Genomic DNA, 72,089 nt, shown 5'->3' with positions numbered 1-72,089 from the left:
ACTGTCCACCATTTCTTCGTAGCATCTTTGGGCGTCTTCAGATAAAACATAAGTTGAACCTGCTTTATGTGGAAGACTAGTTTTGCAGAAATGAATAGAAATCTGTCTAACAGGCCATTGTTTCCTTAAAAAATGGAAATTGATATTTAGAATATAATTCTGAATTTGAATTCTTTCTTGATTAAAATTTTATATATATTAATTGTGATGGAATTAGATCTATTGTTGAAATGATTTGTAAGCAACGAATGGAAAAAAAATTAACCTCTTAATTTTTTTAATTCATGAAGGAGTGGTTCTGGCTGAATAAAAATACAGGCCGACATTGAGGTTTTGTCAAACCCCCTTGTTCCATTAGCAAGTATGTTGCTGTCGCCACGCCCTCCCCAAAGTTTACACAAAAATGCCTTTTCTGCCTCGCCTTTGCTCTGTTTCATTGAAATGGAGGAAAGGAAGCGATGTCCCTCGTCACCCGTAATCAGCCCATATCCTTTGTTCTCCACTTGGTGCTTTTGAATTCCAGCAGTAGTGTAGTTTTCCAAATGTATATGGACGTGATGGCGGCGTTGAATGTTGTCTATTACTGGCTGAATGACACGATTGAAAGTGTTTGATTTTCCACCTAAATAATGAAAATGCAAATCATCTTAAGAATATAAATTTTTCCTGTTAGTATAATAAGTTTGTATCATTTTTCTTTTTAATTTGTTATATGGTATTCTTAGGTTTTATTTCAACTCCGTTATTTTTATTTATTTGACGTTGTATTCTGAAATACATCGCTTTATTGTGACGTCACATTACAATGCGTGATAAACGAGATATAACGGTTGGAATCATATTTTAAAAAGAATCACTCGATTCAAAATGTATTCATAAGTACTGAAATAAGCATTCCCATTTATACATACTTACAATAAATAAGGGACAATCATAAAAAAAATATTTTACAGCAGTTATACCCCCTCCCTCAACCTGGGGTTAAAAAGTATAGTAAATGAAAGTATTTTTAAGGAAAGATTTAGGGAAATTTGATGTACATGTAATTGAATTCACATTAAATAATTAGATTGTTAGAGTGGTTGAAAATAGATTTCAAAACACAATATGTATATATGATATAACAGATTGACTTTGTACATTCATTGAAATTCATTTTTCTATTTTTATGTTACGTTGATTTTGTAATGATAAAATAGCTAGATTTTCATTAAATAAATTACCATTACTGTATAATTTATGAGAGTGAAAATTATGAAGAATTGTGGTAGCTAAGTTTTTCTTTTTTTCCGTTAGAAAGTTAACTTTGAATTATATTATTAAAATCATTAAGTAAGAAATGTGAAAATAATATGTACTGCTACACTGAAAATAGTAGGGTTTTTTTTTGGGGGGGGGGGGGCGAAATGTAATTTTAAAATGATAGTCACGCAGTACATTTATGTTTATATTATTGAAATTCAGTAAATGAACATACCTCCAGGGTCACATATTGCTATCAAGTATTCATTGAGGGAGTTGTGAAATTCTCCGGCTCCTGTCGAAATTTCTGTTTTAGGTCCGCACAACACAGCAGTTAGTGAAATAATGCTCGATAAAACAAGCGATTTGGAACAATTTGTTGATTTCTCAAAAAGTTCAAGCCACTCGCAAAATCCATTGTCCAGAACAGAATGGAAAGGTATTTTGATATTAAAAGACTTCTTGTATAAATTTAAAACATCATTCTCATCAAACACGTTGTTTGCGTAGCCATGATGAAGAGGGGTCTATAACAGTTTAACGTTGCAACTTTTAGTTGTTGTTGGTTACTATTTTAGGAATGACTCTAATTGTTGGCCAAATTATTTTAGGAATGACTCTAATTCTTGGCCAAATTATTCGAGTATAACCTGGTTTGGGTCAGTTTACGCTTTATAATCCGCTCAATAATACAACCATAGTAACGGAAGTAACGGAAGTGATGGGAATCGAGGGGAGGTAAAAACTGATACATAGGCCTAGCAGCCATGTTGTTTGGTTACATGTGGTAAGATCGAATTATTGTTTGAAATTAAAGGTACATTTATTAAATCTGAAATTTTCCATGAATCCCGAGGACTGGAAATGAGAGGATTGTATGGATACAGATGATTCAGCTGGTTGTCAAGGGTGTGTGTCCCCATACCAAACAAGGTTATACAGAAATAATTTGTGTTCCTTTTTTGGATATTAACCAATCAGAGGCTAGAATACAAACAAAATTAAATTATTCAAGCTTCGCGGATTATAAAGCGTAAACTGACCCAAACCAGGTTATACTCGAATAATTTGGCCAAGAATTAGAGTCATTCCTTATAATTTAATTTTACAATCATTAAATAACTAAGGTTGTAAAATTTCGTTGCTTTTTATTACTTCAAATTTGCCGCTCAATAATACAACAGTAGTAACGGAAGTAACGGAAGTGATGGGAAGCGAGGGGAGGTAAAAACTGATGCATAGGCCTAGCGGCAGCCTTGTTGTTTGTTTACATCGAATTATTGTTAAGGTAAAGGTACATTTATTAAATCTGGAATTTTCCATGAATCCTGAGGACTGGAAATGAGAGGACTGTATGGATATAGATGATTCAGCTGGTTGTCGGGGGGGGGGGGGGGGTGTCCCCATACCAAACCAGGTTATACAGAAATAACTTGTGTTCCTTTTTGGATATTAACCAATCAGAGGCTAGAATATAAACAAAATTAAATTATAACAGTTTAACATTGCAACTTTTAGTTGTTGTTGGTAACGTTTAGAAACATGACGTTGGTTAGTAATGCATGTAATATGTTGGCGCTATAGAGCTATCTTTTAACGGAACAACTTTCAATGTCATTATTCGGAAATGTCTTCGAGCAATGCGGCACCAAAATTATTTGAATTCTATTCGATTGTATCTGATCATGAAAAATTGATGAATTATTTGCGAGGTATGAAACTAATAGAAAACAGTAGGAAATGTAAAGAGTGTTTAAAGGAAATGAAATTATCAAAACGCGCCAGCAAAAATGATAAAGAAGAATGGAGATGCGATTCATGCTTGAGGGTGGAATCCATTAGAGTGAATTCTATATTTGAGGTAAATTTGGAGATGATTCTCCAATCTATAATTAATCATTATTATGAATATACATTGTTATTGAAATTATCATATTGTATATTTTATTCCATTGGAGGTTTTTTTCCTATTACAGAGATAAAAAATGCCTTTAAGGAAGCAGCTGGAAATGTTGTATTTCTTTGGAATTGATATGCAAATATATGAAGTGGAAAAATTCACAGATATCAGCCACGGAACTGTAATTGAATGGTATAAATATTTGAGAGGATTGTGTAAGGAATTTCTTAAAAGGGATCCTATTATGCTTGGAAATGCTGAAGGAAGTATTGTTGAAATAGATGAGAGTTTGTTTGGGAAGGAAAGAAAGTATAATCGTGGAACAGGAAAACAGGTAAATCGCAACACACACTGTGTTTATAAATATTAGATATTTGAAATACTAGTAGTGGTGGAATTCCTTTTCAACATGAATGAATTTTTCCCCATGTTGATTTTTTAAAAAAGGTGCATTTTTTTATATCACTGGAATAATTTTAAAAGTGTTTTTTAATACAGTCTCTTGTATATATCCTCTATTTTTTATTATCATAATATCTCGTGTAGCATTCCTCAATCCAATCTATAATACTATAAAACCAAACATCTCAGATCCGCGCTTTATGTATACTCTGCTATATACTAGGGCGGATCTTTTAATGTGATTTATTGTCCGAATTTCTATTAATTTTTCATTAATTAATACTTTATTTCTATTAATTTTTCATTCTGTTTCGATATAGTGGAATGTACTTCCTAAATAGGACCTGTATATGTGTATGTAATTATGAAAGGAAATATACTATTTGATTATAGTGTATTATAAAGGTATATCTTTAACGCTGTATAATTATAGAAGTGATTCTAATTTCATAATAGGACACATGGGTATTTGGGATGAAAGAAAAAGGAACTAGAAGAGTTGCATTCCAAGTAGTGGAAAAAAAGAAATAAGGAAACATTAATCCCTGTCATTAAAACATCTGTTGAGAGCGGATGCACAATCTATTCAGATTGTTGGAAAGCATAGTTTGAACGATGAGAGGTTTGATCACTGCACTGTGAATCACAGTAAGAAAGACAAAGCTCCGGGAGGAACATGCACCAATGAAATAGAAGGAGTGTGTGGAGTTTGGTGAAGTTGAGAATAAAATCTATGAAGGGAATTTTGCATGACAAAATTGAGGCTATCCTACATGAATTTACTTATCGTCATAGGTTTGGATTGTCAAATGGAGATGTGTACAACAAACTGTTATCAGACATTGCGCATATGAAATGGGAATAGAAATATCATTAAACATAGGAATTCAATGTACATGTATTAATTGAATATTTTAAATATGATTGAAAAAAAAAAGCAATCTGATTAAAACCATATCGTATGATCTGCTCACGAAGATCGCTATACTGAGATAAAAAATTGGTAAAAAATGATACTTGTAGGTAATATTACTTATTACTAATACATTGTATTAGTAATATTAGTATTAGTATTAGATTCAGTATTGTAACTAAAAGAACCGATTATTAAGAAAATCTGTCGACCTGTCGACCTGTCAACCTGTTGACATGTTTACCTGTCGACCTGTCGACCTCTTGACCTGTCTACCTGTCAACCTGTCGACCTAATACGTAAAAAATAACGTTTGTGTTGAGCCGTTATTTTAGATGTATACATAGGTTTTATTTAATGTTTTATCCCATCAATACTAAATTTAATCAAAATTTTTGTGAATGTATTTATAATATTATTAGTAAAATTAGTATTAGTATTGGATTCAGTATTGTAACTAAAAGAACCGATTATTAAGAAAATCTGTCGACCTGTCGACCTGTCAACCTGTTGACATGTTTACCTGTCGACCTGTCAACTTGTCGACCTGTCGACATCTTGACCTGTCTACCTGTAAACCTGTCGACCTGTCGACCTAATACGTAAAAAATAACGTTTGTGTTGAGCCGTTATTTTAGATGTATACATAGGTTTTATTTAATGTTTTATCCCATCAATACTAAATTTAATCAAAATGTTTGTGAATGTTCATTATAAAGTAATTTGCATTTATTGTTGTACAAATATTTATATTAGAATATAACCGATATAATTATTATGAATATTTATGATCTTTCACACAAAAATATTTTAATAATTAAACCGATTTACCGCAGATAATCTGGATGGGACTATTTTTGTCTTATTTCGTACTTGACCCCTAGCGGCTATTTGTCTCAGAAAATTGAATTGAAAGCAGTTTGGTTCGAGGGTCGAGGTAAGAAATTTGCTAGTTATTCGTGCATTACAATTTCTATAAATATTTTTAACCATATTATTAAATAGATGCAAATAACAACGTAAATATTTATTCCATGACATTATCCAATTCTCAGAATTAGTTCTTACATGTATTTCAATAGCAACCGAAAAGCGTGTTAGAATTGGATATTCTCGTAGTTATTCTGTATATGGTTATTCAATATTATCTCTCTATCCACGATTTGTCATCTATGACATAACAACAAAACGTTGTTATGCTTGAAATATCTGCGTATTTCGATTCAATCTGTCAGCATCGCTCTAATTAAAAATAATTACATCAACGTTTATTTTATAGATTAAGTTAATGAATAACATATGATATAGTTAAGTAATAATAAAAAAAAAAAAAAAAAAAAAAAAAAAAAAAAAAAACATTTTTCATAAAATCTTGATTTTTTAAAAAACACAATTTAAGTCAATAAATAAATTTCAAAACCTGTAGACCCTTAACACGTTCTTTTGATCAATCGTTTCACTTGGGAGTTCCAAATGACAATGAAGAAACAAAGACTGACGAATAGTTAGCGCTGAACGCAAGGTGAACGCCATCGGGTGGTGAACGCAAAACTGTGAACGGTGAGCGCACACTGAGAGCGCGATGTACGAACGGTGAACGCACTCTAAACGACCGATGAACGAACGATGAAGGAAATGAAAAATGGGAAAGTAGAACGTTTAAGTGACGGAAATCTTTTAGTATTGAGGTTGAAATTGTTGATAGCGAAAAAATGTAAACATGTTTAATTACGCAAGCAGTTCGGCCAATGGAACAATTTTTTTTATTTCTAGTTTTCTCCTTTCTTAGAAGATTCAATTATTCTGTATATGTAAAAGAAAAGCTAAGGCCCTAAAGCACTCAGACAAAGAGTGTATCTATGTGTCTGTATATTATGTACAATATACCCACATTTCACCCCTTCCTTAACCTTAAGAGGGGAAACAGTCATAATCAAACTAGCACTGACAGCAATGTTAAAGAGTTTATTTTGTTCCATTTAAAATTTATTTTAAAAAGCTTTAAAGTTAGGTCTGTCTTATTTAGCATTACTAGGTTGAGAGACAATTAATCTGTTTTTTAATATTTTACCTGTAGCTGCAATATTGGATGCTCGAATGGCCATCATTATAGTATTGACAGTAACTTTCTACGTTCTCTGAAAAAAGATGGATAAAACATTTAACATTTTCCTATAATTTACTGATCGTGTGATATAAGATATAATAACAAGCAGTACCCTGTTATGACAGTCTTTTGAGTATTTCATTTAAATTCAAAATTATTTCTTCATATCCCCATAATAATCATCAGATTTGTAGTTTCTATCAATAAAACACTGCATTACAGGACATTTTTCTGCTTGCATACATTTACAAAAGAGATTTATTCTTTAAGGTAGTTTTATATTCCGTCTATTTTCTTTATACTTTTGCACGTTGAAAGCAAAATTATTTTAGGCTGGCAGATTCGATACATTTAAATCATTTTCAGTGAAATTGTAAAACCAAATACATACATTTGATCAATTTAAATTTGTTGAGTTTTAAGTTGAACTCAATAAAATAATTTTTTGCTTTGAATAATATAGTATACATGTATAAATGTATCTCTTTCTCATACTGTTCTATTTTTTTAAAAATAAATCTACATCAACAATTATATTTCCGTCCTCTCTGGGAATATGGAAATCTGCAATCTGTTCTCTTTTTTAGCTTAAACATTAAAACACCTTTGAGTAAAACTTATTACATGAAAATGTCAATAGAACAAATATACTCACTACATATTATAAACAAAAGCAAAATACTCAGTTTCAATGCAGTAAGGTGGTTTTATATTTCTTCTACATTCTTTATATTTTGTGCTTACTGAAAGATAAACCCTTAAGATAATGCTGGCATAAATCAATATTTTAGTACTATTTGAATTTCTAAAATCACATTTATGCATTTGATAAATTCATATTTTTTTAATTTTTAACTGTAATCCATTCAAATAACACTTTTTTTATATTAAAAATATTCAAACTTTTTAAAGTGGGTTTCCGCTAAAGCTTGATAAAATAACCAATGTTAGTGAATCTGAAAAGATACCTAATATACTAAACTGTCAACAACACACAAACATATACTCACTATATATTGTAAACAAAAGAAAAACACTCAGTTTCAATTTGTATTCCCTCATGTTTTTTCACTTTGTAATGCTTTTACAAATGTGTTGCATAAGGCAAATTAAATGCCTATAAATAATGAAAAAAGGCGTCGCGCAAAATTTTGCTTCAAGAATCCTTCACTGCTTGCATAATCTACACGGAACAAAAAGCATGCCAATATTAAATCAGTCAGACTTTAAAATAAATATTTGAAGATATCTGGGTTTGAAATAATTGATTACAAAAAGCTTTTTTAATTCTTTTGATTTACTTCTAGATAAGTAGGGTGGTTTGTTGATTACATTGTGTGAAATATACATTTAATCATTTATATCGAAAAAGAAAGAAAACTTGCGTCGGATTCAGAGTACAAGAAAGGAAACTTGTGAAACACATGCACGACATACACTTAAAATTCATTCATAAATAGATAAAAGACAATGTTTATTGTAGTTTTTAGCATTTATTATTAATTCATTCCTTTTCGCATTGTAAGTACAAATGCTTCTGTTTTAACCCAAAGTAATAGTTTCTATCTAAGATAAAAAAGTTAGAAAAAAAAAAATGATTGTTTTTTATGTTTTTCACAAGCTAAAGAACATTTCAAGTAAAATGTGTCAATCGCACGAGTAATCAAAACTTTCCTTTGAATTATATTTAGAATACAATGAAATCTGGAGATAAAGAAAATATTCAAGTTCCAAAGTCAGATTAAAGAATACGAATTTTGAGCAGAGGAGACAAGGACCATTTAAAATATAAGAGATGGGATCAGGTGTCATACAGGAGAAAGCATCTCAATTTTACTGGACACATCGAGAGCCCCTTGTCTTGATCGGGTAAACGTAGAAAATTCAGTATGAGAAAATGGCAAAACAATAAGCATGAAAAAAGTACTTAATAAGTTAACATTCGACCAAATGACAGATTGTATTTGCCGACAAGGTAATTGTAACCATAGTAGAATCTGCAAAATGTTACTTTTGAAACGAAATTTTGTTGATGCCCTAGAATAATCAACTTATCGGACAGTAGCCTGTCTCGTTTTAAAAAAAAAAAATTATATGTAGATTATACACTTGTGTCACAAATTAACTGCGAGACATAAACACCATGTGTGGATGATAATTGTATATTGCATTAAAAATAATGGATGTTGAGGATAGAGAATTGAAGACTTCACGTTTATCAGCAAGTTTAATTGTTAGACTGTTAGATTGCTAATTTCCAAATTAGGTACTTACTTCTTTCACATATCTTAATATCATGCAAATGAAAAATGAAAAAAAAGAAACGAATGAATATAAACTCAAATATAGGCCTGACGTAATAAAGGATAAAACAATACAAATCGGGAGCAGAGCAAGCACAGCCCCCGGAACATCAGAGGTGGGGTCAAGTCAATGCTGGAGTGAGCATCTCCTGTTGACCGGTCACAACAGCCCTGTTCTCATTGTCATGATTGGGAAAAACGAAAAAGATCTGTAGATAATTCAGTGTGTATATAATGGTCTAACAATTAGTATGAAGAAAGTCCGTCAGCATTTGACTTAATGATGGGTGGTATTTGCTGACAAGGTTGTATCGACCATAAAACTTATGAAATGATGACTTCAAACGAGACTGTTGTTATCCTTGTTTCATCAGCTTGTTTGTCAAAAGCTAGCCTCGTTTTAGTAATTGTTCATACGTAGATCAAGCTATGGCGTATCGAATCAACTGGGAGACAAAAACCCCATATGCAAGTGTTAAGTGTCTATTGCTACATAAGTTAGATAAGTTGACGATTGAAAAATTGAAGTCATCATGTTTTTCATAAAGTTTTTTTTTTGCTAGGTTACCATTAAAGTCTTCTTCTAGTAAAATATCCAAATATGAAACAGATTTGTCAAACTCTGTGGTATCTTTTATTTCAAGCTCACTGGGATATATCTAATCGACATATGAATGGAAGCAACTATTTTTAGTTGATAATACGTCGTCGATATATTTAAATTTCGTTTTTCGTTTCTCATGTAGAAGTTTTTAAATAAATTCTGTTTCATTTGAATACAAAAATAGGTCATGCTAAGAAGGGAGCGCAAGTGGTATCCACGGGAATTTCAACAGATTGTTGGAAGACTTGATCTCCAAAAACTACATATATATTGTCATTCAAAAACTCCAGCATCTTCTTGATAAATATATGGAGATAACGAACAGTATTCAAGCTCAAAAGTCCATTAAACTTACAAAATAGGAGCAGAGCAACCACGGACCTCCAAAACATCAGAGGTGGGATCAGGTGCCATGGAGGAGTGAGCATCCCCTGACGACCGATCACACCCGCCGTGTGCTCCTTGTCATGATCGGGAAATAACGGAAAAATCCGTCGACAATTCAGTGTGTAAATAATAGCCTAACAATTAGTATGAAAAACGTCAGTCAGCATTTGACTCAATGATAAATTTTATACAAAATAATTTTGAAAATGACCCATGATAAGGTAAGGATATTTACGAGTTCCATTTTTATTGAAAAAAGCAGCTGTCTATGATGGCAAAAAACCTGGACTTTAATTTATCGTGTATAAGTGTAGAAAAGTCGTACGTTTTGATGTTATTTATTTTGTTACAATTCTGTGATTTCAAATTTTCTAAATGTTTCTTCAAGAACTTTTGTATAATGAAAATATTGTATTATTCCCTTAATCGAACTTATACACACAACATTAAATTACTTTAGTTTTGATATTAATGCTTAATGTTACCTTGTATCTTATCTATTCTTATGAACCAAAAAAGTAAATTAATTGTTATTACCCGAGAGGTTAAAAAAGGACAATACTAATTAAATTCTCGTCACATCATATACAAATCATGACTATCATGAAAAAAAAAAATTAACTGGTGACGATAAAGTAAAAGTATTTTAAAATAAAATGTTATGCAAACGTTGTGAAATCACCTAAATTACCAAAACTTGAAATATCTGCGGCATAGTTTGAAACTTTAACAATTTTTTTATTCTTTTGATGAGATAAATTAAGTGTCAGTTAATTTTTCATACCTGTTGAATTCCTCTCCTATCAGATATTTTGTTTTATTTTAACCAAGATGACATCTATTTAACATGCGTATGGTACAACGAGGGTATATTGAAGTCGTGTTATCATACTTTGTTATTCTGTCATATTAATTAAATTTAGAATGTATTAAATTGTATATATATATACATATAAAAGAGATCTATATCATTTTCATAAAACGTATTTCATACACATTGCATCAACTATCTGAATTCCACATTGTGTAACCTGTATGAAACGGCGCAGCAGGATGGAAAACAAAGGGTCATGAGCTCATGTGCAACATTCGGCCTTTTTTTTTGTTTTTCTTTTCTTACCAATATGATTTGCCTCATTTGCTAATGTTAAATCTTTCTTATGGGCGGTACAAAATACATGAATAATATATTACCTAGCGAAAAGGTTATTTTGTAAAGGTCGTTAAAAGGTTGTTCAAGGGTGGCTTAAAAATTGTATATAGGCGTCTTAAAGAAATTTGGACATTAAGCATTTAAATGTATGGCTTATTAGTAGCTTAAAGGTGAATTGAAGACTGTCTAGAAGCCACCTATAAGCACATATGTATTATCTTAAAGCCACCTTTAAGTTACTTTTGATCATACTTTAAGAAGTTCAAAACGACTTGCCACCTTAATGATGGAATAAATGGTATTTAGAGACAGTTTAAAGAGTGGTTAAAGATGGCTTAAGGTATTCAATGTAAATTGAAGGGATATTTTGAATCATTTTAAACTAGTTAAATATTTTTGAAAATGAAAATGAAATGAACCAAATTCGCATGACTGATAACATATTAAGAAGTCGGCCATTTTGCATCTTGAAGAGTTTTTGCACTTGATGAAAAGAAAGAAAATTAAACTTTGTCAAAATATCTGTCTTAAATGATTCATTTTATTTTATATTTTGCTAAAGAGAGAGCTTATGCATTTTTTTTTTCACCAGGAGTCGAGAATGATGTTCTAACTACTTTTTACAGTACCTGTATAACACAAATACTGCCCATAGACTTCAACGTAAAATTCAAGGTGCAATTAATTAGACATAATCAAAATTTTGTAAATTACTTCGAAGATTTTTTTTGTTTGTTAACACCTTTAAAATGTTACCATGATTACAAATGTCGGACCATTCATTTATTACATGTAGGTACAAAATATGCATTTTTACACATTGAATACCTCAAAGACGATCACAAATAATCCTTGAAACTCATAAAGCTGTCTTTAAGCCAAGCTTTAACTGTAATTTTACACAATGTTAAAGACACACGCTGTAATCTAATTACTCTGGTATTAACAAAAAAGAAAAAAGTCTATTAAAATTGAAAAAAGAGGAATTCCGGTAACTTTTTTTTTTCAATAATTTGCTAGGATCTAAGTTAAATCATGTTTCGTGTTCTCTGGCCGGACAGATTTTGGTGTATTTCCCCAAGCACCTGAACTTGTTGACGGAAGATCTATAGGTGTATAAATATGTCCATGTGGATTTCCATATTGTGTAAGTTCTATCATCATATAAGAGTTCTCAGTATCATGTACCTCAGCCATTTGAGGAGACTGGTTCTGTAGATTTCCAGATTGATGCGACATAGGAATGTTATCTGTTTAAAAAAGATAAATGTGTAAATATGTGAAAAAGTGTGAAAATGATTATATTTACGAGGGTTGATCCAAAAGTTCGTGGAATTTCTTTATATCTTATATTTTAATGGATGAGATTGAAAATTACGGGTGAAAATATATACCCTTGTTGAATTTTCTTAATAGGAAATATTTCAAGAATTCATGATAGTAACACTTTGGCAGTTGCCATAGAAACGGACGATTGAAGATTCGGGGGAGACATTTATTTGTTCATTTTCATTTCAATTCTTGATACTCACTGTGGAAAACAAAATGATCTGTGTCACATAAAACGAAATTGATATCATAATTACGATTGCTTGGACTTGTATAAATCTTTGTGTGAAAGTTTTAGCGAATTGACTGGATATTTATTTTTTATTGATAATTTTTGATCACCATGACATTGTTAAACAGCATCAAAATTCGGTCAGATAATAACTTTTTGAGAAAATCTCGGATACACTCGGACTCAGACGCATATATTAATAAAACAGGCAGAGCAGTAGTACAGTAGGCAACTGGTTTTCAAGTGGCGAAACATATTTAAGGAAAAATAAAATTTCTGATGATGATGAAAGGTCAGGAAGCCTATTGGAAAGTTGTTCTTTGCTCATTCACTGATTCAGATAATTTATGGACGTGGACCGCCCATGCTCTCTGCTTTACATTGAAATCAGAACATCATATAGAACATCATATGGAACGACAGAGCGTATTTTGAAAAAATGATCGTGATATGAAGAAAGTGGGTGCGAAACGGGTATCCAGACTTTCCTCGGAGGCAAAAATGGAGAAAAGAATGCAGTGTTCCGTATATTTCTAAGTCCGTTTGAACGTGAGGGTGAGATGTTCCTAGAACGTGAGGATGAGATGCTCCTAGAGCGTGAGGGTGAGATGCTCCTAGAATGTGAGAGTGAGATGCTACTTAATGACGTAACGTCGAAGTTCTCCCCCGGATTTTACAACTGTCCGTGTTAAGAAAGATCGTGTGATCTTAATGGTAATTGGAATGTGATGAAATTTTCCAGTACTGTTGCATAATGGCTGTATTTTATAGATATCTATTTTATTTGCTTTAATAACGTCACAATGAAAATTTAGAAAGAAATTCCACGAACTTTTGGATCAACCCTCGTATTTTCTCGATTTTTTCCATATCAAGATATTCTTCTTTTTTTTTCGAGCGAATTTATATTAAACAATACCAGGACTTTTATGGGCAATTCTTACACATAGCAAAATTGAGATATTATCAAGTCTCCGTTAATTGAAAATTTTTGTTTGTAAAACAATTTCAACGGTGGCCAAATTGATGTTCCTAATTCTTGTGGCCTGAGTGTTATAACATAGAGATGTGTTTTCTAATTGTATAGGTATGTATTGTGCATATGTAAGAGATATGACGTTTTTGGTAAAAATAAAGCTTTGAAGTTTCGGTCATTAAAAGTTACATAGTGAGTGAATATCATGTGTTTTTTTTTAAGATAATTGTATCATAAAGCTAAAGATTTATGAGAAATATCAATAGGGCGAATTTGTGAGATTTCTTCTGCACGGTAAAATCAAGAAAAGACTGCAAAATGTAAGTTCCGGAAAAAGAAAAATTGTATCTATGTCGTGGTTGCTATCGTCAATGTCAACAATGTCAAGGTCATGGGTCTTTCATTTTTAGCGTGAAACTTGTAAACAAAAATTGAATTGGAGCAATCAAAAGTTAGGAATAAGTTCTGACCTTTTTTTTTTTGAAAATTGTATTAAAATCCTCCGTCATCCGACATTTATATCTATGGAATTGACACCATGGTAACTTCTTCAACTTTTCTGCAAATGCTTACCTAAAAGAGGAAGAAGTGAAGCAATATTTTCGTGTTGGGGCAAACTAATATTATTTTTACTTATAATTTTCTCCATAAAAATAGACTTTTTATTTTCTTAAACCTGTAATTTTCTAAAACCTAATACTTCCAAGAATTGAATAAAATTTGCATGTGTCTTGCAAAAAGTCTGCTTTTGTCAATTTTCCCGTTTTTCCGTCACGGTGTCTCTTTAAGATTTTTCAATAAAAGAACGTAATAATTGCATGTAGCAAAAGCACATGTATGTAAATTCATATTTAAATATGAAAAGATGGTTTAAAATAAATTGTCAACATAATCATATCACATTTACTTTATGTAACTTTATATACTTGTTAAAGACACGCGGTGTGATCTAATTACGCTAGTACCAATAACAAACAAAAGGGGCTATTAAAATTAAAAAGGAATTCTAGTAACTTAGTTTTTCAATGATATGCTAAGATCTAGGTTGAATCAGGCTGGACAGATTTGGTGAATTTCCCCAAGTACCTGAACTTGTGGATGCAAAGTCTGTAGGTGTATCAATATGTCCCTGTGTATTGCCATATTGTGTCGGTCCTATCATAGTATAAGTGTTCTCAGTATCATGTAGGTCAGCCATTGGAGGAGACTGATTCTGTAGATTTCCAGACTGATGCGACATAGGGATGTTATCTGTTCAAAAAAGATAAATGGGTAAATGTGTAGGAAGGAGTGAAAATGATTATATTTATTTTCTCTTTTTTCTCCATATCAAGATATTCTTTTCTTAATGTGACAAAATCAAATCCCCGCTTTTCAAACTTAAATTATACCCAAAATTTGTGCCACTGACCAGATCCACCCACATTTTTTTTTAGCGATTTTACCTTGTATGAAGGTCATGACACACCTTTTTAAAATGAACAACAAACAATTCGAGCGAATTCATCTTAAACAATAGCAGGACTTTTCATGGGCTACATTTTGCAGCCTCAGTTTAGAAAGGATAAGAGAATGTTTAATATTACTGAAAATTTTCTTTTAAAAACAGTAGATTTATCTTTCATAATCTATAAATAAAGATCGGTTTTCTTTCCATACAATGTAAAAAGTGAAGATAACGAATAATGAGGAATTTCATATCCCAGTAAACAAAACGAATGTGAAAATGTTATAAACATTTCAAGTAAAATTTTACTAATGTATTTAGTCATGTGTACAATAAAAATCTAAAACTTTACTTGTTCTTTGGGCAGGTGGATAAATAACTGTATGATAGTATCCTTGTTGATTTTTCTTTTTGAAACACCACCACCATACAATAAGGCTTACAAGAATACCGATCCCGATCAATGATCCGTAGGAGGCTCCAAGTATCGCTGTGTATGGGCTAAACATGAAACAATAAAATCAATTATTTCATAATATTTGATCATTGTGCATTAACTCAGTTTTCTTTTTACTTAGAGCGGAGTTTTTCCTCACGTCTGCTATGTTTCTTGTATTGCTGTGTATGTACTTCAAATATCTTATCTTATTCACACAATATGAAGTATGTTACTTTGGTAAAATATAAATTGAAAGAAGATGTGTTGGTGAAACACTATGCCCCCCGATGGTAACACAATTCTGGAGTGGGACGTAGACTACAGTGCAATAGTTATGGCCAATGTTAAAGTTTTTCAAATGTAGGTCTAAGGTCACAGTTGAGGTCACATGATGAAAAATTTCTGTACCAGTGGAAAGGTCCTGTTATAATGAACACTCATGTCGAATATTAAAGCCTTACCCTTGACAGCGCAATAGTTATGGGCTAGGTTAAAGATGACAACAGACAGACAGACACACAGACAAACAGACAGACAGGACAAAAACAATATATCCCCGGAATCTTTCGATCCAGAGGCATAAAAAAAAAGAAAGAAAGAAGGCTAATATTCGTATTTACTGAATTTCTGTTAAGGTTTTTCTTGTTATCATATTTTACTGATTATTTTTTTAAGGTATTTCTTTATCGATTAATATTTATTAAATTGATGACAAATAGGCGTTTCTGATTGGTTGAAAAATTTCCTGCATCAAAAAAGTTTTTACAAAGTAGCCAGAAATACATTTTTGATGTGCAAAATGGCTGACTTTAGATATATCCTCTTCCATATTCAATTAAAAAAAAAAAACAAAACAAAAAAAACAAAACAAAAAAACTTGTCCGATACGTTCCTGAGTTACTTTCTACTTTCGTTTCTTTTCGAATTATCCCCATTTGCTAAATTAGATCGTCTACATGACAACAGCGCAGCTACAGGAGAGAAAGGATTAATTGATTGATTGTTGTTTGACGTCCCGTTCGAGAATTTCTCACTCATATAGAGACGTCACCATATACCGATGAAGGGCTACAAATCTATACCTTTACTCGGCACTCAGGACCATTGAGCAGTGAGGGTTCTTTATCGTGACAACGCCTACCGTGACACGGCCTCGGTTTTCAAAGTCTCATCCGAAGGACCCGCAACTTTCGAATCAAGGTGTCGAGCGTTTGGCGAAGAAACAGTTGCTACCTATTTTTTATCGATTTAGGTCAGTCGCCGCCATCCCAGCTAACACAAAAACATTTTAAAAATGTTTTAAAACATTTCCAAAATGTTACGAAAACATTTTCAAAAATGTTTTAATCACATGATTTTGTATGTTTTTTAAACATTTTAAAAACGTTTTGGCAAAACATTTCAGCAAATGGTATCAGAACATTTTATTAAAATGTTACAAAAACATTTTCAAAAATGTTTTAATCACGTGATTTTTAAACGTTTTTAAAACATTTTGGAAAAATATTTCCGCAAATGTTATCAGAATATCAGAATTTTAGATATGAATGTGAACCTTCGTAAAGGGGAAGTTTCGATAAGGCCGTTTTTTGGCCCCTCACGAAATTTTATGAAATTTTGGTTATTTTGTAGAAAAACTCCTTATCTTCCTAAAAATATGAAAATAATTTATGTTACGCATTTTCTGGTCACGTGATAATTGAAAATTTAAGTATACCCCCCTTTCGTATATTTTTGGAATAGACATTTTGATAGGAGAAAGTGGATTTTTTTAACCGTCATAATCGTAAATGAAATAGGATAGATATGAATAAAGACATAAATTAACTAATTTCAACATTTTTTTTTTTTTTTTACGGAAAATGGTATTTATCTTATGCGAATGTTTTTTTAAGGTGCGATATTTTTCTGGTGTGTTAAATGTTACTTTTCTTTAAAAGAGGATGAATTGAATCTATAAAACGTAAACATATATAGAAAGTTTTAACATCATAATTAATCGACAGTTTATATATAAACTTTATAATCAATATTTATCATTTTCCCATACGAAAAATGCAAATGAAAAGATATGTAGACATGAGATAGGTAAAAGTAAAAACGTCATATGCATGTATTTGCAATACATTTTCATCAATGAGGTTATACAAATACATGTTTTATAAAAATATACCTTAATATCATAAAATTGAAATTAAATAAAATGTTTTGAAATAAAAAGATTAAAAAATAAATGCAACTATATATACATACATAAATAAAAGGTTTATTTAAATGCATCATATTGCTACGTAAGCCGGTACATTGTAGGTGCAAGGTAAGAAAAATATATCTGGCGGCTGATTTGACCAAAACAGAAGTTGTAGATGTCGTTAAGGCGGAGATTATAAGCACCGCCTTCAAAAATACTTAATATGTGTACCTCTGTCAATCAAGTGCATTAAGGTACATCATTGGGTGCTACAACTTGGTTGACAAAAAATACTACAATTTTATCTGGCGACCGCCAGATATTTCAATGGCAGGCGCAAGAAACTTATCTGGCGGCCGCCAGATAATATATTTTTTTACCTAGCACCTACCGGCTTCCGTATATTGCAATGAATTTGATAATATGAATAATACTAATTACAGTCAAAAATATTTTTTCATGATACGTAATATGTGAATTGCCAAATGATGGAAAAATCTATAATACATTTCATTATGAAACTTAAAAGAATATTTGCCCACATAGATCTGCATTATGTTTTCAGCATAACTAAGAGAATCCCAGCCAGGACTAAGTTCCCCTCACTTTCCAACTCTCCATAGATACTTAAGTTGCTTCACCAACTCTAGTCACTTCTCATTTAGACAGTTTTAGAATTCATTATATATGATTTGCTAGACCAGAGCGCAGTTTGAAATACATGTGTAAACGCCAAAGATATGTGTTTAATCCTTAATCAGGCAGACATAATATGCGCCTAGACATCCAGACTTAAAACAATCCACGTTCCCTATGTCAACCACTCGGAAATATATGGGCGCTTCTCTAGCATGTTGGAGCGTGGATTTCTATACAAGAAAGTCAAAAATATTTATATTTTGACTTTCTTGTAACTATGAATGATAAATAACGTTAAGGAATGGACTTGCTCTAAAACTTATTTTTTGTTCAGTCAGTCGGAAAATGTAAGAAAGATCCAGCATCTGATTCATGCCTGGTAGTGTGCAATCCTATATGCATCATCAGTGCAAGTTTGGTCACGATAGGGCTTATAGTTTCATAAGAATGAGACCCGCTTCAAAATCTTTAATTTGCTCACTCATTGAGGAAAAGTAGGTCATATCCAGCATCTGAAACATTCTAGTAATGTGCATCCATAGATGTATTATGAAGCAAGTCTGGTCAACAAGTGCTTACGGCTACTCTACTCCAAAAACTTAAACCTGCTTTTAAAACATTTATCTGGACATTCTTTGGCTAAAAATCCAGCATCTGAAACCTGACTGGTGGCAAGGAAACACAGATCAGGTGACTCTGATTAATATAGGGCATAGATATACTTGAAAAAAAATCTCTTAAAAAACTTTTACCTGGAACACCAATGCCGACGGTATTACAAAAGCTCCCCCAACTTCGAGAAGGTGAGCTAAAAATGTGACGTTAACGTTATACGTTAGCGACAAAAAAGTATCGAAAAGAAGATAGGATACGATAATGTTTTCTACTGTTAATATAATCGAAAATATTCTTTGATTCTAAACAATATGCTTCTTTTGGCTTAGTATTTCAACACAGAGTCAGATCAAGAAACCAGGAGCTTCTAATTTTAGGTATGCAAATTTTATGCAATTTTCAATTTTTAGATATAATGTGCACACGCGACACTCATCACATTTCAAGAAATTAGTGTGCAAAGTATATGTAATTACTGAACAAATTTAGGTGAGTGTCCCTCGTGCACTTCATATTCTAAACATCAATTTATAAATGCCACCCTCTTATATTTTCCCATAAGCCTAATGTTAACGGATATGAGGGTACATCTAAGTATGTATCAGCTACGGTGTGAATTCATTTCATATTAACTTTTGAAATATAAATAACAAAAGTTAACATATTTATCTTGAATTCTAAGCTAGTTTTGAAAAAATAAATTGAAATTTATTTTTATGAAAAAAAGTGGGCCGCTAAGCGGCCTTATCGAAACTCCCCCTTTTTCGACAATAAATGTAAGTAGAAAGCATAGTTCTGTGAGTCCTTGTCATTGATGCAAATCCTACCAAGACACAATGTGCATCATGTGCTCCCAAGACGCCATCACGGTAGCTCAGTTAGTAGAGCACTCGCTCCGTGATCGGAAGGTCACGTGCTCGAATCACGGCCGCGACTGACCTAAGTCGATAAAAAAGGTAGCAACTGTTCCTTCGCCAAGCGCTAGGCAATTTGAAGTGAAAGTTGCAAGTCCATTGGATGAGACCTTAAAAATTGAGGCCCCGTGTCACTCAAGGCGTTGGCACTATAAAGATCCTTCACTTCTCAATGGCCCTGAGTGCGGAGTAAAGGTCTATAAATGGTGTATATGGTATATGGCGCTGTCTCTTTTTAAGTGAGAAAAAATCTCGAACGGGACGTAAAACAACATACTATAAATCAATCAATCAGCGTCGCCCGCGTGATGCAGTGGTAGAGCGTCTGTCTAGAGTCGCGGATTAAGGAGTTTATCTTTATATCGCGGGTTTGAATCCCACTGTTGGAGACCGGTCCTTCGGATGAGACTATATAAACCGAGGTCCCCGCAGTAGATGCTGGCACGAAAAAGATCCTTCACTGCTCAATGGTCCTAAGTGCCAAATATAGGTTAAAATTTGTAGCTCTCCACCGTCAAGTGGTGGCGTCTCCATATGAGTGAAAATTCTCGAGAGGGACGTTGAACAGCAAATAAACAAATAATCACTATGTGCTTCCTAATTTTGTCGACAAAGTGATAATTCCTCCATCCTAAGAGGGAGTACAGCCATGCTAGTAATGAAATTATGCTTTTGCAATGAAATTATATATCATAACTCCCTATAGTCCCGCCCGCTCCTCTTAAAGTGTCCCGTCCCCCCCCCCCCCCTACGATCACCACCCCTCTAGATCCGTACATTTACTAGTAATTTTTTTTACATGTCATTCTTCATGCAGAGTCATGTCAAATTTAAAACCCACAATAATACTGAATCACATGCCTCTCGTTGACTTTAAATAAAATTATCTTTTACAAGAGGAAAACAAGCTGGTAAACATTTGTTATCTTTATAACATTGATTGTAGCTATCTAAAAGTCCTCTTTATACACTGGTTTAGTTTTTTCGAATGTTCAATGAATTTTTAGTGTTTAAATTAATCACACGAATTATATAAAGTTTTAAAAACAAAGAAACCAGTTTTACATTCGCTGATTAGGGGAAATGCTTAGTTTTGCTTCCAGATCTGTACCCATTTATAATTACTTCTGGAAAAATCGGCATATTTCCTTCCTTAATTATTTTAGCATTTTATATATTATATCTAACAGAACGTTTTCTAATCAATATCATTCATTGACTATTGGATCACTAAAGAAAACTGGACTTACCCAAGAATAAAATGCTGGCGAATACGCCAAGAAGACTTGCACGACAAGACGCCATTTTGTTTTAGATAAGAGCAGCAAACATCACATGACTGAGAAAATATTTAATAGATCGCTTGTATTAGATCGAAAGAAACTGATAATAGTTAAAGGTATATGATGTAGTCTCCGTACACCAACAATGCAAGGAATATCTTTAAAATAGCTGAATAATTTTTCAGTCATTGTTTATCGTGGTACAACATCTGAGAAAAAAAAATGTTATGTTATATCTTTTTCGCCATGCATGTGCATCTGTTTCCAGAATATTTTTATTTTTTTTTCTTCAAAGTATAACTTTGATGAAATAAATCAACGTTGTCACGGATGTTTCTGTGACCATTAAACATATTTTGTTTTAAATCTACCTTACATCCCGATTTGAATAGTCAGGTGAAAGTGACATATAACTCATTATGGTTTCTAGACTGTTCGAAAAATGTCAATGATTTTGTTCAATATTGCGTGTTAGGGTTTTTATCCGCAATAATTTTTCGTCTCACTCTATCCCAGTACTTAAAATTATGATTTTTTTTTCTAATACATTACTTGCTCGAGTTTGAAATAACAGACTTAACTAGTTTTTCTTGTAAATATTTATATGGCTCAAATCATTTTAGAACAGTAACTCTATATTTGTAATTAAGACCATAACCTAGCCCCCCCCCCCCGCCCAAACCTCCCCACTTATCCCCTCCTTTTATTTTTTTTATATATATATGAGAAAGAATATATTAGAGTTTCTTTTGCAGCATTCAGTGCCTCGTTCCATAATTATAATTTAATTAAGATATTTCGATACAGAATCAAACTTTCCTATATGTTCTTTAACGTTAAGGATACGTCAAATGTTTATTTTGCTATGTGGATTTAGTATGCAAAGAGACTGTTTCCAGTTGTATAAATTCTTGTGTATAAGTAAAAAAATTGGCGGTAAAAATATTGATATAACTGACCAAATCATTTCTCCCATAAACGCCTTTACAAGGATATCCCATTACCTGTACTAAGATAGATTCATCGAATTTAAATGGCTTTGCTTCTTTTCTTGAAGCGCTTCTGTTAATGTAATGCACACTATGATTTAACTATGTAGTTAAAATTGAGGATAATTCCACAGATCAGTTACTTTTGGATGCCAGAAAACAATATATCATTGACAGGAATATTTTATAAAATAGATGTTTGAAATTAATTAAGCAATGTATAATGCAGAGTGTTTGATTTAAAGCTGTTCCAACGATTTACCATTTTGCGTCAAATCCACAATGCCTTTTGCAGATAATTGCCTGCTCTACCGAAAGATCACAGATGCCACGCTTCAGAAAGGCATGGACAGATGATAGACATGACTTTATAATGAGTTTTAAACCAGAGAAGTGTGAAATAAAACAAGGGTCGTTCAATAAATAATGCAACAAACATGTATACAAACATATATCAAAGTAAATGTAGATCTACTTAATTTTATTTTTTCACAGTTCAAACGTTGAAATAAAGAGCTCCTAATCACAGAAAACTCCATGACTTTTCCTATTGTCCTCGCAAAAAAATTCACTTTTATAATAAGCATGGTAACTACACTGAGCTGAAAATAGTATAAATGATCTCTGCCAAGAAGATTAAAATGAGAGCGTATGTGAAAACTTCTGTGCATAATCGCCGAAAAACGCATACTAAAGATATGATTTTTATATGTGGAAAGAAAAGCCTTTAACGCTGTATAGTTTTCGGATTGATAAAGAAGTTCAAAAGTAAAAAAAGAGAGTTAAAATATAGGAGTCAAAGTGGGTGAAAGGTGACATTTTCTTAAAATTACATAACAGAAAACTTGCATAAAATGTGCCTACGGTCTTTTTAAGATAAAAAGTTTGTTAAGTTTGTACAGAGACATATAAGAGAGGGACCGCTGACTCATTCGGGACGTTTCTAGACTTTTCACTTTAAGTTGGCTACTCTAATTCCGAATGGAAAAATGATGTTCCGATTTTCGCAGCGCCCTCACCGGGAGGCATAGAAACTATAAACAGTATGGCGTTTCATCATAGAACGGGTAGTAAACATCGCTACAACTCCGATTTTAAGCAAAATTTACCCGTGGCATTAATCGTAGGGGGATGAGTTACTTTCATTTTCATGACGAAAAAGAATTGAGAACAAATTTATCTACAGTAAATAGATGGAATCGATCTTCTAACCCCGACTCGAGTTGCATTTTTTTCATGATGGCTTGTCTTCTTTACAACATCTACAATGAGAAATACACTGTAACATGTATTTTATAGTGTAGGATAAGAAGACCTTTTTTGACGAGGCCATTTGTTTGCAGTGTTGGTTTTGCACTGGCATGCATTATTTTATTTAGTGGTTACCTATACATGCACGTAATGTTACGTGCTAGATTTCATGCAGCTAGGTTTGTGTATTTCCCGTATTTTTTTTTATATCGTTATATAAATATATCTGTATACATTCATTAAAATTAAAATAAAAAGTGCTGAAATAAGCCCTCTTTTAAAATATCATATTGTGGTATATAAAATATATTATTTTATTTTTTTTTATTATAACATATCTAAATACACAAAATACACCATCATGAAACCAAGCATAAATTGTGACTTGTAGTCTAATCAAGCAACTCATACATTTTATCATTTACTGCATTTATAAAGGTGCCATTTTGCAAAAAAAAAAGTCAATTGAAAAAAAATTAACTAAAGTGGTGCTGATCAAGAAAACCCCATCACAGTGCACACGGTCTATGCAACTCAAGTACTGCTAATGGTTTTAGGAGCCCTCTATACATTGCACACCTTAGACTTATTATGTGGTACTTATATGCAGGAAGACTGACCTTCTCTTAGTTCTACATTCTAATTAAAAATGAAATAATTTGAAGTTTACAGTATATTTATTGATATTCATCAATTCAAGCATTCTTAACATTTATTAAGCCAAAAATAAAATTTAATGAATACTTTATATACATGTATATCAGCCCTGCAAGCTGACACAGTTAAAGAATGTTTTGCCCATACAAAAACCCTGTATTTTCTACAAAGTATATTTATATGTAACATACCTTTATACAATTTAAATATTCTGAATGTGAAAAAAATCATAGAAAGGATGGTAAAGACTCTTTGTGAATATGTAGAGGTACTTGGTTATTATGTCCTTTATTCAAATTCAAATGGCAAACGTACTCTTGCATGAGCATAACATTGTATATATATATATATATATATATATATATATATATATATATATATATATATATATATATATATATATATATATATATATATATATATATATATATATACTTAAAATAATGAAGTAAAACATGAAAAACCTAAAGCTTTAGGCCTTTTATTCTATCTTCAGAAGCTTTTGTAAAGCTTCTGAAGATAGAATGAAAGGCCCAATGCTTTACTGAGGTTTTTCGTGTTTCTCTTCTTTATTTTAATTATTTTATTCCGACCACTAAGACTTTTTATCATATATATATATATATATATATATATATATATATATATATATGTGTGTGTGTGTGTGTGTGTGTGTGTGTGTGTGTGTGTGTACTTGAAAAAGGTGTTCAAAAAAGACAAAAATATGTATTGGTTGACTTTATGTTTTATTGTGACACATTTAGGTCTTGTAGTAAATTCCAGTTTGTATACATCACATTGAAATTTGAAAGGTTCATCACATATAAGCTTTTCTTTACTCAGAATTTACAGTCCAAGGAGTGGAAAGATATGTGGAAAAATATTCAATCATTAAATTCTCAGAAGTCATAAAAAAGCCTTTACAAATGTCCTTGACTGAGAATAGCTCATATTTTACCATTAAAAGTTAAGGATATCATTAATTCAGTTGCTGTATTGTTGAAAAACCTCGCAACAGTAGTGCAATACAAGCCAATGTTTGTTTCAGTGGCGATTCGAGTTTGGCCATGTTTGATGCAGCAGCATGATACAATTTTAAGCTTTGCAGCTTACTAAACTACTATTCGTTGCCTTTTTCATCGTAAGATCTCACTTAAAACACCATTATAAAGCAGGTCAAGGTCTTTTGAAAGACAACAGGAAACTTTAGAATCTTGTAGAATCAATCAGTAGAGGTACCATAATATCTGAAAATAGGAAAATGCAAATCAATGAATAAAGAATTTAATAGCTTCATGAGATGAAACCTGGGTTAGGGCAATTGTATGTATGTTTAAAAAAAAACACACACACACTATAAAAGCAGTTTTAAAAAAACATTCTCCCCCTAAAACAAGGGCACCTAAAGGCGGAGCATCCCCTCACAAAGAGCATAATTATCTTTAAATCATGGCAGCATTCGACATCGATCCTGATGCAAATTTAGATGTTAACAGTTACATGTAGCAGGTTGATATATTTTTTAAAATCATTGTGACATAATAGAAAGAAAATTGCCACTCACTTAATAGATTTATGGTGGTGGGAATAAAGTCCCACATTAAAATAAGCATTCTGCATTTCCACTGCTGGCAAGCTGTATCTGTTGCTGAAGAAACTGATTTCATACCTGGAGATTACATGAAGAACCAATTTTCATAAAATTGAATAATGAGTATCTACATGTTTACATGATGTAAAAAATTAACATGCTGATTATTCACTCTTGGATATACAAAAATTCAATCACATGACAGACTACATAAAACCATCAACATTTAAGATAAAATAATACATTCCATGACTATCATCAGGTCTTATGTTGAGAAACTCTCAGGCCCCATAGGAGGGAGGGAATTTCAGTTCTGGGGACACAACCTATTTTAGAAATTTGGGTTGAGCCAAAAAAATAGTTTGTCTGACTTTAATTTAATATTTTTTTAAGGGACACATTATAGTAACTGTACAGTAGTTTCTAATGTTAAGCTTTGTATACACTCTGACATGTAACATGTAGTATCGGGGGGGGGGGGCTTTCCCCTTTTCCAAACATACCCTTTTACACAACCTTTTACTGTTGAAAATATCCACTGAAAGCTGCCCCCCCTTCTCCATGAAATAGGATTTCCGACAATTCTACTCTTTTTTTTTTTTTTTTTTTTTTTTTTTTTTTGGTTTTGCTTGTCCAAGATTTTCAGATGTACCCCCCCCCCTTAACAATGATACTTAACTACTTGCCTGTATACTGGCAAAATTATTTTCCCCTTGCTCACCGGTTCTTACAGGCCTGATTCTACAATTATCATGATGATATATGGGAACAACTTTTATACAAGACAAAATTTTAACTCAAATTATTGTATCGATGTGACCATGACTTGCGTGTCAACATCTGATGATCTAAAGTTCTACGGTTTTTTTTTTTTTTATAACTCGTTATAGCTGGAAAAATACATCTAAGATATCAACTTATGTAAATAGTAATTGACGTACAGGCTATATATAATAAAATATAGAATATAATCGCAATATTTACCCCAAAGGCTGCGAAGACAACACAGCAGCTGTTATGACAGGAAGTCTTTCTATGCCTCCCGGTGGGGGCGCTGCGAAAACAGGAAGATAATTTGGCGCGAAAATGAGTCAGCGGTCCCTCTCTTATATGTCTCTGGTTTGTATGATGAATGACAAAATATTGGTGCACTTTTTATTTCCAAAAAAAATGTGGAATAAAAAAAGCTATCGTTCTTATTATTGTAAAGAGAAACAAATGCTCCAAGCATATTCTATAAGTTTTCATTTTTTAGGTCACCTGAGTCACTCAGGTGACCTATTGCTATCCGTTTTTGTCCGTCGTCGTGCGTCGTGCGTTAACTTTTGAACATTTTCAACTTCTTCTCTTGAACAGCTCAACCAATTTCAACCAATTTTGGCATATAGCGTCTTTGGGTGAAGGGGAACAAAAATTATGAATTTCATGGTCCCTGCCCCCCTGGGGTCCCAGGGGTGGGGCTAAAATCACCAAAATAGATGCAATCTTTAAAAATCTTCTTCTTTACTCCTGGACATCAAGCAGTCAAACTGTTGACATGATTGTGATAAGCATTGGGCCCTCTACCTAAATTGTGAAATTCATGGCCCCAGGGTCAGGGGTTCTGGTGCTAGGGCGGGGCTAAATAGATCATATAGTGAAAGTGCATTATTTCTTTGAAAATCTTCTTCCCTTCTCCTGTGTATTATTTAAACAAACTAAGTGTATGGTTTTGACAAGCAATAATGCCTTTTCCAAAATTGTTAAATTCATGGCCCCTGGGTCAGGGGTTCCGATGTTAGGGCGGGGCTTTATTTATTATATAGTGAAATTGTATTAATTCTGTGAAAATCTTCATCTGTGCTCCTGGGTATTATTTAAACAAACGAAGTGCATGATAATGGTGCACAAGGATGATTTTTTCAAAATTGTGAAATTCATGGCCCCAGGGGCAGGGGTTCTGGTGTTAGGGTGGGGACTATTGATTACATAGTAAAAATGCATTAATTCTTTGAAAATCTTGTTTTCTGCTCCTTGATATTATATAAACAAACTAAGTGCATGGTTATGATAAGCAATGATGCCTTTTCCAAAATTGTGAATTTCATGGCCCCTGGGTCAGGGGTTCTGGTGGTAGGGCAGGGCTCTATTGATTATATAGTGAAAATGCATTATTTCTTTGAAAATCTTCCTCTCTGCTCCTGGGTATTATTTAAACAAACTAAGTGCATAGTAATGGTGCTCAAGGATGCTTTTTCCAAAATGTTGAAATTTCTGGTGCTAGGGCGGGGCTATATAGATCATATAGTGAAAGTGCATTATTTCTTTGAAAAATCTTCTTCTCTACTCCTGTGTATTATTGAAACAAATTGAATATATAGTTATGATAAGCAAGGATGACTCTACCAAAATTGTTAAATTCATGGCCCCAGGGTCAGGGGTTCTGGCGCTAGGGCGGGGCTATATAGGTCATATTTTGAAAGTGCATTATTTCTTTGAAAATCTTCTTCTCTACTCCTGGATATTATTGAAACAAATTGAATACATAGTTATAATAAGCAAGGGTGACTCTACCAAAATTGTGAAATTCCTGGCCCCAAGGGAAGAGTTCTGGTGCGGGGGAGGGTGGGGGGCTCTATTGATAATATAGTGAATCTGTAGTAAAAATGCATTATTTCTTTCAAAATCTTCTCTGCACCTGAGCATATCAGAGGCAAAAGGAGTAAAAGTTTTAATAAAGATTTCACAAGTGATCTGGTCCTGGCCAGGGCTCTATCAATTTGTATTCAAATGAGAGGAGTTATTTTCCTTTACCATTTACTTTTGATAATTACTGTAAACCAACTTTTATTCGCTTGCGAGAAATATTAGCGAGTTTCGCGACCTACTTTAACTCGCGAATATTTATCACTGCTTTGTATCTGTAGAGAATGTTTCTTCAGTCGCGAAAATTAATCGTAGCGGATTGATTTCAAACCGACGAATCGCGAATAAAAGTTGACGCGAATAATAGTTGGTTTACAGTAATCACTGTAAATAATGTACTTGAAAGGTTAATAGAATAGGAGAATTATTTTTTATTGTATAATGCAAAAAGTACTTTTATAGTTTAAATGATCAGGTAGACTTGTAAGTAATAGATAAATAAAAATGAGACAAAAATAACTTGTCTTATTCAATGTTCATCAAAGACCAAGAGTCCAATGTAAGAGATTTTTATCAAGGAATTAAAATAGTACAGAATCACTGATAATTTGTTAATATACTGTATGGTGATAGTGATAAATGGGGAACAGATTAGAAGCTAATTTATGAACTGTTAATAAACAGTAGACTAATTATTTTGTTGATCCTGATCACCCTATTTTTCTTGCTTATGGGCAACAAAGCTTCACCTTTTAGTTCATTCTATACTCTATGGATCCTCTAAATTGTTGTATTATACTCAGGTGACCGTTAAGGTCCTTGGTCCTCTTGTTTTTCAAGAGGTCCAGTAAAGCATGTACATACACCTAAAGGAAGGAGCATCAATGGTAACTTTTATGCTAAAAGTTGCACTGAGGAACGGTTAACAGATTTTCTGCAAAAAATCCAAACACCGCCCCTTTTAAATTTCTTGCACCTGGCAACGCTGCTGCAAATAAGAACAGAGAAATAAATGAAATTCTAAAGAAAAGAAAGTTTACAGAGCTTTGATATCCGCATATTCGCTAGATGTCAGCCATTGTGAGGTTTTTTTTTATTCCAAAAACGCATGAAAACAATCAAAGGAAGATTGTGCAGTATTAGATAAGTAATTGGAAGTGATATTCATCGGTGTTTTTGGGGTATCCCTAAAGATGAGTATGCTGTGGTTTTCTGGCCATGGGTACAAAGACATAAGGCATATGTAAAGGATAACAGGGAATGCTTTGAGGGTTTGAAAATGTTAAGAATATGTATTACGTACTTTTTCTTCTTTTAGATGGTCTATTGCATTATTTATTGAACGACCCTTGTACGTTTTGCCAACAAAAGATCTTTGATTGAGGTGAACTTTACCAATCATGTCCAAACTTTATAGCTCAGAACCAAATTAAGGCAGTCTCCATTGATTACAAGCTCCACTGGGAATGTCATATTCAAAACATTGCTAAGAAAGCCAACAACTCTTCCTGTGCTTGCCAACGATTCAGCAAGGCAAAAGTTATTATTAGACCCTAGTGAGACCCTAGATCGAATACCGTAATCTATAATGGGTTATTTCGGTGAACGGCAAATTTAGCGATTTTATCTTTAAATTTGACATCTATTTTTAGCGTATTAATTTTTAGCGATAAAGAGATTGATTGATTGATTGTATATTGTTTAACGTCCCATTCAAGAATTTTTCACTCATATAGAGACGTCACGGTATGCCGGAGAAGGGCTTCTTTAGTCCTATACTCGGCACTCAGGGCCATTGAGCAGTGAGGATTCTTTATCGTGCCAATGCCTACCGTGACACGGGACCTACGTTTTTAAGGTCATATCCGAAAGACCCGTGACTTTCACTTCTAATGCCGGGCGCTTGGCGAAGGAACAGTCTTAGGTTTGACGCGGTACGGCGAACGAGAATCGAACTCGGGCCTCCCAATCATGAAGCGAACACCTTACCACTAGGCTACCGTGGCCGGTAGCGATAAAGAGATGATTTTCTTCAATAACTTGAACAATATATGTGATTAAATTACTCTTCATATCTATACTGAATGGAGAGGAAATGCAGGGTACACTTTTGAGGTGAATTAGATATATTTTTTCGAGCATATTTTCTAGTATTGTTATTTAACATTTAAGATCATCAACTATCAACAAGTTTCCAAAAGCTCACTTGTTTTTCATTGATAATTCATGGGTTATTGAAATTCATATCCCCCAAAAAGTGAAAATAAAAAATGTTATCTCCCTCGCGCATTCGTTACAGTCTTGATTCACCTCTGTATGGAGTTCATCAGTACATTTATCTTTCTCAAAGGGATATTATTCAACCCTTCCTACAGGGCAGCTCTTAGTTGACCGAGAGAAGCAGGGACATTCCGACGCCTTTAACCCCCACCGTCCAGTTAGTCACACAGATTTTGGATTGGAGAAAGAGATAAAAATAACGGAGGCTAATTGATCATACTGATCGTGCACTCTATCTAATTCTTTTTTCACTTCTGAATTATTAAATACAGAATATAGATGATTTTTATACTGTCCCTCAATCGTTTGATTTTAACATATATCTGAAATATTTAATCCATTCTTAAAAAAATGTCAAGGTCTTCTTTTACTCAACGCCTGGCGTAATCCTCTACATAATTCATAATATGTATGAAATTACGACGCCAGTTAAGGGATCAGGGTTCCCTATATTTAGGACCTTTTAAAATTAGTGATCTAAGGTCTTCATTATTAACTATATTTACTTCAAAAGTAATAACGTGTCCAACAGGACTATAAATATAGGGTGAAAAAGAACATGAACACGAAAGAGGATTATGTTTCAGGTATTCGATATCCAGGTGCTGTAGAGTTTTCTTGTAATTAAAATGTTTGAAAGCAATGGTCGATGTATATTTGTAAGAATACAAGGTGTAGTCTTCAACTTGAAATACAAGACTGGACCATATGAAAAGTTTAAGCAAGCTAAATTATTTTCCAGTTTTAATTTTATTCATGTTAAACGATATTACATAATTTTGGTGCAATTTTTCGTTTTTCTTATAAATTGCTTAGTAAAGGTCGGATTCATTTGTTAAAAAGATTTATGGATATACAGATGTATACATATAGGATTTAATTTATAAAAATGAATTAGAGTACCACTGCTAGATGTTAAGGGAGCTGTTCCAATACCGAATCTTACAAAATAATATATGCTCTATATCTGTATCACATCATCAATTCGTGTGTAACAAGTAAATTATTCCGATGCTATTTTTATTAATGCGAAATTTACGCATTAGACAAAGCACGAGGTAATCCGAACCCAAATGAAACTTTTCTTCCAAGTAATTCCCACTAATTTGCGTCGCAATCAAAAGAAGCCTACATCCCGAGTACAGTTAGAGGAAACCTATTCAAAGTTGTTGAATAATTTGTTGATGACGGTTATGATCATTGGAATAACGGCCACTGCATTTGTGTGATGTTTGCATAGCCGTAGTAGAATGTAGCACATTTGATGGTCACTGTCTCTGTATTGATATACCACATTAGGTGACCTCTAATTGATACATCGCATAAGATGAATACTGGTCTTCCTAGTGATATACTATCCACATCAGGTATCCTCTTGTCTCCGTATTGTAAAACATAAGATGAACACTGGGCATATAAGTATCCCATATAGAGTGACTTCTTGTTTTCGTATTGAAAAATCAAAACTACAATCATGCCAATAATGGACAACTTGTCTCCGACATACCATAGTAGGTAACTTTTGGTCTTTGTAATGATGACCTGTGATTTTCGTTGATATTAACTTACGGTCTCCGAATTAGGTGATCCCTGGTCTCCTTTATGTTGACCTTTGATCTCCGTTTCAATATTGATGAGTTCTACATAATATCAACACTTACGATGACCTCTGGTCTTCATATTGATATTGACTGTCTGCCAATTATTATGTCAGTATGCAGACCAAAATAATACATGTTACCTGGTGGTTTAAATTAAGTTATTTGTATACCTATATGAAGAATAGAAGTAGTGGTAGGCATATAAGGGGGTACGGGAACTAGAGGTCATCCAATTTGCTTTGGAATTAAGAATATTGGGTGATCATTTGATTCTGATTGGGGGACGGGGCATATTTTGAATACAAATAATCTGTCTTGAAAATAATAATTATAATTAATCTATCTTTGATTGGTAACAAACTGTCCGGTCCTAGTCTTGTCCAACTACATCCCTCACACCCACCTCCCTTAACCAACCCACCAACCCACCCCTCCATACACACATTTGAACTGGGAGCATTCAAACGCTTTTTTCCGATGTTTACACAGATTTCAAGCAATTGTTTGACAACGACAGGTGCACAAATCTCCGTGATTACTTTGGTTACGAGAAATTACGCCAAAATCCCCGCCGAAAAAAGGGGAGATTAAGTATTCTAGAAGAGGATGAAGACTTTAGGCATCGTTCAGTAAAGTAAAAGAGGGAATCAGCATTCATTTATAATACTTTTTTGCATCTCTACTTTCGTTTTCGGTCATCGCGGGAAATTCATTTTTTAACGACAGATAAGCATTAGTATTAGATCTGAATTAGGCTAAAAAATGTCATTATTCGCTGTATTAGACTTTTGCTTCCAGCTAAGGTATATCAACAAAGATCACTCTTCAAAAGGCTAAATTAAGCAGCCATTCAAGGGCAAAGTAATGAGCTTGAAAAATATTTTTATTTTCATAATTATATTATTTATGTTAAAGGTATTTTTGTCTTCTTTTGTGCAGTTGATATTTGAGTTGAATTATTGCAGTGGTCAAATCGATGCGTTAAACAACAAGATGCATGTCTAAATTGGATGTTGTCTAGCCCCTTGTACTATGCATCCCAAATAACGGCATTATCTGCATTCTATCCGTTTTTGACCGGGCTAGGTATAAGGGTCAGAGGTCTTGTAAACTCAGCTCCTTTTAATTGTCAACCGGTCATTCTCAGTGCTCTTTCCTGATTAAAGATAATGGTTTAAATATGAGATCCTGGATGTTATGTAGCCAATTATACTACATGTGTGTGTATCCCTTTTAGCAGCAGTATACACAATCTAGACATTTTTGGCTGGACTAGCTATAGTGTTTGGAGGTCTAGTAAACTCAGTTCCTTTTAATGGTCACCCAATCAGGCCAAAAGCCCTCTTCTGACCAAAGATAACGTCTAAATATGGGATATTGAATGTATCTTGCCCATTGTATTATGCATCACTTATAACGATATTATAGACACTCTAGCCTTTTGGGACCGGACTAGCTTTAGGGGTTGCAGATTTTATAAATTATATTTCTTTTGACGGTCAACCGGTCATTTCCAGAGCCCTCTCCTGACCAAAGTTGAATGTCTAATATATGGGATCCCGGATGTTATCTAACACCTTGTACAAATATCCCTTATATCGACAATATTCATCAATTTTGACCAGAATAAATAGCATCTTGTTTTTTCTGTAAGTGAGGTATTCATTCCGGTTCTCCTAGACGTGTAAAATTGAGTCAATGAAGCTTTTCGAAAAAAAGTATAAGGACACTTAAAAGAAATATCCCTTAAATTAGGTGAATTTGAATGTGCTCACAGGCAATGCATCTCCAATAACTGGACACCTTCGATACATTTTCGTCTTTTGATGCACCAAAACATTGAAAATGTTAGGGAAGGAGAACTTGTGCTTTAACCTGTATTATCGCAGCAATCATACAGATATAATTAAACATATGAATGTATAATATACAATCAAGGAAATGAACATAGTAAATCTTAATCAGATATAAATTTACTATACGATACACTAACAAAACAAGATTCAAAATTAGAACAAGCATAATGGCAAGCGTTTGAAAAGTATGCAAATTATTATGCAATATATACTATTAGTTTACACAATTAGTTTGTGTGACCTAATACGGACTCATCAAGGGTGTAAATTTGAAATCAATACTGGGCGAGGGAACGGTCACAAACTAACTGTATAAAATTTATCTCGCTAAACACCTTAACATTTTATTTTTCGCTGTCAGTAACATATTGAAAAACTATGATTCAAATATCATTGAACGTCATATAAAAGTACGTACAGTACATTTCAACAAACAAACTGTTTGCTTTCCGCCATTTGTTTACATCAGATGCACATGAAACAGAATCTTGTGCCCGATTTTGATAGATACGCTGTTCGAGACAATGTATTAGAAACTTCAGAACGTCGTGTCATCGGTTTTCAATAATTTAAATACACGTAAATAATTTCAATTTTCATTCAAAAATTTAAGATTTCTTACACAGTATTGACACCAGGTACACGCGAAGCAGAATTGTGCCCGATTTTAATACCGTATACAGGGAAATTTTCGCAACCGTTTTATTTTCACCCGTTTCGCACTACCCACAGAAGGCCTAATTTAAAACGGAGCGAATTCAAAGAAAACAGTATAATTTAATTTCTTAAACAGAAATGTGACTGGGCGAATTTAAAACGGGACAAAATCGTTTGCAAGTGTGAAAGGGCGAAGATAACCCTGTATACAGTAGACACATCATGTACGCTATTCGGAGACAGTGTATCAGAAACTTTCAGCACGTCGTGTAATCTGTTTCAATTTAAGTACACATAAATGATTTCAATTTTTTTCTTCGAATTATAAGATTTCTTACCCATGTAGTTGATAGATTTTTTAAGGAAGATTCAATGAAAATATTAAGAAATTTTTTCTTTAATAGAATAATCCATTTCACATTTCATTTTACTTTCAAACTTTATGGGGTTTTTTACTCTCCAAAAACATGCCAACTCAAATTGAAAAAAAAATACTAGCACAGGAAAATGAATAATATATTTACATCAGAATGAAAACTTTTTTTCCATTGCACCTCTTCGTCTTTCTCTCAAAAAAGTATATCAAGATAAGACCTGCCAAATCAGTATAATAATGATGATTCTGTTAATGACGTAAGTAAAATGTAGTAAATGTCTACAGATTTGTTATTCTATAAAAATATATACCGGACAATATTATATAGATATAAAATGAATCATATGATTGAGATTACACAAGTGTAATTGTTCAATACATGTACTTTGTTGATAGTCACACAGAACTCTTCCACTGTTTAGTTTATTTGTAAGGTGGAGGGGGTTGGTATCCAGTCTGGGGATCTTGCTGTTGTGGAGGATATGTATACTGTGGGTAGGAAGGCTGAGTCCCCGGGGGGTTACCAGCTGTGTTGACATAACCACCTCCATATTGCACACCTTGTAGATAAATAAAAAGAAACGTCAATAAATACGACTATTTTTTGGTTCTTTAAATTTTTGTTTTCTTTGATTTGTTGCTCTTTGTGTGTTATTTCCCCTGCTATTTTCATTTGTAGGACATTATTATGAAACGATTTACTTCGTCAAATCTGAACAAAATTACATATGACGACAAGACAATAACGTAAATTCAATATGTCCGTGATTTTTAGAGAGAAAGGTGTATTTTACATTGATATTTTAATTAAGAATTACCTAGTGCAAAGTCTAGATTTGCTCCAATCCAATCTTGAGATATTACGTGCAGAATTAAAATATAAATGAAATACATGTAACTGAACTGAAAATTATTTTTGGACAGGTTTACGTCCCGTCGATTGTCATTGTTAAAATTGAACAAATTTTGCCCATTTCGTCCTCTAACAACTAATGGAATATACAAATAGATTGTGACTTCAGAAAAAAAAAAATCCATATAACCTATTTCCAAACTGTAATATTTTTTGTCAGATTTTACAATATTTATAAATTAGTACATTTAAAAGCAAAAAATTAAATATGACTATACTGGGGACAAACATATTCATATACTGTATATACATGAAGTTCTTTTGAAGAATTTTAACAAACCTCTTCAGATGTTGTGTTCATTAACGACATGAACGACCTGGCTAAAAAAATGATTCTTGAAATCTATAAGAAGAGTTAACCTATAAAGATTATGAGATATTCAGATTTATACCAGTTGTTGTGGAAACGACTGCTACATTGGTTCCAGCTGGTTGGAGTACTGTGCCACGTGCCGCCATACGGCGTGGTCTGATACAGCAAAAGAAAACCAATAGTCCAATGAGAATTGCAATGCCAATTATTGTTCCAATCACCGCTCCCGCGATGGTACCACTAGACCTGATAAAAAAAAATGAGATAACATGTTTTTGATATCGAACCTATTTCTTCATACACAATCACAAATATATATATATTATCTAAGAGACCTTAAAGAGCGAATAATATAGATATAGGAACATTTCCACCCAAGACTAATATTATATTATATTATATTATATTATATTATATTATATTATATTATATTATATTATATTATATTATATTAATATATTATATTATATTATATTGGACACCTTAATATCAATACAGAAACATTTTCCACCAATCAAAGGGTCATTTTTTTAATTATATTCAATGTTTCTCTTCCTTCCCTGGTGACACTGGATAATAAAGTTGTAATAACCCTTTACAAGAATATTTTAAAATCTTACTATATCTAACTTGTTTGCGAACGTAAATTATAGTTTTCGTTGTTTAATTATGCCTTGTGCTGTCTGTATATTATCAATAGCCAACTAATATATATAGCGTAAGCACATTATGCCGAAATAGTGCATGGCAGTCAGAAATGTGTTAGCACTTTCGCTGGGGATCGATCTCACGATCGAACTCATGATGCCCAAAGCGTCCGTCCCATATGCAGTACTGATTACGGCAAAAACACGGATAAATTAAGGCATGTATTTTCAGGTATATAGATGTAGTTTTTGTACATTTGACACAAAACAAAAAAATAAATGAATATCATTTCTAAAAGACTGATATCATTGAAAAAATAAAAATAAAAAATTCTGCAAGAAATATTCAAATTAATCAATGATAAAAATTGCAACGTAACAAAACTGACACGTTACTAATTGTATACAATTTTGGCATGTTCTAAGTAAGATTTTTTTTAATTTGAATTGTCTACGGATCTTTCCGGTTTCCCGATCATGACAAGGAGCACACGGCGGGCGTGACCAGTCAGCAGGGGATGCTTACTCCTCCATGGCACTTTATCCCACATCTGATGTTTTAATTGGTCCTTGTTTGCTCTGCCCCTCATTTGTATTTTTTCTATGGACTTTGAGTTTGATTACTGTTCGCTATCTCCATATTTGATACAGAAATATATCGGTGTGATCAATGTTCTTCGAAAGAAATTATGATATCGCTATCTGATATAATGCTTGATTAAAGAATGTTAAAATGAAAAAAAGAATTTAAGTCTACGTACATGTTTTATATTGATTTTTTTTTCGTATGTATACACAGCTTTCAGCATTACATTTATAATAGTGTTATTATTTGGATATACTATGCTGAAATAGTAATTAACGATATTATTAAAGTATACTATAGTAAACTTTTAATTATAGCAAATCGAATAATCAATGTTCAATGGTATTCACTAAAGTAAATCAAAGTAGTTTTTAATGCAGTAAAAGAGTATAAAAGTTTTTTAATCATTCTAAGTAAAATTTTAAAATTTAAATCATGATAAGTAAAAGTGTCAAAGTTTTGATCATTTTGAGTAAAATGTCCCATAGTTTATACTATACATGTAGTATACTAGATTATCAAAATATATATATTTATTCCTTACTAAACTCCGTGTTAGGTGAATGAAACATAATATTAGATTTCTTGCTAGTGTAGGGTATAATGATTCATAATGTTGCATCAAGGCTTAAAATATATTTAATCAAAGTAGGAAAGTCTTCTTTCATAGTTATTTAGAGTATCACACTTTTTACTATAGTTTTTTTTATGTTCGATTGATAGTATTTACACCGTTTATACTTTTTCCACTTTAGTGAACCGTATTTTTGTATATATTTTTACTATTTTTTTAGGGGCGAGCTTAAAGTGTGTTCACCTTTCGAAATAACCACTAGTCTTTTTAGCTATTGATCTCTTATTTTGTTTAATATAGCGTTCTTTTTGTAGATACTCTGAACAAGATTTGGTTATTGGTCCTTGAAGTTTTAGAGTATAATGAAAAGCATAACAAGGGTTTCTTACAAATGAGTAACCTTATCAAATAGTCCTGGGAATTCTAATTAAGATGCGTTTTTTTTCTCTTTGTAAACCATTAAAGTTGACATGTTTGTTGATATATATATAGAACATGGCTATGACTTGCGTACAAATAGTATGAGCAGTAGTAGATGTCGTAGCTCCGATAATAGTAGTTGTAAAAGTAACAAAGGCGGGCTTCCACAACATCTGAAAAAAAAATAGAATTCAGTCATGTCTAATCACTGATATAATCTTACATTATTATATGTCGATATTGCATACGAAGCAATGTTTTCTTTAGTGATTCACTTTTCAATATATACAATTATAAATTCATTACTTTGTAGTAAGTTTGACAAGCAGAAAATGAGTTATTTCAATAAGCCGCCGCTCCGCCATAAATATAGGTCCTGCTAGATTTCAACCAATTATATTTAAAATTGTGAGAAGAAAGAAAAGTATGATCTTTTAAATTCCTAACATCTAAATATAAGACATTTCAGCCAATTGAAAATTTTAAAAATCACCTGTAAACTAGACAAAAATCCCTCCTTAAATAACATCGAACTTGAAAAGAAAGAGTCCTTTTCATTACGTAGAGTTTTATATATCATCTCAACGCACACCAAACATCACGCTCTCTTACCCAGGACATTACATAACACAGGTACAAATAAGACAATGGTTGTGCACATACTAAAGAGGTATTTCAACCATTAACTTGCTTTAGATCTATGCTTTAATAAAGAATCACGATTCCAAATTGAAATTCAGACGTGTAAATTTTCAAAAGAAAATTTAAATCTCATCTCTAGGCGCCCACATTCCAGAGACAAATGCATTACACATGAACGAAATTAAGACAAAATGAAGACGCAATATGAACTTGTAAGGGTATTTCCCTTTAATATTGAACTTTTGTGCAAGATGGCGAGCTACAAAAATACTTTCAGTTTTCACATTTCAATTGTCTTGTTAGGTGTGTTTGGATACAATATTGTTATTCATTTAGTCAAGGCGCATTTAAAAGCCATATTGAAACACCTGTTTTTGTTCGTTTGATTACATTAATCTATAACAACTTGCAAAAATACCTAAAAGGCAGTCTTCTTCTAGGCCTGTAATAAACGGGGGCTGGAGGTTGCAACTTCTTGTCTCGGAAAAGCAATTTACTACCTATTTTTAAAAGAAATTTTCGTGCAAAGACCGGCAGCATCCCGCCCTCTTAATGTTGCAGAGTGATCGAAAATAAAAATTTCATTGAAGATAAGAGTGGGAAGATATTTTTAGTAGAGGTTCTTCCTTTTTTAAATATGTTTTTTTTTTACCTTTTTTGGTCGTAACTTTTGTTTTCTTTTTTTTTTTTTTTAATTTTTGATATTTTTCTCGTCAGAGCCTCTCCTCCTATTATTGATCATAGCTATTTAGTATAATTCTATTCAATACACCTGTTCCTTTTAAATTCTTTTAATAAGTTGCAAGTTTCGGAATAATTATATTTTACAATATTGTGGTTTTTAAACACAAAGAAGCCACAATCCCGAAAAGAGGGAATGCATATTGATGGTTCAAATCTATTACTTTCTAGATTTATTATGGGAAAAACAACAGGTTTGACTTGATGAATTTTTACGCAATTTAAACGATTAAAGTTTTTTTTTCATGGATAATCATTTATAATTTATAGAATGTGCCTTAGAAAAGTAGTCTTACCCAAAAGCACACTGCTGGCAAACACACCAAGTAAACTCAGGTGGCAAGACTTGAACGCCATCTTTAATTTGGTAAGAGCGACAAACAGCGCATGACAGGGAACATGTTTAGTAGATCGCTAATATTAGATATAAAGGAAATGATACCATTTAAAGGTACATGTATGTGACCTAGTCTCCGTATATCAACAATCCAACTAAATTAAATATGTTTTTAAGGAGGCTCATTACATCCACAGTTTATTTTAGATTTCATAACAGCACCACTTTTTATGAAGATTTCAAATATTCAAATGGAGGTTATGATACAATAAATATTTTTAAAGATTATTAATCTTTTTTCTGATTTTGGTAAAATGTTTTATTTCAAGTTTCTGATTAATAGTATTGCAGAAATCTAAGTGTCAAGTGAAGGATATCATCTTCAGATATGTAAGAAATATAACAACACTTCATAATATTCAATATTATTTTTTATAGAAAAAAATAATTTTCTCCTAAAACAGAATTTATCTGATTTTCTTTTTAATCTTTGCATGAATAATTTGGAAAATCAGTTGCAAATAGACAAGAAATATATATTAATGAATAACAAGTGAAAAATTGAATGAAAAATCTATTAAGGAAATGAAAATTCCAATTTATAAAATAATTTTAATAAAAAGTCCACTTGCAAGAGTTATCTTTCCTAAACCCCCCTGACTCAAAACACTCAGGAACGGTTGAACATATCAGATTTAGAATAAGCTAAAATTTCTAGAATAAATATACATTTTTCAAAGATATAGAGACAAGCACACAAACCAACAAGAGTACAGTTCTCTAAAAGCGCAAGTCAATTATAATTTATTTCAACAAAGTTGTCGATTTCAACTCGAATTTCCTCTATACATACATGTTGTCAGGGTAGAACTTGCTGCTTTCGCTATGACATTGTACACTACTTGGGTAGGAAAGATTTGACTGTCATTCTCCTTGGTCTCTACTTGAAAGTAACCCTTCTTCGTCCGTGATTTATTTATGAATCCGTTACAAAGTTCCCATTGTTTTCAACATCGCATGTAGTCTATTTTTAGAGCGTTTTAAAGATTTAGATCATCAGCAAAGTGAATCTGTGCAATTAGTCCCCAGAAGAAAACGGACGAAACAATGGAGGTTTATTTTTCTGTGTAGTGCGTCATCAAAAAGTGGTGTAATGAGCCTCCTTAAAAATTGATAATTTCAAACAGGTGTTCTTTTGCCGTATACAAACATATGGGAAACGAATTCCTAGTATGCTACTGTATAAGAGGTTCGTTCAATAAATAATGCAATATACATTTTATCATTATAAGTGCAGAAGTATTTATTTAATTTTTTTTCACAGTTGAACATTCTATCAAAGAACACAGAAAACCCCATGATTTTCCCTATTGTACTCACAAGAGAAATTCACTTTTAAAGTAAGCATGATCACTACACTGAGTTAAAAACTTATTATAAATGATCTCTGCCAAGAAGATGAAAACGAGATCATATGTGAAAAGTGTGCTTCATGACATAAATCACCGAAGAATTTATATTAAAGATATGATTTTCATATGGAAAAAAAACTAGCTTTCAGATGGATTCAGAAAATTTTAATTCAAACATTAAAAAAGAGAGTTAAAATATAGCAAACTTTTCCATCGAAATCTGTAGGGACACCAAAAATTTCGATGCTGTGAGCAGCAGGCTATCTGAAAATGCCAGATTTTACATTGACAGGCATTGCTAAGACAGTAAACAATTCATCATCACAGGAGTTTATAGTGTTCTGACAAAGGAGATGAATATAATAATATTTTTATCAGAAAGGTGCATTCCCTAACAAAAATTTACCATAGTTAACTATAGCGAAAACTTTGAAACTTTGATATACTATGAAAATTTACTCTAAAACTTTTTGGAGATTTCAAAGCCTAAAGTCTCTAAAATTCGATAACAGTAATGTAAAATTTGGAAATAATGTGTGAATATACAAATAATATTTCAATTTAATATAAAAAATGTGTAGGTATGAATTGAATAAAAGAATATAACGATCTGAGATCCATAGTAAAAATACTTTGATTTACTATAGTGAAAAAACTTTGATACTATAGTAAACTATAGTTAACTATAACTTTTGTGAGGGTTATTTCCTTACAAATTACTAAGAGAAAATGCGTTAAAAAATGCTAATAGAGAGGTTAAGCAGATGACCGTGTACGTCTATGTGTAACGTGTAGCTAGGGAAATCCCCTAATTTACTGCGATTTACGTCATCAGTTTTGCATAGCGCGTAATTCTACAAGTTGTTCACAACGTGTAGATTCATATGTACACATAGGGAAGAACATGTAGCTTCTTAAACCCAAATTAAAAATGTGTATTTTTCAGGCGGTGTTTGTTGTGATATTGAGAGTTTATTACGTACATCCGTGTATCTTTTTTAATCAAAGTCATAGAATTATTTGATACAAATGGATTGTAAAGTGACTTGTTGAAATGACGTTTTACACGTACCGCTACACGTACAGATTGTTAAACAGAACACGATGTTAGTTACGTGTACTTGTAAAAACACTTATAGGTTTACACGTACACGTAGACGCACACGGTCAAATGCTTAACATCTCTAATGTCTAATTAAAAACAAATATTTTTACAAAAAATAAATTTAATAAGCTTACTTGATGGATGACGAAACATGGGTGCACTTTTTAAAGCCGAAAAGGATCAATAATCAAATCGGTAATCAGAGAGAAAGATGTCGTCCTATCATTGTAAAGAGAAGCAAGGGCTTCAGACATGCTTTTTAGTTTCTTACTTTTCAAGAGGTCCAGTAAAACATGTACATTCACCCAAAGAAAGGACCATCAATGGTAACTTTAAGGACATATGATTCAAAAAAAAATAAATAAATGAATGCCTGGAATGGTATATATTTTTGGACCTATTTTGATTGTAAATTATGCAAATTATAAATTTCTAAAGTATTAAGAAATTGTAGACTTGCAATGATGTTCAAAATTCTATCTGTCTGTAACAATCCTTATTAATATATACAACATATTCTCACCTTTAATTATATTATTGTGAAACTTCGAATAAAGAATCAAAGTTTATGCGGTTGAACGTATTCTTTTTAATTATATATACATGACTTAGATTGTTATTTTAAAGATTTTCGACAAACATTTGTTTGTATTATCTGTCCTTAAGCTAAATATTGCACTAAGAAAAGTTAAGCATATTCCCTGCAAAGGAAGTCTAAATACCCGTTTCCAAGGCAATTTTTCTGTAGTTGACAAGGCTGCTGCAAAATAAACAGAGCAATAAGAATGAAATTTGGAAGAAAGCAAACTTTACAGAGCTTTGTCACCCCCATATTTGCTAGATCTCAGTCATTGAGAGAACTTTTTACTCCAAAAAAAAGCATGAAAATAATCAAAGGAAGACTGTACAATTTCAGATATGTCATGGGAAGTGTCAATTATCTTCGTCTTTGGAGCATCCCGCAAGATGAGTATGCTGAGGTTTTCTGACCATGGGTACAAAGACTTCAGACATGTCTAAAGGGTACATGTAACAGGGGATGCGGTGAAGGATTGAAAATATGAAAAAATCTGCTTTTTGTACTTTTCTTATTTTAAAATGACCTTTTGCATAATTAAATGAACGACCTCGTATACGATAATTTTAACTTGTCATGCATGTTTTTAATCAGAATAATAGATACCTCTTTTCACAAGTTATATAGTTTTCTTGGAATAACATCGTATTTTCAATTCTCAGTAGTTTATGTTCCACTGAATTTCCAATCATGGTGAACTATTATTTTAATGGCATCTTTAGTTAAACTTGATATCTTGTTAACAGGCCAGTTATTAAATAGTAAATGTTGTTGTTGATACACAGATTGTATTTAGAATTATAAATTAATAAAGCAAAAAGCGCAATTGAATTTTTCAAAAACGCATGGAAATGGATAAACGACCCTTAAAACTTTCCATATGTTTAACTGAAAACTGTTCGTTATTTTCATATTATTTTCATTACATAAAATTCAACATAAAAGATTAATAAAAGACTTTATTTGATTTGTAATCTCATTTGAAATTGATAATAAAATGACAGTTTTTTTTTCTGTAAACATAAGTCTCCCCAAGTGTAACAACAAAAGCTTTGGTATTCGTGAATTAACACGTCATAAAACCCATTACGTCGGGGGGGGGGATATATTCAGTATTCCGTTGATTTCTATTATAGTGAAAAACGCAATTTTTAAAATTAAAGAGTTATCTCTCTTTGTTTTCCCAAATAAGCTATGTTTAATGAAAATTCACATAAATAAACGACCAGTCAAATATATATTAACTTTTGAAATTTGACTTGGAGGTAGGCGGCAGAACAATATTATCGTCCTCAGTTCTTTCATTTACATTAGAAGTATAAAAAAAAAAAGCAAAAATTTTAAGAAATTTTAATATATTTTTTTAAAGTTATTTTTACATGTACTTTGTAAAAAAAACTCAATTCGTCATCATCTAAAGGTTTTAACAGTAACCAAATTTCCAGTCATAAATGTCTTTTTGTTTTTAATATAATTTTTTGATGGAAGCGTTTTATTTCGGTAATTTGTTCTCTGACTGGACCGTCTCTGCTGGATTTTCTCTAGCATTCAAACTTGTCGTTTGGAAATTCACAAATGTTGTATCTTGCCTTGTAAACCTCCGTGATGTGTTGGTCCCATCATGATATGAGGATTTTGGGTATTTTGTGTCCCAGTCTGTGTAGTATGCTGGGTTTCCAGAAAGATTAGCATTGGGTTTATCTGTTTGCAAAATGAATAGAGATAACGTGTAAAACTTAAAATGAAATAAGGACAAGGATGCAAAAATGAAAGTAGGTTTCCATAATTTGGAGGAAGGTTGGACAAAAACTAATTTCTACTGAATATAACCCAGCCATAAATAAATTAACCTGACCTGAGGATTTGTCCTTGAATTAAGGTGTTAACAAACCTTTTGTTCAAAATGTTAAAAATACCGTATATAATCTCCTATTGGTTGGAATTTTTGGAGTTAAATTTTGCTGTAAAACTCTATGTCCTATTTACAAGCAAGTCCTAGAAAGGACCGTATTTTTCTCAAAGAGGGACTATAGTTACTTTATTACAACTTTATTGCAACTCAAAAAATAATCGTATATAAAGTTCGGAAATAAATCCAATGATCTTATTTTTTCTTTAAATTGTTAATTAAAGATAAAATTTTGATTTCATAACCTCAAACATGCTTCAAAAACAAAGGTTAATACAATAAAATATACTTATCTGAAATGGCAACAGTTTATTGCAAAAAAGTACGTTCTGAAAAAATGAACCGACTTATAGCCGCGCATATACGTTACTCAAAAAAAAAAAAAAAAAAATATTGAAATCTTTTTAATCAAGGGTTCAAAGGTTTGTCTTCAAGTTTGAATTCAAACTCAATAATAAAGTGATCTTGACTTTTTAGATACAAACTTGAGTAAGGGGAGTATGTTTAAATAATCGACAACAATTTACTTAAATGTGAAATCATTCCAGCTAAAGTTTCTAGAAATACATCCAGGTCACCATTCCCCTATTTCAATGCTTACTGACTGAGACCGCTATTATTATACATTTATTGCATGATCGTGAGGGAAACATGAAGATTTATTCAGGCAAGAAAAATCATATTCCCAGAGGGATATGATAGTTCTTGGCTGAATAAATCTTCATGTTTCTCGAACATTCATGCAATAAATTGTTTATTAACCGGAACAAACAAAAACTTGAAAAATAAACATAAACTTTCAAATTCGGCACAGCTCTTAAGGAGGGATTCTTCTCATATTGATCTCATATTTCTTGTATTTAAAAATTAATGAAATTTTCATAGATTCAAGAAGACAATATCACTAAATGATGGTATCAATTAGGTTAAATTTGACCGTTTTATTTTAGAATCAAGGTCAGGTCAAGGTCATTATCTTTTCCTTTGACATTTAGAGAAAAATACTGTTGATAATCATCTGATTTCCTTTTTGCACAGAAAGATGTTACCATATCGGGTCTATCAGATGACTCTACCAAATTGATTGACGTTATTTAACTTGAATAGATTTTGGCTAATCCGAATTTCCTCTGTATTTCTTAATTTTTAAAGGATATATTAGTTATATTTATATACTTCTTATATTTAAATATTTCTTATTTTCACAAATGGTAAAGTAGACATATAAATATACAAAATGATACAAAAACAAAAAGCTTTGACCTTTTAGTACGAGAGAAGAAACACTTTTTACTGGTTTTTTGCTCAAATCTGTTTTTAGGTTGGAGGCTTTCAAAAGCTAACAAGATTGTAGTTTTATTAGAAAATCATTATTATTTGCTATGTTTTAAAATTTAGGGCATTATTATTAATTTTAGCTACATTTCAAAATTTCTTAAAGTCTTTGATTGTTTATAAAAAATAACTAAATATATTGTTCTGTAAGTAATTTTGATAGGCAGAAAATGAGATATTTTCATACGCCGCAGTTGCACAAAGAATATAGTCCCTGCTGGATTTCAAACTCAGTTTACCATTTCTATCTAAAGTTGTACCATTATGATAAGTAAAGAAAATATGATCTTTTAAATACATTAGAGCTAAGTATATAAGACATACAGCTGTACAAGCAAATATACTTGGAATATTTCGTGTAGTCAGAAACCAGACAAGAATCCCTCATTAATATCACTTTTAATTTTTACGTAGTGTTACTGAAACAATTTACAAAAATCCATCAGCAATTTTGTGACGTGAACCAGGCTATCGTGACGTCTACTACTCTCGGGAGTTTTACTTCAACAAACGATAACTATTGCGGGAAAATGCGCTAGGTCTCCTAAGAGGTTGAATAAAATATATGGAGATAACGAACAGTATTCAAGCTCAGAAGTCCATTAAACATTACAAAATAGGTGCAGAGCAAACACGGACCTCTTAAACATCAGAGGGATCAGGTGCCATGGAGGAGTGAGCATCCCCTGCCGACCGGTCACACCCGACATAAGAATGGAAATAACAATTGTTGATTGACAGTAAGTCGTCGATATATCTAAATGTCGAGATGAAGGCCACTGCAGGTGTTTTCTTCTTATCACGTATAAGATTTTTGACAAATTCTGCTTTATATGAATACAGAAAAAGGTTTGCTAATAACGGGGGGGGGGGGGGGGGGGCGCAATCGGTACCCATTGCAATCCCAATAGATTGTTGGAAGACCTGGTCACCAAAAACCACATAGATATTGTCAATCAGAAACTCAAGCATCTTTTTAATGTCAATTTCAGAGTATTTGTGTATACAATTGGAACGTTTTTTAACAAAATAATTTTGCAAATGACCAATGACAAGGTAAGTAAATCTACGAGTTCCATTTTTATTGAAAAAGCAGCTGTCAATGATATAAGAAAGCCTGGATTTTAATTTATCGTGGGGAATGGTTGTGTATAAAGTTGAAAAGTCGTAAGTTTTTAAGCTGTTGATTTTGGTAAAATCTTGTGATTTCAAATGTTCCAAAAGTTCCTTGGAATTTTTAAGTATCCACATCTGATTTACATCACTTCTCGAATATATTGTTGCACAGTACTCTTGAAGTTTCCCCTTCACTACTGTTAATATCTTAGTGAGGAGTAAAGAAAGAGGCTTGGTTGAACATTTACTGGAACCCGCTATGTATCTTTGTTTGTAAGGATTTTTATGAAGTTTTGGAATCCAATATAGATATGGTAATTCAAATTTATTTTGCTTGTTTGGAATATTAAAAATATTTAAAACTGACATATGATTTTGAAGAATTTCTTCCTTAGAAAGAGAACTATGAGTATAAGTTGGATTACCACATGTAGAATTAAATCCAAGTCTCTCTAAATACATTTAATATAAAGAGACTTACAAATAAAGACAATGCTGTTACCTGCTTTGTCAGCAGGGACCAGTACGTACTGAATACGTATTGAATATGATGAAAAGCATCACGACGACAGGGAAATATGTAGTTTCATGGCCCTGTCACGTGATAATCTAGAACCAATCAGATAACGCGTTGTATAGAATAATTGAGATATAATAACAAGACAAATGTATACCACACAGAGAATTTACATACCGATTAAAGACATCCTTTATTCAACTACAAAACATTAACTATCTTCTATTTATTTCATCGGTTGTCCTGACATCGTTTTATTCTATCCTTTTACCCCTGTTTCTTTTGTGAATGTATCCTATTACGTACTCTAGGAACGTTTTTGTAATAAAATATATTGTTGTGCAGGCCTGTGTATTTCCCCTTAGAATCACTTCTATGAAAACAAAACGAACATTTACCTTAAAGCCTTGCAGACGATAAGGTTTCCAATATTGGCATCAATTTGAAAAACAAAATAGGAATGGACTACTATACAAAATCCGCACTAAATCCATTTTTCTTGGTCTGCAATGGACGCGATTGTAAAAATAAACACTAAAACAAAAATTCACCTTTATCAGAATCCTCAAAAAAACTCCAAACTAATTATTTACGTTCTCCTTAAGTTGCAGACCAAATAATCTAACAGTTATAGAATTGTTGTTTTCCGACAAAGCCTTGATCTACCGGTATACAATAAAAACCCTTTTAAAAGTCACCAAGACATTTTTAATACTTTAAGCCACAGAGATAAAACTTATAGTCATGTAGACACTTAAATTTTATGCAAAAGATTGGTCTTATTAACAAGTCTCTTGTTTTCCAGCAAAGCACAGTCCAGAAAATCTATCTTAAATCTAATCACCCCAACGATTAGATGTACAAAAAGATGCATACTTGATGAGTGTCATATTTTTTACATTCGTACATCCGTACAGTAAATACTGATTTGTAATTGATTCGGTTGGCAGAAATTAACGTCATGATTGGATAAATAATCGAAAAAATAGATTGGACCATATCAGGCGTATGAAATATATGGAGATAACGAACAGTATTCAGGCTCAAAAGTCTATTAAACAATACAAAATAGGAGCAGAGTAAACACGGACCTCCAAAACATCAGAGGTGGGATTAGGTGCCATGGAGGAGTGAGCATCCCCTGCCGACCGGTTACACCGGTCGTATTTCATTCCATAAATACTAGTTCTAGGTCATAAAAGTACATGTGCCACATCAAGAACAAGGTAGCAAGTACTGTTAAGGAGTGTTACAGTATATTGGTTTTTCATCGCTTTGGTAACGACATGGATTCCTAATACAAAAAGAAAATCAAGCATTAATTTTCTTTCAATTTTCTAACCAGTAATACTTTTTACTAGTATATACTTATTCCTGGGAGCGTTGGAATAATGACTTTGCCGTGATTCCATTGCTTGTTTTTCCTCCGTATGCAACGCCAGCAGACGATAAGGCTTACAACAATGCCGAGCCCAATCACACCTCCATAATAACCACCGATTATTGCTTTATATAAACTAAACATAATAAAATAAAAGATTTTTCAAAGTGCAATGCTATTACAAAATTTTGTGTCTGTTCATTTTTTTTTATTTCACAGAAAAAATCGATCATAGTTATAATGAAAACCACATCCTCTATTTCATTCCAAGTTTTTCTAAAGAAAATGAGTTGCTTTCTATTTGTGTGTGTTTTTTTTAGTTTGTGATTTAAAAGTATTTTTTTTGTAATCTCGAACTTGTAGTATTTTGTGCTATTTTTACACGTAGGTTTTGTATTTCTTCCTTGTAATTATTGGCAATCCTTCTAGAAATTGCAATCTCTTACCTGTAGCAATCTGCAACAAAACTATTACCATCGTAGTACTTATAACAGGAACCTTCAACGTCCTCTAAAAGGCAATGGATCAACGTTATTCTTATCTTGATTACAAATTCATTTTAAAGAAGATGTTATGATAAGTTATATGCGAAATTTAATACTCTGTAACACACATGTATTTTTTAATAGGAATATTTTAACATAAAATTTGTAGTTTAAGCCAATAAAAAATACATTAAATGGAACATCCTGCTTACAAATGTACCATCCACAAAAAAGTAAAATTCCTTTTTTAGTAAAGCGTATATCATTTCGTCCATGTTCTCCATAGTAAATGCACATTCAAAGATAACCCCTAAAGATTGAGCTGATTGAATCCATTCTTTATGTACATTTTATCAGTATCAGAGATATTGTAAAATCACATAACAAACAGATTTAAATATGTCCCAAATGATTAGTTGAAGGCTTTTTAAAATTCATTTTAGGTTTATCATTACTGTTAGTCAGTGTGTGAAATATTTGTTAGAATTTTTATTTAGAATAGACTTAAATGAAAATTGCAAAATTTACAACAGGATTTGTTGTTTTACAGGTAACATTCACCGAATTCTAGTTACATGTACTTTTTTTTTTCAAAACTACCTCTACTTAAACGTTTTAATTTTCAGGGAAAGAGTTTATAAAAATCAGATTTGTTTAAGTTGTTAACTAAATTGTGCTTTTTAATCTGACATTTACAGTATAAGATATTTGTTTTTACTGATAATAAAAAAAGAAAAGTTCCCGGATATTTTGCTAAAAATGTAAAAGGTATTTAATAAATAATCACTTTTGGAATGTTAATTAATATTTTGGACTTTGAACATCACAATATACATGTTTATTATACTTTTATACTTAAATACTAAAATCTGATTGGTTTAGACGCATTTAACAATCCGTAATGTTACACTCAGCGTTAGCAACACACATGACAACTGGTAACATTACGAAAATATCACATGCGTTCAAATCATGCGCGTACGGTTCACCGTAGAATTCTCAAAACGTCGGTTGTGCGTTTGAAAGAAGCCGAATAAACGACGTCAATAAAAGCTTGCGTCCAATTTAGCTTACTTGAAAACAACAAACGACAGACGAAACATCCTTGCGAGTGCAAACTTTAGATGATAAAGGACTTTTTGAGCAGCAAACAAACAATAGAGAGGTTGGTAAATCTTTTCCGAAGCTTTCTTATTGAGAAAAATAGAAGCGGGGAGTTTGAAAGCTTTCTAAGCATGAACTTAACGACGATCTCCGAATTTTTTTTATGACATCCGAAATCAATAAGACATTCAGTATAATAAAATAAATAGTGCACGTTTTTGAGGGTAACAGCTGAAATTATCACCCCTCGGAAAACCATTTAATGTTACCCAGTTATCGCCTTTCTTAACATTTCCACTGCTGTGTGTTAACAAATTAAAAAATGGAAAGAAACGGTTAAATTTTTTTTTTAATGAAAATCTCATCTTGAAATATAACGATTGTTTGTGATTTCGTTTCTTTACATAATGAATCTCAAAGATGAAATTCTAAAAATTAATTTCACTTTGTAAACTAGTTCGCATTCTGAATGTAGACCACCAATAAAGCATGGTGTTGTAAATTCATTGTTTTCATTTCCAAGCAATTTCATCTATAAAGGCACCTTTATCAACATGGTGGCAACGTTTATGCAGAAGTGATATCGGTTATCGATTTACAATAAAATAGCAATGGATAATAGACTTTTGTGAATTCCCGCTAACCCGAATTTCTGCGATGCCGAGTGACAACGAAGCGCCAAACGAAGTAATTTTGGCACTTGAATACTATCATTATGTCTTCCACCTGAATTAAAACTCTTATCAAGCAATGTCTCTGAAAACTTCAAGACACGAAAAGGCAATTAGCGATTTATTTACGAGCAAGTGGCACTATACTTGCTAAAAATCAATGACCGTTTCTCCTGGAAAAATGCAGCGGATAAAGACGACCCCGGAAAAGTCTTTGAGAAAATCGAGGAGTACTGCAACCTAAAAAAGAATGAGGTGGCAGTGTCATATATTTTGGTCAATTAAATACTTTGAGCCTTTTGATCTGTTCATCACAGAACTACAGTGCGTGCTTAAGCTTGTAATTTTGGCGACAAAGAAGATCACATGATCAGGAACAAAATTGTGTTCAGTAGTTAAGGTAAAGTACAACAACTTTTACTCGGAGATGATGAACTTGACTTGAGAAAAGCTATAAAAATCAATCAATCATATCAGCAAGCAAATTATCAAGTGCAATGAATGAGAAATGATAAAGACAGTGGGGTACACAAGATAAATGCAAAATAATATCAGCTACAAGGAACCTAAAAACAACCAGCAAAACCTTCAAGACCTAGAGACTTAACAAAAAAAACAGAAACCATTCATTGAAAACTCTAAATTCAGGGACAAAAACAACAAACTGAAAAAAGGCGGAATGTCAGGCATGGGGACAATTTTAACAAATTCAATTCAAGTTCAGTGCAAACACGGGCGTCCAAAACATCAGAGGTAGAATCAGGTGCCATGGATAAATGAGCATCTCCTATCGACGGATCCACTCGACTAAAAATTAATTTGAAAAATGTCAGTCAGCATTTGACTAAATGATAGATTGTATTTGCTGACAAGGTCATTTAATCGACCCCAAAACTTACTAAATGATAACTTAAAACGATAATGTTGATAATCGTGTTTCATCAACTTATTTGTCATTAACTTACCTCGTTTTAGAAATTGTTCGTATGTAGAATTTGCTCTTGCGTATCGAATCAACTTGGAGATATAACCCCATAAGCAGGGAAGTTGAAGATTGAAAGGTTGAAGTTATCATGTTTATCATAAAGCTTAGTAGTTGGTTTCCCATTAATGTCATTTTCTAGTCAAATGTCCAAATATGAAACAGATGTGTCAGACTCTGTGGTATCTTTTATTTCAAGCTCTTTGGGATATATCGCGTCGACATATGTGCGAAAATAACTATTGGTAATTGATAATACGTCATCGATATATCAATATGTCGAGTTGAAGGCCTAGGCAAGTGTTTTCTTCTTTTCCTGTATAAGATTTTGAATAAATTCTGCTTCGTATGTATACAAAAGTAGGCATGGTAATAACGGGGCGCAATCGGTACCCATGGGAATTCCAGCAGATCGTTAGAAGACCAGATCTCCAAAAACCGCATAGATATTGTCAATTAGAAACTCAAGCATCTTTTTAATATTTCTTTAGAGTTGTGTGTATAATCAGAGTGATTTAACAAAATAATTTAGCAAATTACCAATGACAAGGTAAATAAATTTACAAATTCCATTTTTATTAAAAAAAAAAAAACAGTTGTCAATGATGTTAAAAGCCTGGACTTTAATTAGTTTAATGTGCTCATAGGTTAATTAGAAATATTGTGTTATAGATGAACAGACGAACAGGGATAACAACAATGTAAACAAACTTATACTAAAAAAACTATCATGCCTTTGATAAAAATCTCAAAATATATTGGTTAAATTGAATACTGTTGCCCATATACGTACATGATAAAGTTCTTATCTGCATTCCAGGTGACCAACTGACCAAATATCAACCCATACCCTCCACGTGAGGTGATCTTATATCATTGTTCGTATTAATTACCTTTTACAATCCTCTTGAAGCTTTTTCAATACAGACGCTAAAACGGCGTCAGGCGACTGTGTAAAGAAGGCATACAGAACGCACTGAGCAAGCTTCTCTATGTGTAAATAAAATTCTTTTTAAAATGTATTTAGAATATATTTTAAGAGTGTTAAAAGTGTCAACAAGCATCGAGCATTTCGTGGACAGTCTTTTTCTCAAAAGCGTTTGGTATATAATTGATGGTATCCTACCTCATGCTTAAACACAATTGAAAAAAAAATATTATAGACATATTAAGTAACTGGTATCCAAGGAAATCCATTTCATTAGTTACGGGTCGTAAATCCTTATGAAAATCAATGATTTTTAGCCATTTTGTGTGAATATGTTTCTTGTAGGTGATAAGATCAATCATTTTAACTAGCTGATTCTTTTTAAGAATGAGGTAATTTATTCTCAAAAAAAAAAAAAAAAAAAAAAAAAAAAAAAAAAAAAAATAGCAAACACAAAACTTATGTAGCATGGTTAATTTTCTTTAAAAGAAAGTTAAAATTGCAGAATTGATATTTTGCAAATATTAACAAAATCTTATCTTATAAAATCTACAAAAACATCTTAACACATACGTTTATCTCTTTATAATTTTTTTGTAACACGCCAAGTACGCTAAAAAATTCAATCTTTAGAAAGACAATGTTACATACATGTATTGTATTACGTAACGATATTTAAAGAGAGAATATTATGCAAGGAGGATACGGTGCCGTTTTTCTTCTAATAACCAAACTAATGCGCTTAATTGCGTTTCAGCTATTTTTTCAACTTTTCATAAGCGTACTGAAACGTAATACGACTATTAAGGATAGTTGACAATGTTAACTAGTGACAGTGAGTAATACATTAAATCCGTTTATATGGCTTCACATATCTACACCCTAGCGTACTTAATGGTAATCATTTTAAAACAAAATATCTATTTTAAAACAACCGTCACGTATTAATGCGTAAAAGTGTGAAAAGAACATAAATTAAAGACAGGCTAGGCTTTTCATAGACAACTGTTTTTTTTTCAATAAAAACTGGAACTCGTAAATTTACATACCTCGTCAATGGTCATCGAAAAAATTATGTTAAAAACAGGGTTTTTTTTTTTTTTTTTTTTTTTTTTTTTTTTTTTTACACACAATCCTCCGAAGTTGTTATGCCTTAGTTTCTGATTGAAAATGTTTATGTAGTTTTTGGAAATCTAGTCTTTCAACAATCTGCTTGAATCCATATGGGTACTACCTGCGCCCCAGAAAAATTCATAGACAATTCCAAGTGAAAATCATGGTCTTACAATTTGTATGAAAGACTTCATCTAACATTTGATTTAACGATAGATTGTTGTTGCAAGGTCATTATACCGTCCATAAAAATGCGTAATATTGACATAAACGGGATTCTTGATATCCCTCTATATCAACTTATTTGTCAATAGCCTGCCTCTTTTTAAAAAATTGATGGTATATAGAACATGCTCTTGCATATCGAACCAACTGATACATAAACCTCATCTGCATCTGATAATTCTATATTGCTATATTAATAAGAGAAATGAATGAAAGAAAAGTTGAAGTCATTCTGTTTATCATAAAGTTTGGTTGTTAGTTTGCCATCAGTGTCTTTTTCTAGTAAAACACCCAAACATGAAACGGATGTGTCACGTTCTGTGTTGTCCTTTGTTCGTTGGAGTGAGGACTAAAGAAAGAGTTTGGTTGAACATTTACTAGAACCTGCTTTGATTTGTTTGTAATAATTTTTATGAAACTTTGTAAGGAAATAGTTGTGTGTTAAGTCGAACAGTTATGTTAAAAAAAACTTTTGTTGATTTTAAGTGAGATATATAATTTTTTGTATGATATAATACTAACAAAATGTCACCATTGTAAACAATAGGGATGGGGTAATTGAAATGAGTAATTGTAATTTACTGTATTTAAAAACATTTTTTCAAAGTAATTGAAAGTATTTGTAGTTGAGTTTGCTTTCAATTACAAGAAATTGAATGTATTTAAATACATTCCAAAAATGTCATGTATTTTTCAATTACATTTCAGTTACATTTCAAATACTTTATTTTTCAAGTTACATATTAAAAAACCATGCTGTATAATGATGCATACCAGTACTGTTTAGCATGAGCTTGTGTTATTCAATAATTAAATGCCTAATGATGATTATACAGCATAAACGCACTGCCTAGGGCAATAGGAATGGTCACATTTAATAATATCGCTGCTTCAAAATGTTCATGTATTTGTTCTTCAAAAATTTTGGAAATAACACTAAAGTAATTAATATGTATCCAATTACATTCTTCAAAGTATTTGAAAGTAATTAATTACTTTTGTTAAAATAAATGTGATTGTAATTGCAATTAATTGACAAAATTATCAATGTATTTGAAAGTATTTAATTACATTTCAAAGTAATTGTTCCCAACCCGGGTTAACAAAAGCATCTGTCATATCTTACTGACCATAAATGTTAAAAGCAGAGTAAGTAATTTATTATTTTAAAATTTTGTAAAATTTCAAATGTTTAGAATTTCCCTCTTTTTAGATGACTTGGCTTCGGCAGCTATTTTGGAAAATAATTAACCCCGGAAACTTTGCAGACACTTCTAAATTACTTGGTTTAGGATACATGTACCTATGAGGGAAAATCAAATTAAAAAGAAAATTCCCTTTGATTTATTTCCGAGAGAGAGCAGTGAAGCATATTTATTTAATGCACAGAATTATCTTCAATAACTATGTCAAAAAGAATGGCTAGGTTTTAAGTGTTTTTCTTAATTTTTTGTCTTTTTTTACATGGCTAGTTTAGCCGTTCAAAAATATCAGGTATCTATTTCACGGGATTTGGTGACTTTTTATCTCTAATTTCTGACTTTGTCAGCAAATACAACCTATCACTAAGTCAAATGCTGACTGATGTTTTTCATACTTATTGTCTATGTCTATGGATCTTTTTCCGTTTTTCCCCGATCATGAGAAAGAACACATGGCGGGCGTGACCGGTCGGCAGGGGATACTCACTCCTCCATGGCACCTGATCCCACCTCTGATGTTTCTGGAGGTCCGTGTTTTCTCTGCTCTCGATTTGTATTGTCCAAATGGACTTTGAGCTTGAATACTGTTCATTATTTCCATATTTCATTCATTAAGATTTTACAGTGCAAAAAAAAATTTACGTTGTACAAATAAAATGTGTCGGTCAGATTATAAACGGGGTGACATAAAAATATACTGTATCTTATTTTTAACAAATGTCAATATAATGTTACATTATATATTCTTATGAAGATTGATAATGATGGAAAATGCACACAGTATAATATTATCATATTAACGCCAAATACAAAAATAAATTATTAATACACGTTTAAGTTGATGTAATAGAAATTTTGTTTCCAATTTATATTATCGCAACTATTTCCAAGGTCCAATTGCAGTCATTCTATTTTTCTCTATGGCTGGAATGTTCCTGCTAGATATCCCAGAGCACCTGATCCTAAGGACGGGATACGCCCAGATCTCGAGGTTTGCCTCTGTGGACTTTCATATTGTGTCGGTCCCATTACGATGTAGGGATTCTGAGTGCCACGAGCACCTGTAAATGTAGAAAGCTGGGTCTGTTGATCTGTGGCTTGGTGGGAAAAAAGGGAGGTTGTTTTTAAAAAAAATAGAATTATGCGCAAAGAATAGAAAACGAATCAAATAATTAATTACATGTTGGTCTAAAAATGACCAATCTTTCCGAAACTAAAATATATATATAATGTATTTCTTTCCTTATTGGCAAAATGTTTGTCATAAGACCTCCACTCACTTACAAGTTATACTCTTAACCACGAGAATCAACCTGGATTTTAAAGATTTTGCCTCGAATAAAGGCTATAACACACATTTTGGACAATATCATTGCATCCTATCTTTAATTTATTCTTATTAGAGCTACCAGTTTATTCAACAAGGATTACAAGATTCAAATTGCATAAAATATATCTAAGAGAAATGCCTTTAAACACTTTAAATATGAGGAAGTTTTCTTACATATGAGAAATTCAAGTAATAATATTTGTCACTTATTAAACAAAGGATTCAATATTTTTCTACTTATTTAAGCAGGAATACCATGTCTTATACTTTACCTGTTCTTTGTACCGTTGGAGGACTAACAGGGCCATAATGCGCGTCTTGGTTTTTCTTCTGGCAACAGCAACACCATACGAAAATGCTGACTACAATACCGACCCCAATAACAGATCCATAGAAGACACTGAGTTTGGTTATAAATGGTCTAAAACAGTAAAATAATTTAAAAATAGTTCAAATGTTTTTAATTTTATTATACATTTAAGGGTTGAGGAATCACATTTTTCTTCGATTGTCAATTTCTTTCGCAGTCTTATAATACTATCTGTATATATTTTTTTCTTTACAGGCAAATGAATAAACTACAGTGTATGATGAAAAAAATAGCTGACCACTCTTAGATTAATATACTTTATTGAATCTACAAAGCAAGCGACATATGCGTTCCTTGGAACACTCTTGTTATTTCTAATTTGCGCATTTTCATCTTTTATTCTTTTGAACTATGCAAATAATGATATACCTCAGACCTCAGTCCACATGCACGTCCAGGTTGGACTAAAGAAGTGAAAGCTCTGCACACCAACGAACGCAGAATGTGCCGTATTTAGATTGCAGAAGGAAGACCGAGGGGATGATCCACAATTCCTACAGGGATTAGAAGCAGACAAAGAGACAATTCCTGCTCTTACAATCCCCGTACTGCTCTGGACCTTGAGTACAAACGGCACAAAAAGATGTCTTTCACGATCTTGACTCCGCAGTTGAGTGTGACTTTCGTCGTTTTTGGAAGCTGGTGAATAGGCAAAAAAGAGAAGATTGCGGACTTATCCCGAAATACGTGGAGAGGACGGAACTATCTATAATGACCTTGAGGGTATAGGTAAAGCATTTGCACGTCACTACGAACAGATTTACACCCCTTCAGAACACAATGCATTTGATGATGAATTCCGCCTGTATATTGACAACAGATATAAGCACATTGAAGAAGAAAGTACAAAGATGTCTGGAGATATTCCCGGTGGCTCTATTACTTCAGAAGAGATATCACTCCTTGTAAGTAAACTCAAAAGAAGGAAAGCACCGGGTCCTGACCAGATAATATACGCTCACATAATTTTTGGTGGGAGCAGGTTATTTCAGTGTCTTGCTAAAATATTTAAAGCAGTTGTACTACATGGAAAATACCAGAGGCCTGGAAGCAAGGACTTATAGTTCCCTTGCACAAAGGAGGAGATAAACCAAAAACAAATTCAAATAGCTATAGACCGGTTGCCTTACTGTCATGCTTCCTTAAGATCTTTCAAAGCATATTGAATTGTAGAATAAAGAAACATATACGTTTAGATCATATTTTTCCAAATAAACAGCAGGAATTTCAAGAAAATTTAGGTTGCTTAACCGCATTATTTAATTTACAAGAAACCATATTTTATTAGAGCAAGGAAGTAATGTTTAGGTAAGTTTTTTAGATAGCTCCAAAGCCTTTGATACTGTTTGGAGACACGGTCTTCTTTACAAATTGTACAATTTGGTTATTACTGGCAGGCTCCGGTCCATTATCAATTATTGTCATTATAGAACGTCAAGTGCTGTAATTGTTAACCAAACACAGTCGAGATGGTTTTCTGTTCAGCAAGTAGTAAAACAAGGCGGTGTATTGTCTGCATTTTTGTACTTAGTATTTTATGAATTGATTAATACGTTAGAACAGTCCTCAACATGTACGAAATTACTCAATGTTGCAAGCAATTGTCCCTCACTGGCAGATGACATCTCTTGTATAGGATTAACGTCCAACTCCCTACAGATCATGTTAAATAATGCATATGAATATTTAAGGAAATGGAGCTTTAAATTCAACGCATGCAGATCCTGTATTCTTCGATTCCGAGCTAAAGGCAATAAAGCTAACCAGCAACTATGGAATAATCTTTCAGCAACGTCTTCATGTCTTTCAACATTCTATATGTAATACTTCACAGAACCTTCCACGTCAAAGTAGATTCGATATCTGCGAAAGCATATTCAACATCCTTCCAATAAGTGCTGAGATAGACGTAAGGAAACATTTGTTCTTTGGACGTCTTTGTCGTATGAATTGTAATCTTGCGAAAGAAAATATTTTAAGTCCATTTATTTTCCTTCTTTGCAAAGCTTAGCAACTGCAAACAAGGATTTGTTCCAGATGTCGTTAATTTACTGTGTACATATGATCTTGTTCAATTCTTGTTCGAGTGGGTAGCTGACGGCGTCTTTCCTTCCAAGTTTACTTGGAGAAAGATTGTGAGATCCACAGCCAGCAGAACACAGAAGGATCATAGAAAACGTCGTATGGCAAACAACAAAGATTTCTCGAGGTTTCTCACAGTCTTTAGCGATAGTTATAAATCTTCCTTTTGCAAACTCTAAAGAATTGCTATGAAATCCGTTTATACAAGTTCATATGCAAACTCCTTTCCGATCCGCCGAGTGGTTCACTGGGTATCTACCATTCCTGTGGGGCTACATTCCATGACCTGTTTGTTAATGTCAGTTGTTCGTGCCTTATCACTTTGGACATCCGTAACAACTGGTGGAGTGACATAATTAACACCCTCTCTATTGAACTGTCAGTTGAACTGTGTGCGCTCACCGAAGAAGATCTGTATGTAATACTCCTTGGTCGCGCTCCAAACACCAGGATAGAAGCACACGATGTTGTAACTTTCAAAATAAGGAACTATAAACTTATACGAGATGCGTTGGAATATTAATTCAGGGTAATGCATCGACATATTTGCCAGTGGGGGCGGGGGGGGGGGGGGGCGTAATCTGATTACAATTGCTTTAATTAATACACTAGCGATTGTATATAAACATTGTTTTTTATTTTTCATTTCCGTTTTTTTTTCCTTTTTGTTTGGCTGTTTTCTTTTCTAACTTTGTATAATTTTGTATAATGTGTACCGGTAGTTGATTTTGTTCTATGAAATTATATCATATCATGAGGAAGTAAAGAATGAATGGAATGAATGAATGATAAAACATTTCTGCTGAGTTAATTACTAAATACATCTCCGGACGAGATTTAAATAATTTTTTTAATACTTCCAGAACAAAAAAAAAAAAAAAAAAAAAAAAAAATATGATTCCTGCATTGTCGTGAGAAAGATGACACGTGTACCAGTTCATGCATATTAAGTATATGCATATTTGTGTTACTATATTCTCTTCACATACATAATATGTCGAAAGTTAGCTATTTGTCACAGAAAATTGAATTGAAAACAGTTTGGTTCGAGGGTCGAGGTAAGATATTTGCTAGTTATTCGTGCATTACAATTTCTATAAATATTTTTAACCATATTAGTAAATAAATGCAAATAACAACGTAAATATTTATTCCATGACATTATCTAATTCTCAAAATTAGTTCTTATATGTATTTCTATAGCAACCGAAAAGCGTGTTAGAATTGGATATTCTCATAGTTATTCTGTATACAGCAAAATGTGCCACGTACGTATCACATACGTTAAACGCATGTGATACATACGTGACTTCACGTACGTATCACATGAAAAAAGCACCACGTACGTTAAACATACGTTTTCACACGTATGAATATCATGCGTGACACGTACGTTACAGATACGTATTGACTACCATACGTTACACACATGTTGCACACGTACGTTATTCATACGGTTCACGTATGAATAACGTACGTGCAACGTGTGTGTAACGTATGTTTTGAGAAACATGCGTTTAACATGGTTTGTATACACTGCTCATATGATAAATGTATAAGTACCATACATCTGTCAAACCATGGTTAAACATATGTTTTGAACATTCTTTTCCACATATTGTAAACATATGTGAAACAAAAATAATGTGCAATTAAATGATTCATTTCATGCATTTGACATAATTTTCTTCAAGGGCTTATTTTCTTTTCATTTGTTGAATGATCCACATTTTGAAGGTACATATCTGGATATCCTTCACCTCAAATTTCCTGATCCTAATTGCTCCTTAGGCAATCACAACAAAAGACATATTCAAATTTCGGCCAAATTTAATGTTGAGATTTTAACATCAATTCATTCTTCTACAATTCCCTTTCATCTGTAAAGAAAAAGAAAATATTAAATGAATTTGCATATGGAAAAACACAGTTTTTTTCTGAACATTATTATTTTCCACAGATAACTCTTGGTTGATTCCCTTTAGAACTAAACAAGAACTGTCCAAAATGGACAAATACCCCCCACTGAGTTTTTCAGAGAAGATGCCAAGTCACTAATACTAGTATTTGAGGATCTAAGAGGTATTCACAATTTGTTTACACATTAAGAGTTTTCAAGTATTTCTCTGTTGGAAAGTATGGATGCATTATTTATCCATTTTTTCTACAGTGACTATATAGGTCAGGATCATGACACATGTACCCTCAGGTCATAAACAATCTTTGTATGAAGTGGATACTCCCAACATCCAAAATTATTCTCCACAGGAAAGATACAGACCGAACACGAATTATGAATTTTATACGTTGTATGCAAACAAATCCAATCTCTATTTCTAGATTTTGAAAGATAAATCCACCACAGTTTTTTTAAAAGAAAACTTTCAGTAATATTAAACATTACCTAATCCTTACTAAACTGAAGTTTGACTCTCAACAGGTTGCAATATCTAGCCCATAAATAAGCTATTGTTTAAGATAAATTCGCTCGAATAGTTTGTTGCTTATTTCAAAAAGGTGTGCCATGGCCTTGATTCAAGATACAACCTTAAAAAACTGATCATTAGCACACCTTTGGGTATAATTTAAGTTTGAAAAGTGGGGATCTGATTTTGTCACAAAAAGAAAAGATCATCTTGATATTGAGAAAATAGAGAAAATGGATGAATTCATTTTCACACCTTCTTACACATTCAGAAGTTTATCTTTTTTTAGCAGATAACATCCCTGTGTCGCATCAATCTGAAAATCTACAGAACCAGTCTCCTCCAATGGCTGACTTACATGATACTGAGAACACATATACTATGATAGGACCGACACAATATGGAAATACACAGGGACGTATTAATACACTTATAGACTTTGCATCCACAAGATCAGGTACTTGGGGAAATTCACCAAATCTGTCCAGCCTGATTCAACCTAGATCTTAGCATATTATTGAAAAACTAGGTTACTAGAATTCCTTTTAAATTTCAATAGCCCCTTTTGTTTGTTATTGGTACTAGCGTAATTAGATCATACCGCGTGTCTTTAACAATTATATAAAGTTACATAAAGTAAATCTGATATGATTTATGTTGACAATTTATTTTAGAGGTGATTGGGTTTTAATCATAGATCATGATATGAAAATATTTTTTTGAAGAAAAAAAAATAGTTGAATCTTTAAAACATATTACAGTATAATCATTAAAATCCAGACAACTTATGATCTAGAGTCCCGTTTTAAGAGGGATTTTATACTTAGACCAAGTTGGTCTCAATACTCTGTTTCATGAATTACACATTTACAGGTTATTGATTGTTAAACATTATCTTGATTAGTTCTCCAAATTCACTTTGAACTATTAAGTAAAAAAAAGTATTTGGTCTGAGTACTTTTGTACAAAAAGTTCCTGTGTATTTGAAAATGTCACCAATTTAAGAATATTATAGTCCCAGCAACAATAAAACTTTTAGGGATTTTTTTCACTTATTGACTAAAATTCAATACTAATTTTACTAATTAATTAAACGAAATTGAAATTAAAAAAATAAAAAGGATTGAATTTAATTATAGTTGACCTACATTTATTGTACATGTATGTAAAAGTACCATTAATATAGAAAATATACAGCCTTCTCAATCACAGCTAGCTTTTCACACACATGTAAAACAATTTTTATTAACATACATGTAACGTAGCTGATAATACTCATACTTGTCATTAACGTTCATGTAATGTGTGATTTATAATACATGTAAACCATGCATATATTAATGTATGTGTAACATGTGGTTGATAATAAATGTAAACCATGTGTGTGAAATATGTGTAATGTATGGTTTATAATACACATATAAACAATGCATTTATTAACGTATGTGTAACGTATGGTTGACAATACATATGTAAACCACGCATTCATTTACGTACGTTTAACATGTGGTTGACAATACACATGTAAACCATGCGTTTATAAACGTACGTGTAACGTATGGTAGCACATACCATATGTTACACGTACGTGAAACGTACGTAACACATACGTGTATTCCAAACGCATGTTTCACGTACGTTATGTGAAACGTATGTTGTCACACGCATGTTATCCATACGTTGTACCACGTACGTGAAACGTGCAGTTGGAATACACATATGTGTTACGTATGTTTCACATACGTGTAACATATGGTATGTGCTACCATACGTTACACGTACGTGGCACAATTAGCTGTGTATATGGTTATTTAATAGACTTACATTATTATCTCTCTATCAACGATTTGTCATCTATGTTCTAATTAAAAATAATTACATCAACGTTTATTTTATAGATTAAGTTAATGAATAACATATATAGTTAATTAAGTAATCAATAAAATTGTAAAAAAATATATATATATTTCATAAAATCATGATTTTTTTTTAAAAACACAATTTAAGTCAATAACTAAATTTCAAAACCTGTAGACCCTTAACACGTTCTTTTGATCAATCGTTTCACTTGGGAGTTCCGAATGACAATGAAGAAACAAAGACTGACGACTAGTTAGCGCTGAACGCAAGGTGAACGCCATCGGGTGGTGAACGCAAAACTGTGAACGGCGAGCGCACACTGAGAGCGCGATGTACGAACGGTAAACGCACTCTAAACGACCGATTAACGAACGATGAACGAAATGAAAAACGGGAAAGTAGAACGTTTCAGTGACGGAAATCATTTACTTGTATTGAGGTTGAAATTGTTCATGGCGAAAAATGTAAATATGTTTAATTACGCAAGCAGTTCGGCCAATGGAACAAATTTTTTATTACTAGTTTTCTCCTTTCTTTAGTTAGAAGATTCATTTATTCTGTATATGTAAAAGAATACTTAAGGCCCTAAAGCACTCAGACAAAGAGTGTATCTATGTGTCTGTATATTATGTACAATATACCCACACCTCACCCCTCCCTTAACCTTAAGAGGGGAAAAAGTCATAATCAAACTAGCACTGACAACAATGTTAAAGAGTTTATTTTGTTCCATTTAAAATTTATTTTAAAAAGCTTTAAAGTTAGGTCTCTCTCATTTAGCATTACTAGGTTGAGAGACAATTAATCTGTTTTTTAATATATTACCTGTAGCTGCAATATTGGATGCTCGAATGGCCATCATTGTAGTATTGACAGTAACTTTCTACGTTCTCTGAAAAAAGATGAATAAAACATTTAACATTTCTTTATAATTTACTGATCGTGTGATATAAGATACGAGAACAAGCAGTACGCTTTTATGACAGCTCTTTTGAGTATTTCATCTAAATTCAAAATTATGTCTTTTTATCACGATAATATTCATCAGATTTGTAGTTTTTATCAATAAAAAACTGCATTGCAGGACATTTTCTGCTTGCATACATTTACAAAAGAGATGCTATTCATTAAGGCGATTTTATATTTCGTCTATGTTCTTTATATTTTTTTGCACGTTGAAAGCAAGGTTATTCCAGTCTGGCAGATTCGATTAGTGTGATTAGATTAGAAATCAGTGACATGCATTTTATGCATTTTAATGACGTTTATTATCAGTGACATCGTAAAACCACAAACATATATTTGTTCAATTTAAATTTGTTTAGTTTTAAGTTGAATTTATTAAAAGGTATTTTTTTTGCTTTGAATAAAATAGTATACAAATGTATCTCTTTCTCAAACTGTGCATTTTTAAAAAAAATAAATCTACATCAACAATTATATTTCGTCCTCTTTGGGAATATGGAAATTTGCAATCTGTTCTCTTTTTTTATTTTAAATAATTAAAACACCTTTGAGTAAAACTTATTACATGAAAATGTCAATAGCACAATAATACTCACTACATATTTTAAACAAAAGCAAAATACCCAGTTACAGTGCTGTAAGATAGTTTTATATTTTTTCTACATTCTTTATATTTTGTGCTTGTTGAAAGATAAACCCTAAAGATAATACTGTCGTAAATGAATCTTTATGTACTATTGAATTTGTAAAATCACATTCATGCATTTGATGAAATCATATTTTTAAATTTTAGCTGTAATCCATTCAAATAACACTTTTTTATATTAAAAAAATTCAATCTTTCTTTGAAAGTGGGTTTCCGCTAAAGCTTGATGAAATAACCAGTGTTGGTAAATCTGAAAAGATACATAATATACTAAGCTGTCAACAACACACCGACATATACTCACTATATATTGCAAACAAAAGCAAAAAACTCAGTTTCAATTTGTATTCCCTCATGTTTTTTTTTTCACTTTGTAATGCTGTCACAAATGTTGTGTTGAATAAGGCAAATTAAATGCCCATAAATAATGAAAAAAGGCGTCGCGCAAAATTTTACTTCAAGTATCCTTCACTGCTTGAATAATCTAAACGGAACAAAAAGCATGCCATTATTACACCAGTCAGATTTTAAATTAAATATTTGAAGAAACCTGGGTTTGAAATAATTGATTACAAAAAGCTTTTTTAATTCTTTTGATTTACTTCTAGATAAGTAGGGTGGTTTGTTGATTACATTGTGTGAAATATACATTTAATCATTCATATCGGTAAAGAAAGAAAACTTGCGTCGAATTCAGATTACAAGAAAGGAAACTTGTGAAACACATGCATGACATACACGTAAAATTCATTCATAAATACAAAAAAAAACTATGCATTTAGATAAGATAAGATAAGATATTCTTTATTTTCCCCAAATTAATGGAGAGTTTGTATGATCAAATAATTAATTCATGTAACAACACAATACAAAAGAGAAAACATATTTATTTATGTACAATTTTCTAATAAAACATTACAGGTTTCTACAATCTATGGCAAAAAGGCTTTTGTTTTTATATACTGTTGAGGCAACGATTATCATAATACGCTTCCATTTTGTAAAAGATATTTTTTCAAAACTTGTGCCTTGAACACAACCCATTAACGATAAAAACTGTAAATCAGGATCTTGATCTTCAAATAAAACATACTCGTTTACATCAAGTATATCTAAAATGTCCTCATACATAGTTTCTCTGTCGTCTAATAATGTAAACCAACTTAAGATCAAGTGCATATTATAGTTACTTGTTAGCTTATTACAAAATTGACAAAATTTACAAACAATTTTCATCGATGAAACCTGAATCAAAAAATTGATTAACAGTCTTTTTGAGGGATCCTCTCTAGCAATCTGCCACAATTTACTTGGGTTTAACATGGTATGTATTTTACTGAAAAAAGACATATCAGGATCTCCAGACAGAGCAGCACGCCATTGTTTTTCCTCTGCTGACCATATTGTTTTGATAATCATTTTTGAAAATTCCTTTTTGCTGTATATAATACTACAATTATTTTCAAACACTTCTAAGAGCTGGTATTTGTTAGCAGTTTGTAACATGTTTTTGGTTGCAAAAAATTTTTCAGATACATGAACATCAGAAATAAACTTATAGATCTGATAATGTACAGAGGTTTGTTCTGACCTATGGAGTCTACCTAAAAAAAGTAGGCGACATTTATCAATGTAACCCTGTATAGTCCACAGACCAATATTTGAGATGCTTGAAAGTGACAGAGAAAACTTTGAAAATCCTTGATTTATTCTGGAGAAGTGTCTTTGTACATATTCAAGTTGTTGCATGTCTGTTAGTGACAATGACGGCCAAATCTCGCAGGAGTAGAGGGCAGACGGTAGTACGACCCGTTTCCATATTTTTGCAGATACAACGGGATGAATGTCAGAGTTATTAACACCAATAGAATATAAAGAGTGGATTTTTGATCTAGCAGTTTTGCACACTCGTTCTGTAAGTTTGTCACTTTTCATGTTGGCCTGGAGAAGGCAACCAGAATATATTGTATTTTCAGACTGAGGTATTTCACTACCAGAAAGCGTAACGCTACAAGATAAGGAACATTTTTATGTTTTCCTAAATACAATAAAGACACTTTTACTAGGATTATAATGGAGTCTCCAAGTAAATGCATAGTTTTCTACATGGTTGAGTAAACACTGTAAGGATCTTGGTGAATTGCTCATTAGAGCAGTATCATCTGCTAATAGAATACCTGGAATGTGTAAATCACCCAGTAAAAGACCATTGCCATTTTTGCATATTTCATATAATAAATCATTAATATACACAAAAAACATAAAAGCACTAAGTACTCTTCCTTACCCTACACCTTGAGAAGTTTTGAACAAATTGGAGTTTACACCACAAAATGATACAAAACATTTGCTGTCATTATACCAGTACTTTAAAATTTGCCAAAATCTGGAGTCAATTCCAAGATTATACAACTTAAATAAGAGACCATTATGCCAGATTCTGTCAAAGGCTTTTTCATTGTCTAAAAATGAACAGAAAACTGGAGAACCTCTATCTACATAGTAGCTAATAGATTCTTTTAGGACATAACATGCTGGGATGGCACCATAACCATTTCTAAACCCAAACTGTAAATTATGTGGAAATGATTTTCCACTACAAATTAGACCATCTTCAATTTTTGACAAAAGTATTTTTTCAAATAATTTACCGACTACAGATGTCAATGTGATACCCCTGTAATTAGTAGGAATACATTTATCTTTGTTTTTACCTTTATAAATAGATATAATTTTTCCTACTTTGAACATTTCAGGAACGTATTTTTCTCTGATTATAGCATTAAAAAGTAAGCACAGTTGTTCAGACACAATATGACTACTGTATATAAGGTGTTCGTTAGTGAGAAAATCTGGTCCAGGAGCTTTCCCTTTGGTAAGCTGTTCAATTTGGTATTTGACATCTTCAACAGATATGACGTCCCCATCAGTGAATATGTCATCGCTGCTCTTTAGATTATTATCGATGTTCTGCACAGTTTCATCTATAAAGTGTTTAAAATCTTCATCAAATTTACCTGGATGGTACTCTTCGTTAGCAAGGTCAGAATAGTATTCTTGCCATAAATTGCACATGTCAGTAATGTTCTCAGCAGTTTTCCCTTTATAAATTAATTTTGATGGAAAAGATGAACCTGATCGTTTTTTATTTTTCCATGCTGTCCTATAGAAAGTTCCTATATCAATTTCAGTGGCTTTGTCAATTTCATCGAATATAGCAAGGTGCCAGTCTTTTTGTGCAAGTCTGTGCAGTTTACTGAATTTACGTTTTGATTTTTTTTATAGTTTTCATACGATTCATTTTGTTTATCTCTAGGAGATCCCTTTGATTTCCAGGTCCTTCTTGAGCATCTCATTTCATAATGGGCGCTGTTTAACTCGGATTTTTTCCAATATGGTTTTAGATGCGGATTGAATTTTCCATATGGTATATGTTGGTCAGAAGATGCTAAAAGCGAAGCAGTAATATGGACAAGGAAAGTATCAATATTATCCTTATGTAGAGTTTTTGTATCTGCTGGGTTTAAAAGGTTAGCAAACGAATTTTTGAACGCTTCCAGTTTGTTGGTGTCAGCCAATTTCCATTTTGGGATGTTTCTTGAATAATCTGGAGGTAACTGGGCGAAAACACGAATTATGTCAATTTCACAGAACAGAGGGAAATGATCAGAAACTTCATAGGCAAAATCTTGATATATTTCGTTATATTTCACTTCTTTAGAAAGCCATTCAGGAACAAAAATGTAGTCTAGAAGCGACTTATCTTATCTTATCTTATCTCTTTAATAGAATATAAAACGTTTTAGGGAAAAAAAACCTTATAAGGACATTTTCGGGGTCCAGAAAATGTTTTACCAAGTGCCTATCTTAATTCTTCACAGAAATCTTAAAAATTGCTATGGAATAGAACTTAGACGTATTCCTATTTAATCCCAATGTAACCACAGGCAACACTCCTAAACTTTTTGATAAACGTGAGGACTTAATCTTTTCTATCGTCATATTCCCTTATGTATTTGGACATATCATTGTCATCTGCATATGGAGTTAATGTCTGCAATTCAGTCTGCCAGTTGATTATACTTGCCGGAGCATGCTCTACGTACAAATAATTTCTAAAATGAGGCAGAATATTGCAAAGGAAAGGTTTCTATAAGGCTGTTTTTGGCCCGTAATTAATTTCAATTTACATGAAATTTGTTTAGTAATGTCTAGTAATGTCTCTTCTTCCGTATTTCATGATTTACTTGTCGCCCGCCTGGAGCAGTGGTTAGAGCGTCTGCTCTAAAGTCGCGGAGTAAGAAGTTGATCCTTACGTCGCGGGTTCGAATCCCACTGTGGGACGTGGAGACCGGTCCTTCGGATGAGACCCTATAAACCGAGGCCCCGTGTCGCAGAAGATGTTGACACGAAAAAGATCCCTCACTGCTCAATTGCCCTGAGTGCCGAGTATAGGTCACAATTTGCAGCTCTCCACCGGCTAGTAGTGGCATCTCCATATGAGTGAAAAATTCTGGAAAGGGACGTTAAACAACAAGCAAAACAAACGTATAATACTTAAGGGTCTAAGGGGTATTTAATTTACCTTGTTTTAGAAATTGTTCATACGTAGTGCTCTTGCGTATCGAATCAACTGAGAGATATGAACCCCGTATGCAGGTGATGAAGGTATATTGCTGCATAAGTAAGGGAAGTTGGCGATTGAAAAATTCAAGTCATCACGTTTATCATAAAGCATGGTTATTAGATAACCATTAACGTCTATTTCAAGTAATATATCTAAATATGAAACAGATGTATCAGACTCTGTGGTATCTTTTATCTCAAGCTCACCGGGATATATCATATCGACATAAGAATAGAAATAACCATTGTTAACAACTTCAGAGTACTTGTATACAATCAGAATGTTTTTAAAACAAAATAATTTTGCAAATGACCAATGACAAGGTAAGGATATTTACGAGTTCTATTTTTATTGCAAAAGCAGCTGTCTATGATGGCAAAAAACCTGGACTTTAATTTATCGTGTGTAAGTGTAGAAAAGTCGTACGTTTTGATGTTATTTATTTTGTTATAATTCTGTGATTTCAAATTTTCTAAAAGTTCCTTCGAGAACTTTTTATAATGAAAATATTGTATTATTCCCTAAATCTAACTTATACACACAGCATTAAATTACTTTGTTTTGATATTAATGCTTAATGTTACTTTGTATCTCATTTATTCTTATGAACAAAAAAATAGTAAATTATTTGTTATTACCCGAGAGGTTAAAAAAGGACAATGATAATTAAATTCTCGCACATCATATACAAATCGTGACTATCATGGAAAAAAGTATTTAAACTGGTGACGATAAAGTAAAAGTATTTAAAAATAAAATGTTAAGCAAACGTTGTAAAATCACCTAAATTACCAAAACTTGAAATATCTGCGGCATAGTTTGAAACTTTAACAATTTTTTATTCTTCTGATGAGATAAATTAAGTGTAAATTAATTTTTCAAACCTGTTGAGTTCCTCACCTATCAGATATTTGGTTTTATTTCAACCAAGGTGACATTTATTAAACATGCGAAAGGTACAACGAGGGTATATTGAAGTCGTTTTTATCATACTTTATTAATCAGTCATTTTAATTAAATTTAGGATGTATTAAATCGTATATATACATATATATAAAATAGATCTATATTATTTTCATAAAATGTATTTCATACACATTGCATCAACTATATGAATTCCACCCTGTGTAACCTGTATGAAACGGCGCAGCAGGATGGTAAACAAAGGGTTATGAGTTAATGTGCAACATTCGGCCTTTTTTTTTCTTTTCTTACAAATATGATTTGCCTCATTTGCTAATGTGAAATCTGGCTTTTCTTATTGGCGATACAAAATACATGAATAATATATTACCTAGCGAAAAGGTTTTTTTTTTGTAAAGGTCGTTAAAAGGTTATTCAAAAGTGGCTTAAAAATGATATATAGGCGTCTTAAAGAAGTTTGGACATTAAGCATTGAAATGTATGGCTTATTAGCAGCTTAAAGGTGAATTAAAGACTGCCCAGAAGCCACCTATAAGCACATATGTATTATCTTAAAGCCACCTTTAAGTTACCTTTGATCACACCTAAGAAGTTCAAATCGACTTGCCACCTTAATGATGGAGTAAATGGTATTTAGAGACAGTTTAAAAATGGTTAAAGATGG

The 72,089-nt window shown here is 32.3% G+C and overlaps 1 protein-coding gene across 1 annotated transcript; it reads right to left on the bottom strand.

Moving 5' to 3' along the window:
* Window positions 1–35,083: 35,083 nt before the first annotated feature.
* Window positions 35,084–40,152, bottom strand: LOC133194904 (uncharacterized). Its single transcript, XM_061330804.1, has 4 exons — window positions 40,092–40,152; window positions 38,507–38,585; window positions 36,265–36,431; window positions 35,084–35,519 (listed from the first exon to the last, which is right to left on the bottom strand). The coding sequence occupies exons 1-4, from the start codon at window positions 40,150–40,152 to the stop codon at window positions 35,383–35,385; spliced, it is 444 nt and encodes a 147-aa protein (XP_061186788.1). The 3' UTR covers window positions 35,084–35,382.
* Window positions 40,153–72,089: the final 31,937 nt, after the last annotated feature.

The sequence above is a fragment of the Saccostrea echinata genome, unplaced genomic scaffold (assembly GCF_033153115.1).
Source record: "Saccostrea echinata isolate AGI-Se365-2 ecotype Australia unplaced genomic scaffold, CSIRO_AGI_Sech_v1 ptg000029l, whole genome shotgun sequence".
NCBI lineage: Eukaryota > Metazoa > Mollusca > Bivalvia > Ostreida > Ostreidae > Saccostrea > Saccostrea echinata.
This window is presented reverse-complemented; position numbering and strand designations above follow the sequence as displayed.

Bases quoted from the DNA above. Each gene is read 5' to 3' on its own strand.
- LOC133194904 (XM_061330804.1), bottom strand. From the start codon at position 40,152: ATGGCGTTCAAGTCTTGCCACCTGAGTTTACTTGGTGTGTTTGCCAGC. The intron at 36,432-38,506 runs GTACGCAAGTCA...TTTTTTTATCAG, and splicing joins TACTACTGCTCATACTATTT to GTCTAGTGGTACCATCGCGG. The intron at 35,520-36,264 runs GTATAAATCTGA...TTTATCTACAAG, and splicing joins AGTCGTTTCCACAACAACTG to GTGTGCAATATGGAGGTGGT.